The sequence below is a fragment of the Camellia sinensis genome, chromosome 10, assembly GCF_055761805.1.
Source record: "Camellia sinensis isolate YWXY chromosome 10, ASM5576180v1, whole genome shotgun sequence".
NCBI classification, from domain to species: Eukaryota; Viridiplantae; Streptophyta; class Magnoliopsida; order Ericales; family Theaceae; genus Camellia; species Camellia sinensis.
Window position 1 is genome coordinate 174,102,951 of NC_138970.1, and position 72,089 is coordinate 174,175,039.

Below are 72,089 nucleotides of genomic sequence, written 5' to 3' on the forward strand. Positions count from 1 at the left end.
GCAATCGAACATTAGAAGGGTGATTTTCAAATATGATTTATCATATGATATGCCGTCATAAATAGAGAATAATTGTACATGATTTTCCTTTTTTCCCCATAAATAAATTACTGTGAAAAGACTACAAACTAAACCATCTTTACCGACTCAAACATGAATGAATGAAGGTCCTCATACTAGGATCAACATCATGTAGAAGCACCTCTCCAAAATAAAGAAAAAATAGACGAATTTCTTAAGTAAAACTGTAGAATAAAAGAACAATGGTTACATTAGCACATATGTAAGCATAATGATAAGGGGAATAACTAGGAGAGAGGCAAATATCAAGCACCAAAAATACTTCAACATTCCAAATAAATGGTAACTACAAGTTAATAACACTTGCAATCAATTCATGGTCATTTTTTTCCAAGTTTTGTTTGGTTCTCTTTTGCATGAGAACCCTCGTGGCTTGAGCTTTGATAGCTTCTTGAGCTGGACAAGGTCTCTTTAACAAAACAACTAACTCATTGCAAAAAAACAAAATCACAAAGGTAAGGAGATTACCTTAAATGATGAACCATGTCTATATATATATATATATATTTTTTTTTTTGAGCAACAAAAATTGTATTAAAAAAGAAAAGATGAACCACGTCTATATGGGCAATGCCTGCAAGAGATTATTGCCAAAAACACAAGGGGAAAAAAATTACAAACAAAAACTAACTACTCCTAAAAGTAACACTACTTTTATTAGTATGTTTATGGGTCTTGATAAATTGGGTCTTTTAATTCAATGTACTCCTCTCCTCTTCAGATGGGAAATTCTCCGAAATTGGTTTAAGACGTTGGCCAGTCACTTTAAAAACATTACCAGTCCTGGGATTTTCAATCTCAACGGCCCCATGAGAAAAAACAGTTTTAACTATGAAAGGGCGGTCCATCTAGATCTCAATTTAGCAGGAAACAAATGTAGTCTAGTTTTACACAAAATAAACTTTTGTGAAGGCTCAACAATTCATTTGAGTACAAACAATATTAACATCAAAAACATATCATATACAATAACACGGGGAGGACTAGTCAATCAACTAGAGGCCCTTTTCTTTTTCAAAATAGCACCCATTTTCTTCTTCCTTGCCTACAAAAATATGCAATTCTGCCTGTAGGCAATAGCAATATTATCTTTCATTTGATGAAAAGCTACAAACAGAAGACCCTTATGAGTAAAAAGGTATATATATTATGTAGAGGGGTAGAAAATTAAGGTAAAAATTATCATCTTGTTGCGTTGAATTCTAGCAAGCCGAGCACGCTTGACAACATTGCGGTCAGATCTAGTGTTCTTGCTATTATCTAAGTTACCCAATATATATTTCATGAAAGGAACAAATAAGGAACATAAGACGGGCAGTAATTAAAAGGAAAAACAAATAAATATTTTAAGGGCAAAATCAGAATATAAAAGGACTGGAGGTACAATCAGATCTTGTCTAACCTTTGAGAGAGGTTTTGTGGATGTTATGAGATGATTTCGAAGCAAATCGAGTCTTATGGGCTTTGTTGAGCAATTTATATTGTTGAAGGCTCAAATGTAGATTTTCTACAAATATAAATTAAATTCATTAAATATAAATTGAGAGAATGAATACAATATCCAAAATTCCAAGAATAACTAAGTAATTTTAAGCATTCATCACACCTCCCAACCAACTTTATTGCTAGAACCTAGCAATTAAGGAGAATAAAATAAATTCAAAAAGTAAAATAAAAGCAACAAATATTAACCACTTCCACAAGAAATCATGATTGAATTTAGCATATGCAACAAGCCCTTAATCCAATAGGTTACCCCTTGTGGATGACTTAAAGCCTCGTGTTTCCAAAGATGTTACCCACAAACATCCAAAAATTTCTTTACTAAAAGAATTTCTTTCATTCTCATGCCAAAGTTAAAGAACAAGTCATGAATTTCACAACCTTAAAAAGATAATCAATCAAAGTTCATGACACTAGCAGCAAGTAACGATATCTCGTGACATTCAAAATTTGGAGTGTGTGAAAAACGTTCAGCCAACACAAACACAACCTTAGCCTTAAAGTCAAATATATCCCAAATCTCTTTCTGAAACATACTTCGACTCAAATCTCACTAGTTATTGCACTCAATAAATAAATCACTCAGAATATGGTGCAAAAATTACTATCAATATACGCGAGTAGAACAATGTAAATCAAAGGCAAAATATCCCGCATACTAATTTTTTTGAAAAACGCTAATATGAAAGAATAAATAAATAGTCTCATAAATGGAATATCAAATACTGAGAATTAAATTTCTACAAGTGTTACCCACAAACGTCAAAAAATTTCTTTACTCAAAGGATTTCTTTCGTTCTCATGCTAAAGTTAAAGAACAATTCATGAATTTCACAACCTTAACAAGATAATCAATCAAAGTTCAAGGCACTAGCAGCAAGTAAAGATATCTTATGACATTCAGAATTTGGAGTGTGTGAAAAAGTTTAGCGAACACAGACACAACCTTAGCCTTAAAGTGAAATATAACCCAAATCTCTTTTGAAAACATGCTTCGACTTAAATCTCACCAGTTATTGCGCTCAACAAATAAATCACTTAGAATATGGTGTAAAACTTACTCTCAATATATGTGAGTAGAATAATGTAAATCAAACGCAAAATATCTCGCATACTAATTTTTTTGAAAAGCGCTAATATGAAAGAATAAATAAATAGTCTCATGAATGGAATATCAAATACTGAGAATTAAAATTATCAAACTATCACCCCTATCCATCATGTCCACTTGTAAACTATACCACTCTCAAGATCAAATAGGGCTTTTATTTGGTTGTAATGTTTGGGTTGAGGAATTATAGCGATCCCGGGTTTACCCTTGTTGTACAGTGATCCGGACATGTGTCCGTGGATGTTGGTAGTTGTTTATTATCTTGTTTGCATCCTTTTTACTTCGTATTTGAGTTATAGGATGTGTTGGGCAGGTTTGTTACAGGTTGGTTGAGTTTAGAAACCAAAACTAGTTGCCCAGATTTTGACCTGTCCGCTCGAGCGGGGGTGTTGGCGCTCGAGCGGGAATTGCACCCATCCAGTATTTTCTGTGCAGTGTTGGACGCTCGAGCGTGGTATTGGCCGCTTGAGCGGGGTTGTGTGAGTGCCGCTCGAGCGGGGAGTTAGAAGCTCGAGCGGAGACTTGGTTCTGTAAAAGTTCTGGGAGTGTGTATCCGCCGCTCGAGCGGGATTGTTGGCGCTCGAGCGAGAGTCTGTGAGTGACGCTCGAGCGGGGTGTTTGATGCTCGAGCGGGTCGACTGGGTTTAAGTTCCGTGTTTTGATTTTTCAAATCACTTTTTCACTTTCTCTTCTCTCTCCTACTTTTCCAAAAACACCATTGTTAAGCCTCTAACTCTAGAACTCTACCTTCTCTCTAGGTTTTGATCTAGTAAGAGTGATTTGCTCACCTTTGGCCTTTACAAAAAAGTTGTTGATCGTCGAGGGTTACTTTTTAATCTGAAAATTTCGAGATTTGGAGCACGTTGGGTTTTGTCTTCTTCTCCCTTGGAGCTCCGAATTTGAGGTAGGGATATCCTACTCCTCTTGTAACGCCCCGACCCTTTACACGTCATCGATATTGTCCGCTTTGGGCTACGCCCGCACGGATTTGTTCTTCCCAGTGGGTCACCCATCCTAGAACTACTCCAGCCTAAGCACGCTTAACTGGGGAGTTCTAATAGGGATTTCACCACTTGGGAAAAGGCCTCGATGCTATATAAGGTCCAGGTTTTTACTTTTATAGTCCAGGAACTCCCCCTCCATTCCCGATGTGGGACACCGGGGCCTCACAATCCACCCCCTATAAGGCTGCACGTCCCCGTGCAGTAGCCTGCCAGCTCGCAAGCCCGCCCACATGCACCGAGAGACGCCAGGGGCCCACACTCGGTACTCCGGAGAGTCGGCTCTGATACCATTTGTAACGCCCCGACCCTTTACACGTCATCGATATTGTCCGCTTTGGGCTACGCCCGCACGGATTTGTTCTTCCCAGCGGGTCACCCATCCTAGAACTACTCCAGCCTAAGCACGCTTAACTGGGGAGTTCTAATAGGGATTTCACCACTTGGGAAAAGGCCTCGATGCTATATAAGGGTCCAGGTTTTTACTTTTATAGTCCAGGAACTCCCCCTCCATTCCCGATGTGGGACACCGGGGCCTCACATCGGGAATGGAGGGGGAGTTCCTGGACTATAAAAGTAAAAACCTGGACCCTTATATAGCATCGAGGCCTTTTCCCAAGTGGTGAAATCCCTATTAGAACTCCCCAGTTAAGTGTGCTTAGGCTGGAGTAGTTCTAGGATGGGTGACCCACTGGGAAGAACAAATCCGTGCGGGCGTAGCCCAAAGCGGACAATATCGATGACGTGTAAAGGGTCGGGGCGTTACAAATGGCATCAGAGCCGACTCTCTGGAGTACCGAGTGTGGGCCCCTGGCGTCTCTCGGTGCATGTGGGCGGGCTTGCGAGCTGGCAGGCTACTGCACGGGGACGTGCAGCCCTATGGGGGGTGGATTGTGAGGCCCCGGTGTCCCACATCGGGAATGGAGGGGGAGTTCCTGGACTATAAAAGTAAAAACCTGGACCCTTATATAGCATCGAGGCCTTTTCCCAAGTGGTGAAATCCCTATTAGAACTCCCCAGTTAAGCGTGCTTAGGCTGGAGTAGTTCTAGGATGGGTGACCCACTGGGAAGAACAAATCCGTGCGGGCGTAGCCCAAAGCGGACAATATCGATGACATGTAAAGGGTCGGGGCGTTACACCTCTCTATGGATTTTGTCTTTAAATTTTGGTATTTTGAGATGTTGGGGTTGGTTTGGTAATCTTGTGAAGATTTGGGGCTTTTGTGTTATTTTACAAAGGTTGCGGTTTTATTTATAATAAACCTAGATGTATTTGTGGTATAGAGAAATGGAATAAATGTTGAATCATTGATGAAAATGGGACCTAAGGGTTGAAATGGTAATTATGGAAAATGACCTAATTACATTGTTGATTAATTGAGATAATTAATTGTGAGAAATGAGGAAATGAAATGGAATTGTTGAGATTGGGAATGTATGGGGTTAAAGGGTGTAGTTGAATTGTTATCACACACCGAATTGAAATGTTGATTGAATATCCATTTGTGCATTTATTTTCTGTTTAGAAATAATTGCTTTGGGCTATCGGTGGAGGATAGTCGTGATTGTTGTAGACAATGCATGATGATTAGGCAAACGAAAACTAATCAATGGAATGTGTCATGGAATTTGACGGTTGATAGAATACATTAACTGTATGTATTGAGTGATTGTATATAGAACCAATGTGTTTGTATACGTTATGTGTAGAGGAGGAGATGGGGGATGTACTCCGCGGTTTAGGGGAAGATGGGGGATGTACCTCTAAACCGGATAGTGTTGGGAGAAGATAGGGGATGAACTCCGTAGATACAGCTCATATGCTTGTCTAGAGAAGTGAAGATAGAGCTCATATGCTTATCTTTGTGAAGTATGGATACAGCTTATATGCTTATCTGTGAATATGGGATATTGTTGTTATACATATCTGTTGAGAATGTGGATATAGCTTATATGCTTATCTGTGAATGTAGGATATAGTTTTTATACATATCTGTTGAAATGATGATAGAGCTAACATGCTTTTCTGTTGAAAAAAGAGAAAATGAAAGGTAACTTGGACTCATAAGTCGTATGACATAAATATGTGATTTATGTGAATGTATCAGTGTTGACCATCTATCAATTGCTAATCTTTTAGTCATTGTTCATGGTTGGTTTAGTATATCTCTGCTGGGCTGTGGCTCACCCTTTATGGGAATATCATTTTCAGGTACAGGTAGCATGCCACCTCCAAGGACATAGCTTGGGAGGCTAGAGGCGGACATACTTTTGTCGTTTTGTTTATTTTGATGTGTTACATGTAAATTCAAGCCAAGGGCTTAATGTGTAAATGAGTTAGCACTCTTTTGTTGTAACTAAGTGTTAACTTAGAAAGCTGTAAGCCCATAGGGCATTTGCTTTTGTTGTTAACATGTAATACTTTTGTAACCAAACTTTGATATATGGAAGAATGTGGTTATTTCTTATGTCAATGAATGTCTCATTTGTTGGGTTTAATGTTATTTTTTTTAGGGCGTTACAACTTGGTATCAGAGCGTACCGGGTTCGAATACTTTGGGTACGTGGGAAGTGATTAGGATCACAATGGGTTTGTCTCGCTTGATAGAGACTTAGATGTAGTGTCATATACTATGTGCTTAATTAATAACATGCTTATGTGACTATGTGGGTATGGGATTTAATTTCTAGGATGTTGATTGGATCCTTGGGTTTCTGGGAGTCTTGTTGGAAAAGCACTTGATCAATGCTGTTTCTAACCGGAACTCTAGTAACACCTCGGGACTATCATTATCCGGAAATGAAATTCGTAACTGCTTATGTGTTTATGTGCTTACGTGGAGTGAATTACAGTTGTCCATGCATTAGGACGTGAGTGTTTAGTTTCGGCACATTTATGAATGTGCTAACGTTCTGTGTTACCTTTATTAGGATGTCAGGACGAGGAAGAGGTGCTAGGCGTGGTAGACCTGCGAGGCAGGAAATACCGTTAGCAGAGGAGGTTCCGGCAGTGCAGGAGAGAGTTGGTCAGGCCAGTGTGGCCGAGCCAGTGGGTCAGCAGGCCATGGGTGCCTTGGCCAGAGAGATAGCAGGAGCTTTGGGTATTCTTAGAGCTGGGAATCAGGCAGCTGAGGCAGGGCCTTCTTTCTTGAAGAGGGAGTTTTTCCGGTCTAATCCGGATGAGTTTATCGGGGATCCAAAGGAGCCACTGAAGGCTGATGAGTGGTTAGAGCAAATGAGTAAGACGTTTGAGATGCTTGGCATCGAGGACGGAGCACTGAAAGTGACCTTGGCATCCTTCCAGCTGAAGGGAGATGCGGGTCAATGGTGGAAGTACGAGAAGGCTCGTGTTGGTGGTACATGGGAGGCGTTTGTGAATGCTTTCCAGGAGAGGTTTTTGTCTGCAGCAGCTAGGGAGAAGCTAAGGGATCAATTTAGCCGGCTTAAACAGCAGGGCTTGTCAGTGGCCGAGTTTGAGGCTACTTTTACCAGTCTGTCCAGGTTTGCACCTGAACTGGTGGCGTCTGAGGAACGCCGTTGCTATTGAGCGGAAGTTGAGGCGGGGCCTCAAGTTGAGAGTTGGTGGGTCTTATATCCGAGAGTATAGACACCTGGTAGATGCTGCTGCTCATATGGAAATTATGATGCAGGAAGAGGAGGAAGAACAGAGGGGCTCCAAGAGGGGCCAAGATAGTCAGGGTGATGGCAGGAGACAGAGGGGTTATAACCCTCAGCAGTCTCAGGGAGCAGTTTCTAGATCGACCTTTCCAGTGCCGAGTGCAGGCTCGGGGAGAGGCAATCAGGGGGAGTTTGCTTGTTACAAGTGTGGCCAGCTGGGTCACAAGGTTTCAGTTTGCCCGCAGAAGGGTGGGGGTCAGAGAGCTGCTTCTTCTTCAGCTAGACCGCAGAGTCAGAGTTTGGGCAGGGGGCAGCCCTTGTCTTGTTATCAGTATGGACAGCCTGGGCACCTGAAGAGGTTTTGCCCGCAGCTGAGTGCCACGTCGGGAGCGTCTGGTTCCAGGCAGACGCAGAGTTTTCAGCCAGCTCAGTCTGTGCAGGCCTCGAAGGCCAATCCGGGGGTTTCGTCGTCCCAGTCTGTGCAGCAGTCTTTTGCTCCTAGAGGTGAGCAGGTAGACCAGGGGCCTACGGGGCGCGTGTATGCTGTTACCGCGCAGGATTTAGTACCAGCTCCATCGGTAGTGAGAGGTACTTTTCTGTTTTACAACTCGGTTGCTAATGTGTTGATAGACACGTGTGCATCTCATTCTTTTGTATCTGCTGCATTTGCATCTGTTTTGGAATTGGAGCTAGCATAGTTAGCATCTCCTATTTGTGTAGTGTCACCTCTTGGTGGTGAGTTGATTCTGAAACAGGGTGTTAGAGGATGTGATATAGAGGTCGCCGATTATAGGCTTCCTTTTCCGTTTGTTGTCATGCCCATGAAGGGTTTTGATGTTATTTTGGGTATGGACTGGCTATCGTCATGCCGGGCTGTTATCGATTGCTACCGCCAGAGGGTCACGTTATGTACCTTGAGCGGGGAGTGGTTCCATTTCTTGGGAGACCGGGTTGGTTGTGTTTTACCACCGGGGTATGATTCGCGAGGGCGAAGTGAGCTTAGTAGTCTACTTACCAGCTTTGAGAGTGGTGAGAGTGGTGAGACCCAGCTTGTATTGCCGAGGGTGGTTTGTGAGTACTCGGACGTCTTTCCCGAAGATCTTGTTAGTTTGCCACCTCACCGAGAGATAGAGTTCTCTATTGATTTAGTGCCCGGCACGGCGCCGATTTCTATGGCACCTTACCGTTTTGCTCCAGCGGAGTTAGTTGAGTTGAAAGTTCAGCTCCAGGAATTGCTAGATAAGGGTTTTGTTCGCCCTAGTGTTTCACCGTGGGGAGCACCGGCCCTCTTTGCTAAAAAGAAAGATGGTGCCTTGAGATTGTGTATTGACTACCGGAAGTTGAATCGGGCTACGGTTAAGAATAAATACCCTATGCCCCGTATAGATGATTTGTTTGACCAGTTGAAGGGTTCCCGTTGTTTCTCTAAGATAGACTTGAGATCGGGTTACCACCAGTTGAGGGTCAGGGAGGAGGATGTTCCTAAGACGGCATTCTGTACGCGGTATGGCCATTACGAGTTTCTGGTGATGCCATTCGGGCTTACCAATGCACCGGCAGTCTTTATGGATTTGATGAACCGGATTTTCTGGGAATTCTTGGACCGATTTGTAGTCATTTTCGTAGACGACATTCTTATCTATTCGCCTTCTGAGGAGGAGCACGAGGAACACTTGAGAGTGGTGCTTGAGTTGCTTAGAGCCCATAGGCTGCATGCCAAGTTTGGGAAGTGTGAGTTCTGGCTAAGGGAAGTCAAATTCTTAGGCCACGTGGTATCCGGGGAAGGGGTGTCTGTTGATACATCCAAGGTAGAGGCAGTGCAAGATTGGGCACAGCCTAAGAGTGTGTTTGAGATTCGCAGTTTTCTGGGATTAGCTGGGTATTACCGTCGGTTTGTGAAAGATTTCTCCAGGTTAGCGTCACCGTTGACTAGACTGACTCGGAAGGGAGTCAAGTTTGTGTGGAGTGAGACTTGTGAAAAGTCATTCCAAGATCTGAAAGTTAGATTGACCACCACTCAGGTGTTGATTATTCCGGAGAGAGGGTTGGGTTATGCGGTTTATTGTGATGCCTCACGGGAGGGTTTGGGTTGTGTGTTGATGCAAGAGGGGAATGTGGTAGCTTATGGCTCACGTCAGTTGAAAATACACGAGAAGAATTACCCTACACACGACCTAGAGTTAGCAGTAGTGATCTTTGCCTTGAAGATTTGGAGGCACTACCTTTATGGTGAGAGGTTCGAGGTATTCTCGGACCACAAGAGTTTGAAGTATCTGTTTACATAGAAAGACTTGAATTTGAGGCAGAGGAGATGGATGGAGTTCATCGAGGACTATGATTTTGAGTTACACTATCACCCGGGAAAGGCCAATGTTGTGGCCGATGCCCTTAGTAGGAAATCCATTAGTGATGTAGCTAGTATAGCCATCCGAGAATGGGAGATGTTGGGAGCACATGGGGAGTTTGATTTACTTCTGAGTGAATCCGTTGAGGCTGCGGCTTTGTTTTTTGTTGTTGCGCAGCCTACACTTGTGACACGAGTGTTAGAGGCACAGAGAGGTGACCTTGAGGTAGAATCCCTCCGAGAGAAGATCTCCAGTGGGAAGGTTGAGAAGGGTTTGACGGTGTATCCCGACCTGAGTGTGAGATACCGAGACCGTTTGTTTGTGCCGGAGTCTTGCCGAGAGGAAGTACTCCGAGAGTTCCATCATTCGCGCCTTGCGGTGCATCCAGGAGGTACTAAGATGTATCAGGATTTGGGTCGCCAGTTTTGGTGGCGGGGTATGAAGAGGGATGTGGCTGTTTTCGAATCGAAGTGCCTTACTTGCCAGCAAGTGAAGGCCGAGCATCAGAGGCCAGCGGGTTTGTTGCAACCCTTGCCTATTGCCGAGTGGAAGTGGGAGCATATCACTATAGACTTCGTTGTAGGTCTTCCGAAGACTCAGCGGGGTAGTGATGCTATTTGGGTGGTTATAGACCGGTTGACTAAGTCGGCGCACTTTATTCCTATGCGCGTGAGAGATTCGGTAGATCATCTTGCCGACTTGTATATTCGGGACATAGTGAGATTGCACGAGGTCCCAGTGACGATCGTCTCAGATAGAGACCCTCGTTTTACCGCCAGGTTGTGGCAGAGTTTGCAGAGTGCCTTGGGCACTAAGTTGACCTTTAGTACGGCTTATCACCCTTAGACTGACGGGCAGTCCGAGCGTACTATTCAGATCCTCGAGGATATGCTTCGGGGTTGTGTCCTGGACTTCGGTGGGACGTGGGAGAGGCACTTACCATTAGTGGAGTTTGCCTACAACAACAGTTTTCAGTCTAGCATCGGTATGGCACCGTTTGAGGCCTTGTATGGCCGACCGTGTAGGTCTCCAGTGTGTTGGGCCGAGGTGGGTGATACACCTTTGTTGGGTCTGGAGTTGGTTAGGGAAACGACGGAGAAAGTTGAGCTCATCCGTAGGAGGCTTGTCACAGCCCAGAGTCGTCAGAAATCTTATGCTGACCGTAGGAGGAGGCCTTTGGCGTTTGAGGTAGGTGATCATGTCTTTCTGAAGATATCACCTAGGCGAGGCCTGATGAGGTTTGGGAAGAGTGGGAAGTTATCCCCTCGGTTTATTGGTCCTTTTGAAATCCTTGAGAGGATTGGCGAGGTTGCTTATCGGTTAGCTTTACCGCCGCAGTTGTCCGGAGTGCATGACGTGTTTCATGTGAGTATGCTTCGAAAGTATGAGCCAGATCCATCACATGTGTTGGATTGGACCGATTTAGAGGTAGATGAGGATGCCTCGTATGAGGAGAGGCCGGTTCGGGTCTTGGATAGGCGGGATCAGGTCCTGCGTGGCAAGACCATTCCTTTGGTGAAAGTCTTGTGGAAACATCACGGAGTGGAGGAAGCCACTTGGGAACGTGAGTTGGAAGTCCGTGAGAAATATCCGGACTTGTTTGTTGATATGTAATCTTGTATTTAAATTTTGAACTATTATTGAACTTAAGAGCTTTTATATATGTCTTAAGTTGTGAAACATTGAAAATGTTTTGGTTTATCGGAAGTGTGTTTTGGAACTTGCCTCATATGGAAGTTGAATGTAACATTATATATATTGAATATATTGTTGAAATTGGAAAGGAAATGCGTAATGTTGATGCATGTTGAAAGTACATATGTTGTTTACATATTGAGAAATGCCTCTTGTTAAAGGGAGGGGGTGACCGGTAATGGGTCGGATTGCTGAATGTTAAAATGTAACATTGTTTAAAATGGAGAAAAACTTGTTTTTGAAAACTTGTGCTTAATTTCGGGGACGAAATTCTTTAAGGGGGGGAGGTTATAGCGATCCTGGGTTTACCCTTGTTGTACAATGATCCGGACATGTGTCCGTGGATGTTGGTAGTTGTTTATTATCTTGTTTGCATCCTTTTTACTTCGTATTTGAGTTATAGGATGTGTTGGGCAGGTTTGTTACAGGTTGGTTGAGTTTAGAAACCAAAACTAGTTGCCCAGATTTTGACCTGTCCGCTCGAGCGGGGGTGTTGGCGCTCGAGCGGGAATTGCACCCATCCAGTATTTTCTGTGCAGTGTTGGACGCTCGAGCGGGGTTGTGTGAGTGCCGCTCGAGCGGGGAGTTGGAAGCTCGAGCGGAGACCTGGTTCTGTAAAAGTTCTGGGAGTGTGTATCCGCCGCTCGAGCGGGATTGTTGGCGCTCGAGCGGGAGTCTGTGAGTGACGCTCGAGCGGGGTGTTTGACGCTCGAGCGGGTCGACTGGGTTTAAGTTCCGTGTTTTGACTTTTCAAATCACTTTTTCACTTTCTCTTCTCTCTCCTACTTTTCCAAAAACACCATTGTTGAGCCTCTCACTCTAGAACTCTACCTTCTCTCTAGGTTTTGATCTAGTAGGAGTGATTTGCTCACCTTTGGCCTTTAAAAAAAAGTTGTTGATCGTCGAGGGTTACTTTTTAATCTGAAAATTTCGAGATTTGGAGCACGTTGGGTTTTGTCTTCTTCTTCCTTGGAGCTCCGAATTTGAGGTAGGGATATCCTACTCCTCTCTATGGATTTTGTCTTTAAATTTTGGTATTTTGAGATGTTGGGGTTGGTTTGGTAATCTTGTGAAGATTTGGGGCTTTTGTGTTATTTTACAAAGGTTGGGGTTTTATTTATAATAAACCTAGATGTATTTGTGGTATAGAGAAATGGAATAAATGTTGAATCATTGATGAAAATGGGACCTAAGGGTTGAAATGGTAATTATGGAAAATGACCTAATTACATTGTTGATTAATTGAGATAATTAATTGTGAGAAATGAGGAAATGAAATGGAATTGTTGAGATTGGGAATGTATGGGGTTAAAGGGTGTAGTTGAATTGTTATCACACACCGAATTGAAATGTTGATTGAATATCCATTTGTGCATTTATTTTCTGTTTAGAAATAATTGCTTTGGGCTATCGGTGGAGGATAGTCGTGATTGTTGTAGACAATGCATGATGATTAGGCAAACGGAAACTAATCAATGGAATGTGTCATGGAATTTGACGGTTGATAGAATACATTAACTGTATGTATTGAGTGATTGTATATAGAACCAATGTGTTTGTATACGTTATGTGTAGAGGAGGAGATGGGGGATGTACCTCTAAACCGAATAGTGTTGAGAGAAGAGAGGGGATGAACTCCGTAGATACAGCTCATATGCTTGTCTAGAGAAGTGAAGATAGAGCTCATATGCTTATCTTTGTGAAGTATGGATACAGCTTATATGCTTATCTGTGAATATGGGATATTGTTGTTATACATATCTGTTGAGAATGTGGATATAGCTTATATGCTTATCTGTGAATGTGGGATATAGTTTTTATACATATCTGTTGAAATGATGATAGAGCTAACATGCTTATCTGTTGAAAAAAGAGAAAATGAAAGGTAACTTGGACTCATAAGTCGTATGACATAAATATGTGATTTATGTGAATGTATCAGTGTTGACCATCTATCAATTGCTAATCTTTTAGTCATTGTTCATGGTTGGTTTAGTATATCTCTGCTGGGCTGTGGCTCACCCTTTATGGGAATATCATTTTCAGGTACAGGTAGCATGCCACCTCCAAGGACATAGCTTGGGAGGCTAGAGGCGGACATACTTTTGTCGTTTTGTTTATTTTGATGTGTTACATGTAAATTCAAGCCAAGGGCTTAATGTGTAAATGAGTTAGCACTCTTTTGTTGTAACCAAGTGTTAACTTGGAAAGCTGTAAGCCCATAGGGCATTTGCTTTTGTTGTTAACATGTAATACTTTTGTAACCAAACTCTGATATATGGAAGAATGTGGTTATTTCTTATGTCAATGAATCTCTCATTTGTTGGGTTTAATGTTATTTTTTTGAGGGCGTTACAAGAATTACGAAAAAATAATAAAAAGGCAAAGGTGAATAAAAAAATGGATGTCTGAGAGATAATTGGGATAAAAATATACACAATTAGAGCATTATTCCAAATGCCTTGCTTTTTCTATTACTTTTCTTTGTCTCTTTCAACTTCCTTTTTTTTTCTTTTTTCTTTTTTTCCTTCGTTGAACACGATTTATTTCTTCTTTTTTTCAGCTTTTCTTCATTTTTTTTTTTATTTTTTTTCAAACAAATTTGCCATTGTCAAACTCAAATAATCCCAACATATCTACAAAATTGAATAGAAAGTATGGGTTATGGGTTAAACAAAGAAAGGCTAACATAAAGGCTCAAACTGGTTTCTAATGGTTAATGAAGTAATAATAAAAGAAAGAAAAATAAATAAAAGGCTTAAAGAAACAAAGATGGCCTAAAATCATCTCTCAAGAATTAGTAAGGTCCTTCAACTTTCATGATCTCAAGGGAATAAAAGTGTGATAACAAATTGATTTATTCTCAGCATTCAATCAAAATGAAGAAATAAAAAGACTAGACAACAAATTAATGTTCTTCCAAAGAAAATTTAGAGTACATGTATTAATAACCCTCCAATAAATGATTGGCACAAAACTCACAGGGTTAAAAGTCTCCATTATCATTCTTCAAGATTTTCAAGTCATATCCACTTATCAACTAAAAATCATATTCATGTGGCTAAAGTGTAGTGCAATGATTTCCAAATACGAACACATGGAATACTTTAACAAAGTAGCTAGCATATCAAACTTCAACACAATTTCTCGAGTTAAAGCATTAAAATACTACAAGTATGCCGAATCACTCAATGCATAGAACAAAAGATTACCATGCACACTTTTTCTTTTTCTTTTTTTCTAAACAAAACAACTAACTCATTGTAGTAAGCGAACATATAAATTCTTCTCAAAATAAGCATTTTCTCCCCCCAACTTGAACGATGCATTGTCCTCAAGGGAGTAAAAGTGTGATAACAAATTGATTTATTCTCAGCATTCAACCAAAAATGAAAAAAATAATGAGACTAAACAACAAATTAATGCGCTTCCAAAGAAAAATTAAGAGTAGATGTATGATAACCCTCCAATAAATGATTGGCACAAAACTCACAGAGTTAAAAGTCTCTACTATCATTCTTCAAGATTTTCAAGTCATACCACCCATCAACTAAAAATCATATTCATGTGGCTGAAGTGTAGTGCAATGATTTCAAAATATGAACACATGGAATACTTTAACAAAGTAGCTAACATATCAAACTTCAACACAATTCTCGAGTTAAAGCAATAAAATTCCACTAGTATGCCCAATCATTCAATATATAGAACAAAAGATTACCATGAGCAATAATTTTTTAAAAAAAAAAAAAACAAAATAACTAACTCATAGCAGCAAGCAAATATATAAATTCTTCTCAAAATAAGTATTTTCTCTCCCCAACCTAAATGAAGCTTTGTCTTGAATGTAAAAAATAAAATCAAAAAGTTGAGGAGATTACCTTAATGATTAACCATGTCTATACGTGCCATTGCCTGCAAGGGGTTAGTGCTAAAAACCCAAAGGAAAAAAAAAAAAAAAAACGAAAAACTAACTACTAAAAGTAACATTATTTTGAATGCCATGCACAAACCAGGTCATCAGAATAATTTTGATCAATTATTTTGAACAACTTTTTGAATGAAGTAAAGGAAGTTGAAATTGTCGATCTCTAATTATCTAAAAACTACGAAAATGGTGTTTTTGGTTTCTATAATGCATCACAACAAATGAAACACGAAATTCCCACAAAATCTCCACAAAAGAAAAGATAAAATTGCATAAGATAATACATGTATTAGCAGTTCACTCTTTGCATATTTTTTCCACATGAAACTATTAACAACGTTTTTTTTCCCACTTTTTTTTTCCATTTCTAATTTCTTTCTCACACAAAATCCACGGCATGCTTATCATGAAATATAGGCCAAATTATTGGAAAGGAATTTCCAAACCTCACACATATGTCCGAACACTGTAGCAATCGAAGTCAAATACTATACAGTATCTATATAAATAAATTATATATTACATATATATAACACCCATAGTTCAAAATCGCGGTCTCAGGTGATGTAGCGGTATCGATTGCAGAGTATCGATATCAGTAGTATCGGCAGGTACATATCAGGAATTGACTGTTGTAGCCGTGAAATTTAAAAAATCATTAGTAATCACTCTAAAACTCAATTTTACGCATTTTTTTTTACTCTTTTAGCCTTAATTTGCCATATTTTAATCAAAATTTTGATTTGTAGGAGCACTTTTGACTCATTTTCAACTAAATGATAAATATTTATTTTAGTCTCAAGCCTTTTTTTGGCATATGTTAAACTTTTAATTAAAAAATTCTTGGGGTTCGTGTCTTCTCTCCTGTGAAAAAAATAAATATATATATTAATATAAACAGAGGAGTAGGTGTATAAACAAATAAATAAAAGAAAAAAAAACCTAAACATTTACAATCTATAAGTCCACCATAAACACACACACCATCATGTACCTAAGTACCTCTCTTCTTATCCCCTCTCTCTCTCTCTCTCTCTCTAAAAGATGCAGAAAAGAAATGGAAAAAAAATGAAATATGAATTAGAAACAGAGCATAGAAAGAAGCTTGCAAGTTGCATAGGTTCTGTGCTTGCCCACTTTTATTAAAGCTCCACCCAAGAATAGAGTGGTTACTAGTAAATAGTTCAACAGAACAAGAGAAGCCAACATACATAGAATCCAAGAGAATTGAAAAAAGATTGATGTGTGTTGACAAGAGAGGTTAGTCTGGTTTTGGACTTCAAATAGGAGCCAACAACTCAGGGAGAACAACAACACAATACCAACAAAACAAAAATAGAAACAGAGCATAAAACAGAACACAACTCATCCATGTATTAGATTGTATTGGACTGTATCGGACTGTATCGCTCCATGTATCAGATTCAGGCCAATACATACCAAGACTCGGCCGCTACGACTACAAATTTCATTCTCACCGATATACTGGTCCACATGCGAATTGGCACTCTAATTTTCCGGTACGAATCGGCCGGTACAGTACGTACCGACTGATATTTAGATCTATGATAACACCACATATATCAGTATAACCAATTGCCTAATTTTTGTTTCATCATAGAGTAATTGAAAAAGGCGTCATTTCAATACATTATGTAAACAAAAAACATAGATGAACTACTCAATTCTCAATTCAACAGCATGCCCAATTTTCAAACAACACAATTCAAATAAGTTTGGTTGAAACTCATACTAAATTGTATGAATTGAATCGTGCATCATACAATTCTAACACCATACTAGTTGAAGCAATGTAAGTGAATTTATTCTTGAGTGATAACTGAGATTAGATATTACCTGGTTATTGACTTTGCTGCTGATGCCGGAGGCAAGATGAGATTTTGTAACGCCCTCAAAAAAATAACATTAAACCCATCAATATAAACATACATTTATATACAAAAGATCCACATTTCCTTAGTTTATCAGAGTACTTCATTTCAAAAGTATTACACGTTAACAACAAAAGTAAATGCCCTACGGGCTTACAGCTTTCCAAGTTAACACTTGGTTACAAAAGAGAGTATTGACTCGGTTACACATTAAGCCCTTGGCTTGAATTTACATGTAATACATCAAAAGGAAAATAAGGCAACAAAAGTATGTTTGCCCCTAGCCTCCTAAGCTATGTCCTCAGAGGTGGCATGCTACCTGTACCTGAAAATGATATTCCCATATAGGGTGAGCCACAGCCCAGCAGAGATATACTAAACCAACTATGAACAATGATTAAAAGATTAGCAACTGATAGATGGTCGATACTTACACTTCCATTTACATCTTATTTCAATTCCATGACAACCAAGTCTACGTTACAATTCACTTTTCATTTCTTGTTCAACTTTGGGTTTGAAAACAGGGCTCAGTACTCTGGCCAAAACATTTTGATGAGATTATAGTTCATCACTAGAACATTTTCAAAATTTACGGTGGATACACATTTTGGTGTTGTATCAATAACACATGAACTACTTCCATACTTCACAAACGATGATGATATACATTTTAGTGCTATATCAAATCAAAAAAACTTTTCAATAGATAAGCATATGAGCTATATCACTACTACAACAGATAAGCATATGAGCTATATCAACATTCCAATAGATAAGCATATGAGCTATATCAATACCACAACAGATAAGTATATTAGCTGTATCCACACTTCACTAGACAAGCATATGAGCTGTATCTACACTTCACAAAGATAAGCAATTGAGCTGTATATTCACTTCTCTAGACAAGCATATGAGCTGTATCTTCAAAGTTCATCCCCCATCTCCTCCCAATCCTATCCGGTTTAGAGGTACATCCCTCATCTTCCCCTAAACTGCGGAGTACATCCCCCATCTCCTCCTCTACACAAGCAATGCATATAAACACAGAATCACATACACAATCGATCAATACATAAAGTTAATGTATTCTACCAACCGTCTACACATAATGCATATAAACACATTGGTCATATACACAATCACTCAATACATAAAGTTAATGTATTCTATCAACCGTTATACTCTATGACACATCCGATTGATTAGTTTTAGTTTGCCTAATCATCATGCATTGTCTACAACAATCAATACTACCCTCCACCGGTAGCCCAAAGCAATTATTTCTAAGCAGGAAATAAATGCACAAGTGGATAATATAACAACATTTCAACTAGATGAGCAATAAAAGATTCAACTACACTCTTTAGTCCCATACATTCCCAATTTCAACATTTTCAATTCAACTCCTCATTTCCTTCAATTAATTATATGCATTAATTAATTAAACCAATTAGGGCAAATTACCATAATTCACAAAACAACCCTAAGGTTCCATTTCCATCAATGTCCCAACATTAATCTCATTTCTCTATGCCTAACATGCATATAGGTTTATATATTTAAAACCCCAATTTTGTAAAATTACACAAAGGCCCAAACTTTCTCAAAATTTCCCAACAACCCCCAACATATCAAAATGCTAAAATTCAAAGACAAAGCTCATAAGATAGAGTAGGTTATCCCTACCACGAATGATGGGACTCAACGAAGGAGATGAAGAAACGGAAATGCTCCAAATCTCGAAATTTTCAGATTAAAAGATAGCCCTCGATGATCAACACAACTTTTGTAAAGGCCCAAGGTGAGAAAACAACTCCTACTAGATCAATCCTAAGAGAGAAGTTAGGGTTTTAGTGAGAGGAACTCTCAAAATACCTTTTTGGAAAAGTAAGAGAGAGAAAAGATGTTGAAAAGTGAACAAAAAGGTCGGATCTCGGCTTTATATAAAAGTCGCCCCGCTCGAGCGTCACTCACAGATCCCCGCTCGAGCGTCCAATCCCCCGCTCGAGCGGCGGATGCACGCTCCCAGAACTTTTACAGACATGGTGCCCGCTCGAGCGTCAAACTCCCCGCTCGAGCGTCAGACACAAACTCCCGCTCGAGCAACCGATCCCCCGCTCGAGCGTCTACCACTGTAGACGAAATACTGGATGGGTGATTTCCCCGCTCGAGCGTCAAAACCCCCGCTCGAGCGGACAAGCAACAACAGAGTCCCGCTCGAGCGTCAAAAGCACCGCTTGAGCGGAGAGACCGAAAAATGGGCAAAGACTTTACATTTTAAAATGCAACCAACTTGTTTCCAACTTGCCCAACACAACCCAAAGCTCGAACACACAGAGAAAGGGATAGAAAGAGGATAAGACAACAGCACCCTTACGAAATCGAATCCGGATTACAGTTAAGCACGAAAGGAAAAACCGGGATCGCTATAGATTTGCTTCCAGATCAGGTTGAAGATATGCAAACACCCCCATCACCTTCTATCTCCATACCCATGTCAGCTTCCGAAGAAGCACGCTCTGCATCACAACATTGAAAAGGATAAATGAAAAAAATAAAAACTAAAAAAAACTAGCACCCAATTTAGTCTCCATTTCCAAGCAATGGTAGCAATGTAAGTGAAGGAATTCTTGAGTGATAACTGAGATTACCAGGTTGTTGACTCACCGCTTAGTTGTCGTCGAATAAAAAAAGGTCTACATTAATCGGCCAAAAAACACATGGATTTATATATAGCCCAACCGACATCAATTATGTAGAACTAACTTAACCCAAGTAAGAAAGCCAATTTGTAGACATAAGTCATAACTCAAAAATAAAATACTACTCATGCCAATTAGTTTCTCAATTTTCTCTTGACACTAGGCTCTAAGGATTTGCGAAGCACACAAATTTCTATCCTAAAATGCCAACAGCTAAGGTTTAATTGTTCTACAGGCTAGGTGTAAGCTCTCTTTTAGAGGGGGTATGGCCTTTGGCATGTCTTGACGGACAAAAAACACTTACCCCTGAAAAAGCATAGCATGACGAACAATGCCTACACGCCAGATAAGCCGAGAAAAGGAAAACCAACAAATATCAACTATATTCAAAATAATAAAATTCAGTTTTCTAACTAGTACCAAGTATGTAGATTTTGAATTTCTTAACTCTTTTAATTGATGCATTTCAAAACGGCCTATTTGACTAGATCAATAAATCAATGGCAGGAAAAATAACATGGTCCGACTGTTAATAGAGTAAGTAGAACTTCAATTGGTGAACAATAATGCTAGACCCCAAATGTTCTAGCAAACACCTCACATGGGTGTGGGTCCCACACCCATGTGAGTGGTAGATTTTTTGGTAATTTTTTTTTTTTTTGGTATCCCTAGGGAATCCACAAAAGAAAGACACGAAAAAATAGCAGAATGTAACTACTAGGGAATCCAGAAAAACAAACTCACTTCGTAAGTCAACGAGAGATGGAAATAGCTAAACAAATGACCCAAGAGACATCAATGCTAGAAACACACTTAGAAACGACTTTTCTAATCTGCATAAAAAAAAAATGTATGAAAGTCAGTAATGCCCTTCACTGCAGATTGAGTCCACAGTATCTCCGAAAGCATTCTTTTAGATCCCCTTTTTTGAAATTAAACATATGTGTTTAGTTGTCAAAATTTTCATTAAGCTCAATTAGTTTCAGTACGAAATTACTATACCATATTTTGTTCCAACAAGGTCAAGAAGGCGCATAATAACTTTAAACATACAAAATAAGATGTGGCATTACATAAGCAACGAAATTTATTTTTGAAGTAGCATTGACAGGACAAAAATAAAATAAAACTACAATTCTGAATACCAATATATGAAGGGTCTTCTTAACAAGTGCCCTGAGGACACGAAAAGTAGACCCAAAATTTTTTTTTTTTTTGAAAACACCAAACACTTCTTATTAAATTCAATGCAGTTTTTTTTTTTTTTTCAATTAATGCACTTCTTTTAACTGTTTGACCTATTTTCAAGACACTTCTTTATTTCAATCCCAATGTTCAGCACTCTTAGCATTTGTCATACACAAATATCTTGACGACACAACAATTGCACAAATTATAACTAAGATCATTCCAATAAAATAAATGAAATATGTCTTTTAAGAACAGAACAAAAAGATGACATGAGGAACGAACTTCTCTACATTTTAGAAGCTTTAGCATTAATGGGAAAAACTACAAATGCAAGACTGATGTTAGAGGAGGATAAGTTACCAAAATATTTGATATCCATGTTTCATATTTCTTCTTTTCTACTTCTAAATCTGAAAATTTAGTCAAATAAAGAAACTAAATCCTAAGCAAAGAATCATGCCAATCTCAAATCATACCTGAGGGAGTAATGTAGGGAATTTGTTAGAAGCTTTCTGTTGTTAAGATTCTGAAAGTCCAGTGTAGCTTCTACAACAACAGGGTCTAAAAATTCACTGCAATCGAACATTAGAAGGGTGATTTTCAAATATGATTTATCATATGATATGCCATCATAAATAGAGAATAATTGTTCATGATTTTCTTTTTTTCCCCATAAATAAATTATTGTGAAAAGACTACAAACTAAACCATCTTTACCGACTCAAACATGAATGAATGAAGGTTCTCATACTAGGATCAGCATCATGTAGAACCACCTCTCCAAAATCAAGAAAAAATAGGCAGATTTCTTGAGTAAAACTGTAGAATAAAAGAATAATGGTTACATCAACACATATGTAAGCATAATGATGAGGGGAAGAACTAGGAGAGAGGCAAATATCAAGCACCAAAAATACTTCAACATTCCAAATAAATAGTAACTACAAGTTAATAACACCTGCAATCAATTTATGGTCATTTTTTTCCAAGTTTTGTTTGTCTCTTGTTTGGTTGAAGGGCTATTTTTTATTAGATTAAACTTCTAAATAACTAAAAATCTCTGCTATTGCCTCGCCCTCAATCTCCATCAACATCTCCAAATTACTTAGACTACACTAACAATAATGGCAATGTATGTAGAACTCTAAACTTGAGGTAAAAGCAAAATTAAATAAGATGAGACAAAAACAATACACATTTTTTAACAATGGAAAAGTGGGGACATGCATATAGGTGTCACCAAAAAAAAAAAAGAAAAAAAAGCAGCAACATTATTTAATTAGAACTGAATTTTTATAACTAAAATTTATGCTGGTGGTGATGGAAAATTATTTGTACATTCACAAGCAAAGATGTAGGCAAGTTGCACCCCAATAGAAGCCTAAGAGAAATACCGAAACAAGAACTTGTCTCAATTCTACTGAAAATAACTTTTTTACCTCGTAAGAGAAAATTTTTTCTATGAATACAGTAAAAGTTCTCATTGTAAGTAGGGGAACCAATGCACATATTAAAGCTAAAACAGAACATGAATTTCAAAATTTCCATACAGAGTGAAAAGATTATGACCTGCATCAAGAACAGAGTCAGAGTGAAAATATTGACATCATGCACTGCCATAGCAAAACACGCATCAAGAGAGAGAGAAGAGATAGTGACAGTGGTGATTAAGAGTTTGTTGAGGGTGTGTGGTCATAAAGCAATCAATGGATAGAGAAATCAATACCAGTAAAAAAAGACAATAGAGGTTTAAGAGTGAGAAATCGAAGACACTGAGCATTGAAAAATCTTGTTAAGTTACAGATAAACCCTAGCTATGAAATCTTTAACACACTTCATGAAGCTTGTTCACCTGATCATATTGAAATCACATAAACAAAAATAATCACAAGAATAATCAACCAATTTTATACAGATTTCAATCAATCTCAAGCAATTCTCAGTAAAATTTAAGCAATTCTCCATCATTAGACAGACGATTTCAGAAAAATAGATACCTGGATTTCAAGATGAGTGATGGATTTTAGACGATCTCACACTTCTTCTTCTTCTTCTTCTTCTTCTTGTTTGTCTATTTCGTCTTAGGGTTTGAGTGTGGTTTAGGGGTTTCTGTTGCTTCGTCTAAGGGTTTGTCTGTGCAATGTCTTCATGTTCTCCATCAGAAAGACGATTTGAAGGAGTCAATTTCAAAGGTTTTGGGTTTCTCAGATGGATAGAAGATAAAGAGATTGAAAGGGTTTAGGTTTGTGGAGAGAGAGAGCAACGATGGAAGATAATAGAATAGAGAGAGAGAGAGAGAGAGATGTCTATAAACAAAGGAGTGAAAAGAGAGATGAGACCGTTATGAAACCATAATTTTGAAGCGGTGGAAGATAATAGCGAGAGAGAGGGGTCTAGAAACAAAGGAGGGAAAACAGAGTGACCGCTATGGAACCCTAATTTTTAACACGTTACATTGGAGTTTGGGTGCGTAGCAGGGCCCATTTTAGCGCTTAGTTTTATGCTTTGTATATATATAAGTTGTTTTCATTTTTTTTTAAAACAAATTTTTATTTTCTCATCTCACTCATCACTTTTAGTCATCACTCACCATAGCCATAGATGAATGGTGAGTTCCGACCAACCTCCTGTGACTCTCTAGCAAGTGGGTGGTTGCCGGTGTGATTTTCGATTATCAATTGGCATTCTTCATGTCAGTGACGGAGCCATATGGGGTTTAGAAGGGTCACGTGCCCTCCTGAATATTTAAATTTTTGAATTTTGAATATTTTTACATATGTATATAAATAAAATTTAAAGCAAAAATAATATTTAGAATAAAATGTCAAGGGAATTTTTAAATTTATGAAAACAATAGTAATTGTTTTATTGAAAATGAAGTGACTACAACAAATTATATTTTTATGTATGAAAATTTTATGAAAAAATCTCAATATAAAGGTAATATCCATCATTATTGATATGCAAATATAATTAATCTCACTATATATATTTAAAAATTTCTAAGAGTGTTAGTTATATTTGCATGTGGGGTTCACCCTTCATATGTTGCTTTACTATTAGTTTGTGATATTATATATCAATAATGACGTGATATCATTATTATATGAAATTTTTACTCAAATTTTGTAAAAAATTTGATTATCTTACCATTATATAATTTATTTTAAGACTTAAATATATGATTGTTTTTACATTGTCCATGATACATTAATTACACGCAATACTTTCTTTTCTATTTTACTATAAATTAATTATAAAATTTTCTGTGAAATACTTTTGTAATAATTTATTTAAGTTTTTGTACTTAATATTATTTCAAAAATTATTATTATCTTCTTATTGTTGGTTATGGGGGAAAAAAAATTAAATCTATAATCAAGAAGTGCCCCTTCTGATTTAGTTTCCTGGCTCTGCCACTGCTTCAGGCCATCTCATGTCCTCCGACATCGTCCAACCACTAAATTTGGCAAATAAGTTTGGTTGTCCGTTATTATCTGCCACCACACGTCCATCCTTCATTTATGTCCACTAAATTTTGCAACTCATCATCACATTGTTAATTCTTTTATTTAAACCCTCCCATTCTATTTCAATGCGATGTTCAAACTTTTAATGTAAATTTAAATTTATTTTATTTAGGTCTTTCAACTTCATAATCAAGTTGGTGTAATCTAATTTATAACTAAGGCTTACACCTTTTTTGTCTTTAACGTTTTTTTTAAAATTTATATAAAAAAAATTACTTTTTTGGTTAAAATAATTTAAAAAGTAAAAGAAAGTTGAAAAAAAAATGACTAAAGATAAAATAAAATAAAAACTATATATTTTTAATCTTTGGCAAAGTCCCTTTCATTACTCTCTGCTCTTATTAATTTTTTTTTTCTTTTTATCTTTTTGCTTGTTATGGGGATATGAACTGAAGCAACATAACTTTGAATGGATCACGGAAGTGAAATGAATTATTTATCGAATTTGCTGTCACTCGAATCGTTTAAATTTGTGCTAGCTGGACGATTGGTTTCACCCTCGTCTACCGTACTTGTCATCATGTCATCTAGATGACATGCATGAACAAATTTGTGCAATTCGAGCAAATACCAAATTCGATGAATGTACCATTACTGATCACGAAAACGGGTCAGGGATTTGTGGGGCAGGAAAAACTGAACCCCATTAGGGGCGGAATGGTGGAATAAAAATGGTCTTCGTTAGGGATGAGGAATGGAAATGGAAAATAATAATAATAATAATAATAATAATAATAATAATAATAATAATAATAATAATAATAATAATAGTAATTGGAGATTGGGAATGGAGAGCGTAAAACTCACCCTTCTCGTCTCGTTGCCATTCCTATTTATACCTTCTCCAATTGGTCGAGTAGGAGTTGGGCAGTGGCTAGGTCGGTCCAGATCAAAATTTTATCACTTTATAAGCACTATTGTGTTGAGCCGATGTAATCAATGTAAGTCCAAGTCTAAAATTAATAGTATAATATAATTTTCAATTCCAATCATTATATATATATATATATTTTAAATGCGAGCGAACTAATTTTTATAAAATAAAAATTGTATAAAAAAGTCATCCAATCTAACGTTCCAACATACATAAAAATATAAAACAATATTTCACTTATTACAAATACTTTAATAATTAAAATATTATGTACTCTAATTATGCATTGAAGCATGGGGATGGAACATAGCTCGCTTACGGAGAGTTGAGATACAAGTTTGTGAGATTAATTTAAATTGAATAGATTACAATTGTCCTTTTTTTTTTTGTTGTGACCAATGCGATAAATTAAATAGGTTATGATTATTGAATCGATATAATTTTCCAATGTTCATGAAATAAAAAACGAAATGTCCAGAATAATTAATAGTTCAGATTATCAAAACGAGATTTATGATAGACCTCATAAAACTAAATAGCTCTCTTCAGTTCAAATTATGGATCAGAGACAGTTCCCTCATACAAAATAACTACATTAGTGATTGTGTTTTTTTTTTTCTCTCTCTCTAATTTAAGAGTGGACCGGAGAAAATTCCCTCATATAAAATAACTACATTAGTGATTGTGTTTTTTTTTTTAATTTTTTTTCTTCTATTTATAATTTAAGAGGTTTCATAGGGAGTAGGTGTAGACACCCCATTTTTGACCGTCCTCAAGACTTGGACGTCACCGTTTGAACACTCGGTGATCATCCATGTTTGTGTTCGTTTGGAGTTCCCGGAGGTCTCGGCTCGCGTGCCCTGCCTCAGGATCTCCGAACTCAACCGTTTAGTGTCTGGTTTTGCACCAAACACTTGCATCTTGCCTTTGAGAAGCAGGGAATGCCTTGTGAGACATCCCCATACACCACCGGCAGTGGCTGGAGGCCACCGGCTGGTCTTTTTCTTCCATCGGCACTTTTGTTTGCCGGTCGGCACACTTTATTGCCGGTCGGCATAATATGTTGCCGGTCGGCACTGTTTTTTGCTGAAATAGCATTTTTGGGCAGCCGACCACTGTTCCTCCACTTTATGGAGATATTTTGTGCCAGCTGTGATAGCTGGCACCAACTCCTCCCCCCTCCATACACGTGTATAGAGGGATTTCCCTCTAGCCAAGCTTGTTGTATAAGCTTTGCAAGAGGGAGTCCTATAAGAGAGGGGCTTTCCTCTTGGTTCTAGGTTAGAAAGTTAGAAGCAAAAACCAGCCCTTAGAGATATAGATACATATTATCTCTATACCTCTCTCCCTCTCCCTTCTTGTGTGTGTTTCTTAGCTCAAAAGGTGGTTTTTACCTTACTTTTGCACCATTACACACACTATTACACCTTATTCCGAGATTGAGGGACTTGGGGGGTTGTTTCTTGAGTTTTTGGACTGGTTTTGATCAAAAGAAGAGGGCTAGACCATTTGTTCTTCAAGGGTTCTTCAAGGGTGAGCATCTTGCTTTTTATTCCCCAAACTTGCAATAGTTTTCTACCTATCTTGCTTGCTGTTTTAGCTCTTATGTATAACATGAAAAAGGCTCATATTTTCCTGCTCTAGCACTTTCATTAAGGCCACTTTGTGGTTTGAGTGCAAACTCACCCTTATAGGCCTTGTTTGATCCATTTTGTTGCTCCTTTCATAAGGTTTTTGCTCACTTAAGTGTTTTGGTCTTTTGACCACTGAAAATCAGTGTATTTTAGTGTCAAAAAAGGATGGTTTGAAGTCTTGCATAGGGGAGGGACACCCCTCTCCCTTCATGGTTTGTTTCCTTGCTTGTTGAGCTCAAAAGGGTAGCATGTGTGCTTGATGATCCTTGGCCTCATTTCAGAATTTTTTTAGGCATTTTAGGTCATATACAACCTCTGTTTTGGCCGGATTTACGCCTCCTTGCATTTGTAATACTTGCTTTGTATTGCTCTACTTTGCTTAGAAGTACATATCATGATTAGGCCATGACTCTTGTGTATGTTGGCTTGGTCCCATGAAGTTTTTAATGTTGTCTTTCCATGCTTAAGGTTTGTTGGTTATCCATTTAGTCATGCTTGACATGTTTGTTAAGGTTGCTTTGTATTTTGGCTTAAAAGCTTTGAGCATGTTGACCTCTAGCATGTATGTTTGTGATTACCCTCATGATTTAACATCATCTAAGGGCCACATTTTAGTCCAAGAATCATGCTTGTATGTGTGCATGCATGGCCTCTTTCATGCCTTGAGGGTGTGTCCTCTCATGCCTAGGAATGAGCCTTAGCGCACATGTTTCATGGGAGATACTTTAGCTGCCATATTAGGAGTTTTTGGGGTCCCATTTTACATGTAAAAATTCTGTTTTTGCTTTGCTTTAATCATGCCATGAGTGGTCATGTTGATGAGGGTGAAATGTTTCCCTTTTGTGCCTTAACCATAGGACTTTTGGCTTGCATATTGGCATGAACATTGGTCCATCTATCGGACACTTTTGGCCACTGTTTTGAGGAGGGTGAGGGTCTGCCCCTTTGCCATTTTAAGCCATCTTTGCATGATTGCTTCATGATTGATGCATGGTTGCTTCGCATGTTGTTGTAGCATGATGATTCTATTGCTCAAAGCATCCATGTTTACATCACATTTGTGTCTTGCATGTCTAATATTGCATGCTTGCCATACTAGTTGCATGATTCTTGGCATACCTTGCACATTGATATCATGTTGCATTTTGAGCCATGTTTTGCATAACATGCATTGCATTACTTGGTTTGGGGTGTCAAACCAAGTGTGAGAATTGAGGGGCGTTCATACCACAAGTGATGTAACGCACCTTAACTTTCGGTCCCCGAGGCCTTTGACTTCGCCATGATAAGGCCTCGGTTTTCATTTTGTTTGTTGCATGCATCTTCATATCAAATGGCAAATTCGATCCTTTGACCCGCCATGTACCATTGATGGTTCAAGGATCGAAAGTCATGCTTCCTTGAGTTCAAAACATGATAAGAAGTATGACCATGCTTACATGTGTCCAAGAACTCCATGCCATGCACTGTCTGTTCTCTGTTTGCTGTCAAATTGTCTTTTGCAGGAAGTTTCTGCCGACCGGCAGAATTTAGTGCCGACCGACACTATCTGGAGTGCCGATAAATCCAATAAAATGCCGATGAGAACTGTGAAGTGCCGGTGGTAATTCTGTCCGGCCGGTGGTGCTCTGCAAGATGCAAGGAACTTACTCCAGTACTTTGGCAATTTTCAGAAAGACAAGGCAGTACAAACAGAGGCAGCAGGAGTACAGTACGGGTTTTCCGGACGAGACGGATTCGAGCACGCATCATTCGCGCATCCCGAGGCAGAGGCTGCGGCCACCCCCTTTTCTTTCCTTCGCCACCTTTCCTTTAAATTAAATTAGAAATTTTTGTAATAATTTTATTTGTTTATTATTTGGGACTGTAATATTAATTCGGACCCTCTGAGTGAGGGTAAACATGTAATAAGTGTGGGTGAGTGTGTGTATGTCTTCCAATCCCCATTTCTTTCTTCCCTTTTATTTACCTGCTTATAATGGTAGATTAGGGCATTTTTGAAATTAGCATACCTTATGATGTGCATGCGTGCATTCATGCATTTGTTGACATGCACCGGGCTCGGTACATCATACTAACCGCATTCGTATTTTCAAATTCCAAAATTGAATACATGAATCAGTTGGTTGCATATCGTATGCCATATTTAGGTTAACCGAGCCTAACTAAAATTGCATCCTGTATGTGTTGCATTAGGCAAAATAACATGAACTAGGACATGCACATTTGCTAACTAGTTTATTGTTTTGGCACGGAGTACAATGTAAGTGGTTATGCTTTAGCATCCAACATGCGTGTGAATGTTGCCATAATAGTATGCTTGCCATGCGGCTAAGTGTTTACATGAGATAAATTGCTTGAATGCCTGTGGGTGGAGGTCAAATTGCTTAAATTGGGATAATGCGTTAAGACTATATTTGTTTTAAGCCCACCAGATAGTGGCAAAACCGTCTTTTCCAAAAACCCACTTGAGGGTTGCAAAATCTGTATTTTAGCCTACTTGCGAGTAGCAAACCATTTTTCAAAATAAATGCGAAATGTTTTTATTCCAATTTGGACGATTTGGTCTATACTTGTTTGCTGCGCGCATAACATAGTAATTCTAGGCTAATAAAAGGAATAAGAACACATAACATTTTCAAAATCGGATATCACGGTTAGTAGAGGCCGGTCTTCGGACCGGGCGAAAGGGGGTGCTCATAGCTGACCTTCCCCGATCGTACCCAAGCTCCCGAGCCGAGACAACTCCGGTGATGACGGACATGTGGCCTTCGGCACCGAGTCAGGGTTTCCTAAATTCCCCCATTTTAAAATATTTAGGTGGCGACTCTGTATCTGGCAAAGCAGTCCATGTTTGGCACTACTTTTTCAAAAATCTGTTTCTCAAAACGATTTGCCAGATTTGGACTCTTTGGTTCAGATTAAGAATCGTGACACAAATCGAGTCCGAACTGTGGTAACCCCAAGTGAACAGAACGGGACTAACCCTCCCGAGGCGTTCGGGGGACGTCCACAGTAGGGAATCAAATTAAGAGGAAGATCCCCTCCAATTCAAAATTTGGATTAGAGAGCATTGTTTTGGCCCATGAGTCCTACTGCATGCCCCGTTTTGATAATTTGAATTGTTCATTTTGCCAAGCACTTTGTGTATTTCATCTACACAAAAAATTAAGTCCATTTGATAACTATAACTTATTTAACTTATTGCTTTTTCACCAACAAAATTGACGACAATTGTGTTCTTATCCGACATGACTGCAACACTTATTTTGAAGTGTCGGTACTTCACAGCACCTAGTCTTTGCAACAACTTTCTAAAAGTTCTTATTGACCGGTATCCAGTTTCTATCGAATAAACTTTACTGTTGCCAACAACTTTACAATGTATAAGGTTCATTATGATCTTTTGATGATTATCGATTTTTATATTTTCTTCTTATCATGTGTTTTTTATTGACATTTTTCATTTTATTTACATATTTTTATTGCTTGAGAGTTCTCTAGTCCAAACATTACAATGCATACAAATGATATTAGAATAGTTAATTTTATTTATTTATTTTTTATCAAACTAAACTAAGCCTTGTATTCCAAACCGATCCAACCCAATAATTTGTCTTTGTATTGTCCCACATAGCCACTGATCCCAACCACATCGATTTTTGTTATATTTTCTTCTTATTATGTGTTTTTTATTGACATTTTTCATTTTTATTTACATACTTTTATTGCTTGAGAGTTCTCCAGTCCAAACATTACAATGCATACATATGATATAATAATAGTTTAATTTTTTTTTTCATTTTAAAAAAAAAATATTAAATAAGCCTTGTATTCCAAACTATTTCAACCCAATAATTTGTCTTTGTATTATCCCCCACAACCACCGATCCCAACTATCCAATTCTGCTAAATTTAATGTCATTTTTCGTTAAGTTTAGTAATTAAAATACTTTTTTTTTGTGTGTGTTAATTTTACTTAAAAAATTAATAAATAAATGATTTAGATTAAAAACAAACCACAATATTAAGGTTTAAATTGATCAAATTAAAAATTCACGATTTATTTTGTTACAAGGATCTATAGGTCTGTAACTAAGGTTTAATATTAAGGAGCATCACATGAACCGCAGGCCTGTAAGTCTCCGGATCGAACGGCCGGATATGAAGTGGCAAGGGGTCGGCCTCGAGATCCATCTCGAGCTCTGGAGGGGTCCCGCCCTGTGGAAGATCGTCCGCTATCTCGAAGGGGGTGTGAAAATGGCTGGAAGATGAAAACCGGGCGAGAAGGTGAAAAGTCAACAAAAGTCAAACCCCGAGAGGGTCAAAAAGGGCCGAAAAAGCCGGAGTGTGGAAAAGGTATAGAGATCGAGAGGAACTCGAGGGAAACAAGCCCCGTGTGGTGGAAATCAAAAAACAAACACCGAAACGAAGTTTCGTTTGGTTGAAAATGTCCGAAACGCGAAGGAGATCGCGAATCGAACAACGAAATCGAGGCTAGAACGCAAGAAAACGAGGAGATCGAAGGACGAAAACACTCTAGAGAGAAAGAGAGGGAATTTTCGAGCAAGAGGGTGTGAAAAATATAGTGCTAGAGGCCCTATATTTAAAGACCCACGGCCGAAATGTCGAAACTGCCCCGAACAAGAATAGTTTGCCGGTCGGCCACACTCTTTGCCGATCGGCAGTATTTTGTGCCAATAGAATTTTATGAAGGCCGATGGACGGCCGGTGATGCATTCTGATGGCCGGTGGGCATCTGGTGGCCTCCTGAAATGGTTTTTGATCCTCCTACATCCTTGTTTGGGTTATATCTGTGGTTTAGGGCCTTCATTGCTCAAAACAGTGCAGAACAGTGCATCTCCAACGCTCTGCCGGCCTCCGTTTTGACCTCGGATCGTGTCTTCTGTGCGTGGCACTCGAATTCGTGCAAGGTATATCCTTTTCGTATCCTTTTGGCTTTTACAAAACTCAAAAGTTGCCCCATGCGTATCGCATATCATTCGCACTGTCTTATGCGCTCGCGTTGTCTAAAACGCATCGCGCGGTTTTGCGCATCTCACTGCATTTTGCATGTTTGCATTCAATTTCATTACTTGCGTAGACCGCATATTTGTTCAAATTTCATTACTTGCGTAGACCGCATGTTTTGCTTGCGTAGACCGCATGTTTGTTCAAATTTCATTATGTTTCATTACTTGCGTAGACTGCATGTTTTGCTTGCGTAGACCGCATATTTGTTCAATTTCATTACTTGCGTAGACTGCATGTTTTGCTTGCGTAGACCGCATCTTTGTTCAAATTTCATTACTTGCGTAGACCGCACGTTTTGCTTACGTAGACCGCATGTTTGTTCAAATTTCATTACTTGCGTAGACTGCATGTTTTGCTTGCGTAGACCGCATGTTTGTTCAAATTCATTACTTGCGTAGACCGCATATTTGTTCAATTTCTTTACCTGCGTAGACCGCATGTTTTGCTTGTATAGACCGCATGTTTGTTCAAATTAGTTACTTGCGTAGACCGCATGTTTTGCTTGCGTAGACCGCATGTTCCGTTTGCGTGGACCGCATTCCTGTGTTCAAATTCATTACTTGCGTAGACCGCAGGTTTTGCTTGTGTAGACCGCATGTTTGTTCAATTTCTTTACTTGCGTAGACCGCATGTCCCGCTTGCGTGGACCGCATTCCTGTGTTCAAATTCACTACCTGCGTATACCGCATGTTCCGCTTGCGTAGACCGCATTTTTATGTCCAAATTCATTGCTTGCATGGACCGCATGCTCATAATCAATTTCGTTACCTGCGTAGACCGCGTGCTCCACTTACATGTCTGTGCCTTCACAGCATTGTTATGCTTCCCACTTGCTTTGCGTTGTCACGCATTTTCAAACACATTAATATGCATGTTGTTAATCACATTGTACCTGTTGAGTTGTTTTCTTTACAGGCACGATATTGTATGTACGGTTCATTTGAGGCTGGTGTAACCAGACGAGCCACACAGGTATTGTATTGCAATGGTCTAGGAGACCTTAAATCCTTGGAAGGTGCAAAACCTTCGGCGCATTGATGTGCACAGTTTGTTGGCATTGTCATGCATGTCTTAAGTCGCACGTTGTTGCGCATTTCAAATTCACTTACATAGTTATGCATTTCTTGTGCAATATTGTACGGTCTAGGAGACCTTAAATCCTCGAAAGGTGCAAGACCTTTAGTGCATTGACGTGCACAGTCTATTTACATTGTCATGTATCTTGAAAGCCACGTGTTGTCACGCATTCCATGCAACATGCATTTCGTGCACCATTTGCATCCCAAAAACAAAAACAAAAACAAAAAAATATAATTGCATTATCATGCATCATCGTAAATAGTTGCATTGTCATGCATCATCATAAATAGTTGTATTGTCATGCATCATTATAATATTTGTGTAGGCATTGCATTGTAAATTGCATGCATTCACTGCATTGTAGCTTTATGGCTCGGGCCTTTCCATGATTGAGCTTGGTCTGGTATGTGCCCATACTTCTCGTGTCGAAGCATAGTTCAGTGGACCGTTCTATGTTAGACGTGGATTGTGCATGTACATGCCCTTCCTAGGCATTTGGTTTGGCCTGCATGCCTTATCCATCGTATCTCTTCCACCCCAGTGTATATTGCATGGTAGCTTTATGGCTCGCGTCTTTCCATGATTGAGTTTGGTCTGGTATGTGCCCATACTTTTCACGTCGAAACATAGTTCAGTGGACCGTTCTATGTTAAGACACGGCTTGTATGTGTACATGCCTTTCCTAGGCAAGATTTAGTTTGGCCCGCAGGCCATACCCATTGTATCCATTTCCATTGCATATTTGTAGATATTGCATCGTAGCTTGCATGCATTCATTGCATCACCCTCCGTCTGTGGCTTGCGCCTTTCCATGTTGAGCTTGGTCTGGTATGTGCCCATACTTTTCGTGTCGAAGCATAGTTCAGTGGACCATTCTATGTTAGACGTGGCTTATATGTGTACATGCCTTGCCTAGGCAAGATTTGGTTTGGCCCGCGTGCCATATCCATTGCCATTTTCCCAGCATTTTCATTATATATTACATTGTAGTGTAATTGTTGCATCCGGCATTAGGATCATTATCCTTTCCCCAGCGGGTCGTTTCCCCACTTATGTCATCCCCCCCAATACTTGTTCTTGTGTCTGTCTACATTACTCATAGTTCAGTTGACCGTTCTATGGTAGACAGACTTGTTACCTCCATCAATCTATTTGACATAGGCGTGGTTTCGCACAGCTCATGATTGGATAATGATTCAATTGCTTTGCATATAGTTTGCATTGTTTGTACATTGTTTTGTATGTATTGCATATCATTTTGCATTCGTTTTTGCGTTGTCATGCATGTTGCTAATAACATCGTACCTGTTGAGTTGTTTTCTTTACAGGCACAATATTGTATGTACGGTTCATTTGAGGCTGGTGCAACCAGACGAGCCGCACAGGTATTGTATCCTCCGAATGAGACGTATTGAGAATTGCATAATTCTCTTACATCCTTTCTACATTGCAGTGTAGTTTGGTGTATGCTAGCTTAAAACTGTCGCGTGTATGCTTCGTTACAGCTTTCTTTGCATGATCATAAGTTATGTCCGGCTCTGTGCATTGTCTTGCATTTTGCCGCTGCCTTCGGGTGCATATCTTGTTTGTCTTGCATGTTTGTCTGAGTCTTCGGCCTTGTCAAAAATGGGTCGTCTCTGGGCTTTGACATTCACTCCCATCATTGTTATGACTTCCGAGTTCTGTCAAAGAGGGGCAACTATAGACACCCCATTTTTTACCGTCCTCAAGACTTGGACGTCACCGTTTGAACACTAGGTGATCATCCATGTTTGTGTTCGTTTGGAGTTCCCGGAGGTCTCAGCTACGCGCCTAGCCTCAGGATCTCCGAACTCGACTGTTTAGTGTCTGGTTTTGCACCAAACACTTGTGTTTTGCCTTGGAGAGGCAGGGAATACCTTCTGAGGCATCCCCACACATCACCGGCCATGGCCAGAGGCCACCGGCTGGTGTTTTGTTGCCATCGGCAATGTATATTGCCAGTCGGCATTCTTTGTTGCCGGTCGGCAGTACATTTTGTCAAGATGGCAATTTTGAGCAGCCGACTACTGTTCATCTGCTTTTGCAGATATTTTAATACAGCTGTATGGCATTTTGTTCCCCTCCATACACGTGTATGGAGGGATGGCCTTCTTGTTAGCTTACCTTGTAAGCTTTACAAGATTGGCTCCTCTATAAGAGGACCCTTCCTCTCTTGGCTTTAAGGTTGGACAAAAAGGTTAGAAAATATACAGAGGAGAGCTCTGGATTAGGGTTAGGGTTTGTGTCTCACCTATCTCTATTTCTCTCTTTCTTTTTACCTTTGTGTGTGTATAAGTGCATTTGTGTCTTACTATTGCACACAAACACATAGTGTTACACCTTCCCTTGGCTACTGAGGTTCTAACAGGTTGTTCTTGAGGTTCTTGGGTGGTTTTGAGCTTGGAGGAGCAGCTGGTCCACCATTGTTGAAGAGGTCTTCAAGGGTAACAATCTTGCCCCTTTTTACCCCTTTCTTGCATTGCATTTTTTCCTATCTTAGAACTATTTTTGAGCTTAGTATATAATATAAAAAAGTTCTGTTTTTAGGCCCTCTAAATAGTTTGTTTAGAGTGTTTTGTGGTTTGGAGGTGTTTGACCCCTCTTAGGCCTTGAGAGGCCGCATTTTGTGCTATTTTGAGTGAGCTCCGGGACCTTGGTGTTTGGGCCTCCTCACCACTGAAATCTTGAGGGATTTCAGAGGTGAGGATGGTGCCTTGAGGTCCTAGGGAGGAGAGGGCCACCACCTCTCCTTGTTGTCCTTGAAATGGACCATTTTTGGCCTCTTGAGGGAGCACCTAGCTAAGCTTCATGTTGACTGTGCCTTAGCTGATTTTTGTGCTTATTATGTCATAATATGCTTCTATTTTTAATTGGTTTTGGTACACCATGCATGCTTAGCATACCTACCTTGTAATGCCATGTTTAGGCCTTAACTTGCCTTAGGTTGTAAACCATTGTTCAAGCATGTTTTAGGTCTAGCTTTGTGAAGCTTTTGTGCTTATTTTGTCATGTTTGAGGTCTGTCCTTAGTCATTTTGGTCGGCCATGACATGTTTAGTATAGCCCCTTTGCATTTTGGCTTGTTGGCCTTGAGTATGTGAAGGTATAGCATGCATTACTTGCTTTGTTTTAATGATTTGGCACCATTTATAGCATCATTTCAGTCCCCTTAGCATGCTTGTATGTTTTCCTTGGATACCCCTTTGATGCCTTATGAGCTTGTGTAGTATGCTACTTGAAAGTGCATTTGTGCATGCTTTTGAATTCAAGCCATTTAGATGCCATCTAAGTGGTCTTTTGGGTTTTGTTTTATGTACTAAAACTCTATTTTGGTCATTAAATTCATGCCATGTTTGGTCTTGTTAAGTGTGGTCAAATACTTCATTAGCTTGCCTTGAATGCTTGGGCCATTTGTTGCATGTTTAGCCTATCTTGTTTGCTTGGTTTGACACCATGTTCTTGCATGATTTTCAGAGCTTAATACATGCCCCATGTCCATGATTATTCCCTTTTAAGTGTACTTAAAAGGTGCCCTTTGATGCTTAAGTGTTTAGGCCTTAACGTGCGCATGTGTGTATGTGTGTTTGGTCCCATCTTCTTAAGCTTTGGCCACTGTTTTGGGCCTAATTAGAGCTACCTAAATCATGTTTAAGCCCACCTCTTTGTTTGTTGCATGTACTCCTTGTATGTTGTAGCATATTGGTGAGTTTTTACATAATTGAACTTGCATGATTGAATGAAGTCACATGTTTGTTTACATGCTTAAACACCCACATTATGCCTTGCATACTTGTTGGTTGCATTATCCCATGCCTTGCATGTCTTGCATGCTTGTTTGCATTATCCATGTTACATACTAGTCAACATGCTTAAGATTGCATTGTATTGGTATGCATGCTCTACCTCTTGACCAAATTATGATAGAGGTTGAGTCCCGTTGGTTTGTTGGTTTGCATTGCATTTGACATCAAAATCTGCACACTTGGTCCCTTGGGCCATCACGCATGGAAATGCGCGATTGATGGTCCGAGAACCAAGGACCATGTCCCTTTGAGTCATACACATGATAAGGGATAGGATTGGTGCATATATTGCTTGAATTGCATCACCATGCTATGCCTTGCCCTCTGTTGCTGTCAAATTGCAGATTCTGCAGGAATTTTCTGCCGACCGGCAGAGTTTAGTGCCGACCGGCAATCCTTCCTGGGCCAATAGCTCCATCAATAGCCGATGATCACATAACACTGCCGGTGGCTATTCTACTCAGCCGGTGGTGTCTCCCAATGCCCATGGAAACAATTCTGAGACTTTGGCAGTCTTTCAAGAGGCAGTGCAGGGAAAACAGAGGCAGCTTATGCATGGCGGTGCACTTTCGAGCAAGACCCGAGCACGCGCGCATCGGACCCTCTTCCCGAGCCCCCCTTTTATTGCTTTCCTTATGCTTAGTTAATTTGTTAATTAATTAGGTGATTTGTAATAATTAATTGGCTTGCGAGTTAGTTAATTTGTATTATTCTTTCGGTCCCTCCGAGCAAGGGCGAATTTGTAATAAGTGTGGGTGAGTGTGTGCATGTCTTCCAACCCCCACTTCTTTCTCCCTTTTACTTACCTGCTTTGATAGTTAGTAATAGGTCATGTTTAATTTAGCATACCTTATGCTATGCATGCGTGCATCATTCATCAGTATTGCATGCACTGGGCTCGGTACATCATGCTAACTGCATTTGTGCTTCAATTCCAAAATTGAATACGTGCATCAATTCATTGCATTTCACATGCCACGTTTAGGTTAGCCGAGCCTACTCTAATTGCATCCTGTATGTGTTGCATTAGTCAATTTAACATGAGCTAAGACCATGCAAGTTGGCTAACCAGTTTATTGTTTTGGCACGGAGTCCGATGTAAGTATTTATGCTTTAGCCTACCGCATGTGTGTGAGTGTTGCCATGATAGCATGATTACCATGTGGCTAGATGCTTATGTGATACACTGCTTGAATGCCTGTAGGTGAAGGTTGGATTGTCTGAGTTGGAAAAACTTGTTGAAATCCGTATTTTAGCCTACTTGCGAGTAGCAAATTCCAAAACATTTTCCAAAACAAACGGATATGCAATACTTATTCCCAAATTAGGCAATCTAGTCTATACTTGTTTGCTGTGCACATAACCTAGTAATTCTAGGCTAATAACCGGAATAAGAACACATAACGTTTTCAAAAACGGATATCATGGTTAGTAGAGGCCGATCTTCGGATCGGGCGAGAGGGGGTGCTCATAGCTGACCTTCCCCGATCATACCCAAGTTCCCGAGCCGAGGCAACTTTGGTGATGACGGACACGTGGCCTTTGGCACTGAGTCAGGGTTTCTTAAATTCCCCCATAAAAAATATTTAGGTGGCGACTCTGTATCTGGCAAAATAGTCCATGCTTGGCACTCCTTTATCTAAAAATCTGTTTTCTCAAAATGATTTGCCAGATTTGGACTCTTTGGTTCAGATTAAGAACCGTGACACAAATCGAGTCCGAACTGTAGCGGGGCCCCACGCGGGCGCGTGCTACAGGATCAAATTCCAAATTTTTTTTGGATAATTTCTCCTAACTAATATTGTTGGAATGAAATAAAATAGAATGATCAATTTATTTTATACATTATAAATATTCATTATTGACTAAAAAATAATTATTACCAAACAAGATTAGTACAAAATTAAGAGACATTTGTTGTAATTGAAGAGACAATACTTTATTTTAAAATTAGAAAATTGGAGAGACATGTTTCGCTAATTTTCCTTTTTATGGTAAATCAATAAATAATTGTTTTTTAGTTAATTCAGTTAAATAAAATATTGTGATGAGGGGCCATTTGTAATTTTTTAAAGTACAGAGAACTATCTATATTTTAAGCAAATCATAAGGGATGTATTTGTAATTTATCAATTATAGAAAGGACCAATTAGTTTAATTGATTTTTTTTTTCATTTTTTTTAAATTAAAAATATAGAAAAAATTCAAAAAAAAAAATATGGTTTAACCATTCTAATAAAATAAATTATGAGTTTTTAATTGTGTCAATTTAAACTTTAATTTTTTTAATCGAATTATTTGTCTATTTATGCCAAATAAAATTGATGAAAGATTAACATTTAAGTCATTATATTCAATATATTTCAAATCAATTCCAAATTATCTCTATTACCAAAACTACATTAACTCAACCAATATTTAAGTTTAAGTGTGTGGTACATCATATTTTCAAATTGACTAATGCTATATGCACCAATTAGTACACTAACTAGTGTACCAATTGATGATGTGGCATAATTTAAGATATTCTTAGTATTTGTAATTTGTATAATGAGTGGGGTTAATAATAATGTCATAACTAGTGTTAGTACACTAATTGGTGCATGTAGCACCACTATTTCAAATTAATCAATTTTTTTTAATGAAACATTTTAAAGAAGTTATTTGTTATTAATTCATATAAAAATTTAAAATACAATGAATTTGTATATTGAATTAATAAAAAAATATTTATGAAAATTGTGAAAAAAAATGTGTTAAATTTAAGTTTGGACGATCAAGGTGGAACGAGTAACTAAATTTTTAAATTTTGATTGGTTTAAAAATTATTCAAAAATAATTTTTATATTTTTTATTCATATTTTTATTTTTTATATTTACAATGAAATTTTTTAATATATGGACACTTGTTTTTCAGATACATATACTGAAAAGTTAGAAAAACAACTGAAGAAATCTTTAAAAAATTTAATAAATACAAAAAATATATGACAATGTATTATTATTGTTATTACTATTTTGTATATTTGTTAATATTTAGTGATTTAAAAAAAAATCATAAATTTTATACATTTTAAGTGTATTTAAATTGAGTGAATCTAAAAAGAGCTATGCTGTGTAGCCCGAATTTGAGTTTGGCTCGAATAGCTCGAATTTCATCTTGTCGGTCATCCGTGTAACACTCCGTATTTTATTACTCGGATAACATTACCAATATTCATTAATCTAGTCCATTTATAAATGACAATTCATCTTTTGATGAATTGATGAATAAATAAATATACATGTTCTCTCTCGTTACACAACAATATCATTTACTTACAAATAAGTCCCAAAAGTGTTGCCAAAACGCCATTTCCGATCAGACTGCCATATTTGAGACAATTCCGAGCTTGTCCCAAAAATGTTGCCAAAATGCCGTTTTCTATCAGACTACCAAATTTGAGAAATTTTCAAGTTGGTCCCAAAAGTGTCGCCAAAATGCCGTTTCAAATCAGACTTCCAAATTTGAGACAATTCTGACCTTGTCCCAAAAGTGTTGCCAAAATGCCATTTCTGATTATACTGCCAAATTTGAAACAATTCTGAGCTCGACCTAAACGTGTCACCAAAATGTTGTTTCCAATTACATAGCCAAATTTGAAATAATTTCGATCTCGTCCCAAAAGTGTCGCCAAAATGCTGTTTTTGATCAGACTGCCAAATTTGAGACACTTCCGAGCTCGTCTAGAAAATGTCTCTAAAATGCCGTTTCAAAATAGTTTGCCAAAATTTTAGACAATTCTGAGCTCATCCCAAAAGTGTTTCTAAAATGTTGCTTCCAATCAGAATCCCAAATTTGAGACAATTCCGAGCTCGTCCCAAAAGTGTCACGAAAATGACGTTTCCGATCAGACTACAAAATTTGAGAAAATTCTGAACTTGTCCCAAAAGTGTCTACAAAACGCTGTTTTCGGTTAGACTGCCAGATTTGAGGCAATTTCAAGCTCATCCCAAAAGTGTTGCGAAAATGCCATTTCCGATCAGATTGCCAAATTTGAGACAATTCTATGCTAGTCTCAAAAGTGTCGTGAAAACACCGTTTCAGATCAGACTGCCAAATATGAGATAATTCCGAGCTTGTCCCAAAAGTGTCGCCAAAACAACGTTTCCCATCAAACTGCCAAATTTTAGACAATTCCAAACTCGTCCCAAAAGTGTTTCCAAAATGTCGTTTTCGATCAGCCTGCCAAATTTGAGATAATTTCGAGCTGGTCTCAAAAGTGTGGCGAAAACGCCACTTCAGATCAGAGTTCCAAATTCAAGACAATTCTAACCTCATCCCAAAGGTGTCACGAAAACACTGTTTCAGATTAGATTGACAAATTTGAGTCAATTACGAGCTCGTCCCAAAAAGCGTCTCCAAAATGCCATTTCTGTTCAAACTGCCAAATTTGAGACAATTTCAAGCTCGTCCCAAAAGTGTCGCCAAAACATTGTTTCCAATCAGACTACCAAATTTGAGACAATTCTGAGATCGTCCCAAAAGTGTCGCCAAAATGCCATTTTCTATCAGACAACAAATTTTAGACAATTTGGAGCTGGTCCCAAAAGTGTCGCCAAAACGTTGTTTCAGATCAGACTGCCACATTTGAGACAATTCTGACCTTGTTTGAAAAATGGCGCTAAAACGTCATTTCCGATCAAACTGCCAAATTTGAGACAATTCTGAGCTCGTCCCAAAAGTGTCGCCAAAATTCCATTTTCTATCGAACATCCAAATTTGAAGTAATTTTCGAGATGGTCCCAAAAGTGTCGCCAAAATGCTGTTTCAGATCAAACTGTCAAATTTGAGACAATTTTGACCTTATCCTAAAAGTGTTGCAAAAACACCGTTTTCGATCAAGCAGCCAAATTTGACCTAATTTCGAGATCGACCCAAACGTGTCGCCAAAATGTCATTTCCAATCAAGCTGCCAAATTGAAAACAATTCCGATGTTGTCCCGAAAGTGTCGCTAAAATGCCATTTCTGATTAGACTGCCAAATTTGAGACAATTCTGAAATCGTCCCAAAAGTGTCGCGAAAATGCCGTTTTCGATCAGAGTACAAAATTCTAGACAATTCCGAACTCGTCCCAAAAGTGCCTCCAAAACGCTGTTTCCGCTTATTCCAAAAGTGCCTCCAAATTTGAGACAATTTTAAGCTCATTCCAAAAGTGTTACGAAAATGCCCTTTCTAATCAAACTACCAAATTTGAGACAATTTTGAGCTCATCCCAAAAGTGTCGCAAATATGCCATTTTCGACAAGCTGCAAAATTTAAGACAATTCTTAGCTGTGCTAAAAAAGGTCGCGAAAACGCTGTTTCAGATTAAACTGCCAAATTTGAGACAATTCCGCGCTCATCCTAAAAGTGTCACCAAAATGCTGTTTCTAATCAGACAGCCAAAGTTGAGACAATTCCGGGCTCGTCCCAAAAGTGATGCCAAAATGCCGTTTCCAATCAGACTACCAAATTTTAGACAATTCCAAACTCGTCCCAAAAGTGTCTCGAAAAAGTCGTTTCCGATCAGAACCCAAATTTAAGACAAGTCTGAGCTTGTCAAAAAAAGTGTCGCGAAAATGCAGTTTCAGATCAGACTGCCAAATTTGAGACAATTCCTAGCTCGTCCCAAAAGTGTCGCCAAAACGCCGTTTCCGATCAGACTACTAAATTTGAGACAATTCCGAGCTCAACCCAAATGTGTCGCCAAAATGTTGTTTCCGGTCAGACTGCCAATTTGAGACAATTCCAATCTTGTCCCAAAAGTGTCGCTAAAATGGCGTTTCTGATCAGACTGCCAAATTTGAGATAATTCTAAGCTTGTCTAAAAAGTGTCTCTAAAATGCCATTTCAGAATGGACTGCCAAATTTTAGACAATTCTGAGCTCGTCCTAAAAGTGTCACCAAAATGCCATTTTCTATTAAACTACCAAATTTGATACAATCTTTAGTTGGTCCCAAAAGTGTCTCCACAATGCCGTTTTCGTTCAGACTGCGAAATTTGAGACAATTTCGAGCTCGTTCCAAGAGTGTCCCCAAAATGCCCTTTTCGATTAGATTGCCAAATTTTAGATAACTTTGAGCTCGTCCCAAAAGTGTCACCAAAATGCCGTTTTCTGAACAAACTGCCAAATTTGAGACAATTTTGAGCTCGTCCCAAAAGTGTCGCCAAAATGCCGTTTCTGATTAGATTGCCATATTTGAGACAATTTTGAGCTCATCTTAAAAGGGTCGCCAAAATGCCGTTTTCTATCAAACTACAAAATTTGAAACAATTTCGAGCTGCTCCCAAAAGTGTAGCCAAAATGTCATTTCAGATCAGACTGCCATATTTAAGGCAATTCCAACCTTGCCCCACAAGTGTCGCCAAAATGCTATTTTCGATTATACTGCCAAATTTGAAACAATTTCAATTCGACCGAAACGGGTCGCCAAAATGCTATTTTCAATCAGATAGCCAAATTTGAGATAATTTCGATCTCATCCCAAAAGTGTCGCTGAAATGTTGTTTCAGATCAGACTGCCAAATTTGAGACATTTCTGAGCTCGTCTAAAAAGTGTCTCTAAAATGCCATTTCAGAATAGGTTGCCAAATTTTAGACAATTCTGAGCTCGTCTCAAAAGTATTTCTAAAATGCCATTTCTGATCAGAATCCCAAATTTGAGACGATTCTGAGCTCGTCCCAAAAGTGTCATGAAAACAACATTTCCAATCAGACTAATTCTGAACTTGTCCCAAAAGTGTCTCCAAAATGCTATTTTCGCTCAAACTACCAAATTTGAGACAATTTCGAGCTCGTCCTAAAAGTGTAGCGAAAACATCCTTTCCGATCAGACTGCCAAATTTAAGATAATTCCGAGCAAGTCTCAAAAGTTTCACGGAAATGCCATTTCAGATTAGACTGCCAAATTTGAGACAATTCTGAGCTTGTCCTGAAAGTGTCGCCAAAACAACGTTTTCCATCAGACTACCAAATTTTAGACAATTCCAAACTTGCTCCAAAAGTGTCTCCAAAATGTCATTTTCGATTCGAGCTGGTCTCAAAAGTGTGGCGAAAACGCCGTTTCAAATCAGAGTCCCAAATTCAAGACAATTCTGAGCTCATCCCAAAAGTGTCACAAAAACGCTGTTTCAGATCAAATTGACAAATTTGAGTCAATTCCAAGTTCATCCCAACAGTGTCGCCAAAACGTCGTCTCTGATAAGATTACCAAATTTGAGTCAATTACAAGTCTGATCCAAACGTGTCGCTAAAGTACCATTTCCATCAGACTGCCAAATTTGAGACAATTTCGATTTTGTTCCAAAAATGCTGTTTTCGATCAGACTACCAAATTTGAGACAATTTCAAGCTTGTCCCAAAAGTTTCGCCAAAATGCCGTTTCCTATCGAACTACTAAATTCGAGACAATTTGTAGCTGGTTTGAAAAGTGTCTCCAAAACGCCGTTTCCGCTCAGACTGCAAAATTTGAGACAATTTCAAGCTCGTCCCAAAATTTTTGCCAAAATGCCATATTCCGGTCAGACTACCAAATTTGAGACAATTCTGAGCTCGTCCCAAAAGTGTCGCCCAAACGTCGTTTCCAATCAGACAACCAAATTTAAGACAATTCTGAGCTCATATCAAAAGTGTCGCCAAAATACCATTTTCTATCAGACACCCAAATTTGAGACAATTTCAAGCTGGTCCCAAAAGTGTCGCCAAAATGCCGTTTCAGATCAAACTGTCAAATTTGAGACAATTCTGACTTGTCCCAAACGTGTCGCAAAAACGTTGTTTCCGATCAAATGACCAAAGTTGACCCAATTCCGAGCTCGATCCAGACGTATTGCCAAAATGTTGTTTCCAATTAGACTGCCCAATTTGCGACTATTCCGATCTCGTCCCAAAAGTGTCGCTAAAATGCCATTTCCGATCAAACTATCAAATTTGAGACAATTCCGAGCTCGTCTCAAAAGTGTCGCTAAAATGCCGTTATAGAATGGAGTGCCAAATTCTATACAATTTTGAGCTCGTCAAAAAAAGTCGCTAAAATGCCGTTTCTGATAAGAATCCCAAAGTTGAGAAAATTCTGAGCTCATCCAAAAAGTGTTCCGAAAATGCCATTTCCAATTAGACTACAAAATTAGAGACAATTCCGAACTTGTCCCAAAAGCGTCTCCAAAATACAGTTTAAGCACAAACTGCCAAATTTGATGCAATTTTGAGCTGATTCCAAAAGCATCGCAAAAATGCCCTTTCCGATCAGACTGTCAAATTTGAGACAATTTTGAAATCGTCCTCAAAGTGTCGCGAAAATGCCATTTCCAAGAGATTGCAAAATTGAAGACAATTCTAAGTTGGGTCTCAAAAGTGTTGCGAAAATGCCTTTTCCGATCAGATTGTCAAATTTGAGACAATTTCGAGCTTGTCTCAAAAGTGTCACGAAAATGCCGTTTCAAATTAGACTGTCAAATTTGAGACAATTCTGAGCTCGTCCCAAAAGTGTTGCCAAAATGCCATTTCCAATCAGACTACCAAATTTTAGACAATTCTGAACTCGTCCCAAATGTGTCTCCAAAATGTCGTTTTCGATTAGACTGCCAAATTTGAGACAATTTCAAGCTGGTCCGAAAAGTGTGGCAAAAATGCTGTTTTACATTAGAGTTCCAAATTTGAGACAATTTCGAGCTCGTCCCAAATGTGCCATGAAAACACTGTTTCGGATCTGACTGACAAATTTGAATCAATTCTGAGCTCGTCCCAAATGTCTCGCTCCAAATGTCTCGCCAAAACGCCGTTCCGATCATATTGCCAAATTTGAGACAATTTCAAGTTCTACCCAAACGTGTTGTCAAAATGCTGTTTTCAATCAGACTACCAAATTTAAGACAATTACGATCTCGTCCCAAAAGTGATTCTAAAATGTCATTTTCGATCAGACTGCCAAATTTGAGACAATTTTGAGCTCGTCCTAAAAGTGTCACCAAAATGCTGTTTTCTATCGGACAACTAATTTTTTGACAATTTGTAGCTAGTTTGAAAAGTGTCTCCAAAACACCATTTTCATTCATACTGCCAAATTTGAGACAACCCAAAACTGTCGCCAAAACGCAGTTTCCGATCAGACTGCCAAATTTGAGACAATTCCGAGCTCTCCTAAAAGTGTCGCCAGAGCGTCATTTCCAATCAAACTGTCAATTTTAAGACAATTCCGACATTGTCCAAAAAGTGTCCCAAAAATGCCATTTTCAATTAGACGGCTAAATTTGACCCAATTCCGAGCTCGACCCAGACGTGTCGCCAAAATGCAATTTGCAATAAATTGCCAAATTTAAGACAATTCTAATCCTGTCCCAAAAGTGTCGCTCAAATGCCATTTCCGATCAAATTGTCAAATTTGAGACAATTCTGAGCTCGTCCTAAAAATGTAGCTAAAATGTTGTTATAGAATGGAATGCCAAATGTTATACCATTCCAAGCTCATCCAAAAAGTGTCGCTAAAATGCCATTTCTGATCAGAATCCCAAAGTTGAGACAATTTCGAGCTCATCCAAAAAGTGTCCCGAATATGCTGTTTCTGATCAGACTGCAAAATTTGAGACAATTTCGAACTTCTCCCAAAAGTGTCTCCAAAACGCAGTTTCTACCCAAACTGCTAAATTTGAGACAATTTTGAGCTCGTTTCAAAAGTGTTGCAAAAATGCCCTTTTCAATCAGACTGTCAAATTTGAGACAATTTTAAGCTCGTCCCAAAAGTGTCACGAAAATGCAATTTCTGACAGACTGCAAAATTTAAGACAATTCTGAGTTGGGCCCCAAAAGTGTCGCGAAAACGCCCTTTCCGATCAGACTATCAAATTTGAGACAATTCTGAGAAGGCCTCAAAAGTGTCGCGAAAACGCTGTTTCAGATTAGACTACCAAATTTGAGACAATTTCGAACTCCTCCCAAAAATGTCGCCAAAACGTCGTTTCCAATCAAATTGCCAAATTTTAGACAATTCTGAACTCATCCCAAAAGTGTCTCCAAAATGTCGTTTCCGATTAGACTGCCAAATTTGAGACAATTTCGAGCTGCTCTGAAAAGTTTTGCCAAAACGCTGTTTTCTATCAAACTGCTAAATTTGAGACAATTTGTAGCTGGTCTGAAAAGTGTCTCCAAAATGTCGTTTCCGTTTAGACTACCAAATTTGAGACAATTCCTAGCTCGTCCCAATCATGTTTCCAAAACACTGTTTCCAATCAGACTGCCAAATTTGAAACAATTCTGAGCTCGACCCAAAAGTGTCGCCCGAACTTCATTTCCAATCAGACTGCCGAATTTGAGACAATTCCGAGCTCGTCCCAAAAGTGTCGCCAAAATTTCGTTTTCTATCATACACCCAAATTTGAGACATTTTCAAGCTGGTCCCAAAAGTGTCACCAAAATGTTGTTTCAGATCAGACTGCCAAATTTGAGACAATTCCGACTTTGTCCAAAAAGTGTTGCAAAAACGTCGTTTTTTATCAGACGGCCAAATTTGACCCAATTTTGAGCTCGACCCAGACATGTCGGCAAAATTCCGTTTTCCAATCAGACTGCAAAATTTGAGACAATTTCGATCTCGTCCCAAAAGTGTCGCTAAAATGCTGTTTCCGATCAGACTGCCAAATTTGAGACAATTCCGAGCTCGTCAAAAAAGTGTCACTAAAATGCCATTACAGAATAGACTACCAAATTTTATATAATTTCGAGCTCGTCCAAAAAGTGTCGCTAAAATGCCGTATCCGATCAGAATACCGAAGTTGACACAATTCTGAGCTTATCCCAAAAGTGTCCCGAAAATGCCGTTTCCGATCAGACTAGAAAATTTGGGACAATTCCTAACTCGTCCTAAAAGTGTCTCCAAAACGTTGTTTCTGCTCAGACTGCAAATTTGAGGCAATTTCAAGCTTGTTCCAAAAGTGTCGCGAAAACGCCATTTCCGATTAGACTATCATATTTGAGACAATTTTGAGCTCGTCCAAAAAATTGTCGCAAAAATGCCATTTTCGACAGATTGCAAAATTTAAGACAATTCTGAGTTGGGTTCAAAAAGGTCATTGAAACGGCGTTTCAGATCAGACTGTCAAATTTGAGACAATTTCGAGCTCGTCCCAAAAGTGTCACCAAAATGCTGTGTCTAATTAGATAGCCAAAGTTAAGACAATTCCAAGCTCATCCCAAAAGTATCGCCAAAAAGCTGTTTCCAATCAGACTGACAAGTTTTACATAATTCCGAACTCGTCTTAAAAGTGTTTTCGAAATGTTGTTTCCGATCAGAATCCCAAATTTGAAACAATTCCAAGAGTGTCACCAAAATGCAGTTTCAGATTTGACTGCCAAATTGAGACACTTCCGAGCTCGACCCAAACGTGTCTCCAAAATGCCATTTCCGGCCATACTGCCACATTTGAGAAAATTCTGATCTCGTCCCAAAAGTGTCGCTAAAATACGGTTTCTAATCAGACTGCCAAATTGGAGACAATTCCGAGCTCGTCTCAAAAGTGTCACGAAAATGCCATTTTAGAATGGACTACCAAATTTTAGACAATTCCAAGCTCATCCTAAAAGTGATTCCAAAATGCAATTTTCTATCGAACTACCAAATTTGATACAATTTCTAGCTGGTCCCAAAAGTGTCCCCAAAACGCCATTTCTGTTCAGATTGCCAAATTTGAGACAATTCCGAGCTTGTTCCAAAAGTGTCACCAAAATGACCTTTTGATCAAATTTCCAAATTTGATGCAATTCTGAGCTCGACCCAAAAGTGTTGCCAAAACGTCGTTTTCCGAACAGAACACCAAATTTGAGACGATTCTGAGCTCGTCCCAAAAGTGTCGCCAAAACGCCGTTTCTGGTCAGACTGTCATATTTGAGACAATTCCGACCTTGTCCCAAAAATGTCGCCAAAATGCCATTTTCTATCAGACTACCAAATTTGAGACAATTTCAAGCTAGCCTGAAACAATTTCAAGCTAGTCCCAAAAGTGTCACCAAAACGATGTCTCAGATCAGACTGCCAAATTTGAGAAAATTCTGACCTCATCTCAAAACTGTCGCCAAAACGCCGTTTTTGCTTATACTGCTAAATTTGAAACAATTCCAAGCACAACCCAAACATGTCGCCAAAATGCTGTTTCCAATTAGACAACCCAATTTGAGACAATTTTCATCTTATCCCAAAAGTGTCTCTAAAATGCTATTTTTTTATTAGGCTGCCAAATTTGAGACAATTCCGAGCTCATCTAAAAAGTGTCTAAAATGCCGTTTCAGAGTAGACTGCCAATTTAGACAATTCTTAGCTCGTCACAAAAGTGTTGTTAAAATGTCGTTTCTTATTAGAATCCCAAATTTGAGACAATTTTGAGCTTGTCCCAAAAGTGTCACGAAAACGACATTTCGAATCGGACTACAAAATTTGAGACAATTCAGAACTTGTCCCAAAAGTGTCTCCAAAATGCTGTTTTCGCTCAGACTGCTAAATTTGAGACAATTCCGAGCTTGTCCCAAAAGTGTTGTGAAAACGCCCTTTCCGATTAGACTACCAAATTTGAGACAATTCTGAGCTTGTCCTAAAAGTGTTTGCAAAAATGCCCTTTTCGATTAGACTGCCAAATTTGTGACAATTCCAAGTTGGTCTCAAAAGTGTTGTGAAAATGCTGTTTTAGATTGGATTGCCAAATTTGACCCAATTTTGAACTCGTCCCGAAAGTGTCTCCAAAATGACATTTCCGATCAGCTTGTCAAATTTGAGACAATTTTGAGTTGGCCTGAAAAGTGTGGCGAAAACGCCGTTTCAAATCAGACTGCCAAATTTGAGACAATTTCGAGCACGTCGCAAAAGTGTCGCGAAAATGTCGTATCAGATCAGACTGATAAATTTGAGTCAATTTCGAGCTCGTCCCAAAAGTTTCACCAAAACGCCGTTTCCGATCAGACTACCAAATTTGAGACAATTCTAAGTTCGACCCAAACGTGTTGCCAAAATGCCGTTTCTGATTAGACTGCCAAATCTAAAGACAATTCCGATCTCGTCCCAAAAGTGTCGCTAAAATGCCGTTTCCAATTAGACTACCAAATTTGAGACAATTTCAAGCTCGTCCCAAAAGTGTCGTCAAAATGTCGTTTTCTATTGGAATGCCAAATTTGAGACAATTTGTAGTTGGTCCGAAAAGTGTCTCGAGAATGCCGTTTCCAATCAGACTGCCAAATTTGAGACAATTCGGAGCTCGTCCCAAAAGTGTTGTCAAAACATCGTTTCTAATTAGACTGCCAAATTTGAGATAATTCCAAGCTTGTTGCAAAAGTGTCACCAGAACATCATTTTCGATCAGATTGCCAAATTTGAGAGAATTCTAAGCTTGTCCTAAAATTGTCGCCAAAATGTCATTTCAGATCAGACTGCCAAATTTGTGACAATTCCATCCTTGTCCCAAAAGTGTCGTAAAAACACTATTTCTGATCAGACGACCAAATTTGACACAATTTTGAGCTCGACCCAAACGTATCGCCAAAATCCAATTTCCAATTCGACTGCCTAATGTCAGACAATTTCGATCTCGTCCCAAAAGTGTCGCTAAAATGTCATTTCCAATCAAACTTCCAAACTTGAGATAATTTCGAGCTCGTCCCAAAAGTGTTGATGAAATGTCGTTTCTGAATGGACTGCCAAATTTTAGACAATTTCGAGGTCATTCTAAAAGTGTTGCTAAAATGCCATTTTCGATCAGAATCCCAAATTTGAGACACTTCTGAGCTCGTCCAAAAAATGTCGCGAAAAAGTCATTTCCGATCATACTACAAAATTTGAGACAATTCCGAACTCATCCCAAAAGTGTCTCTAAAATGCTGTTTCCACTTGTTCAAAAATTTTCTTGAAAATGCCCTTTTCGATCAGGCTGTCAAATTTGAGATAATTCCGAGCTCGTACCAAAAGTGTTGCCAAAATAACATTTCCGATCAGACTGCCAAATTTAAGACAATTTGGAGCTGGGCCCAAAAAGGTCACAAAAATGTCCTTTCAGATCTAATTGCCAGATTTGAGACAATTTCGAGCTCGACCCAAACGTGTCACCAAAATGCCGTTTCCAATCAAATAGTCAAATTTGAGGCAATTCCGAGCTTGTCCCAAAAGTGTCGCTAAAATGCCATTTCCGATCAGAATCCCAAATTTAAGACAATTCCGAGCTCGTCTCAAAAGTGTCGCTAAAATGACGTTTTCAATCAAAATCCAAAATTTGAGACAATTTTGAGCTAGTCTTAAAAGTGTCGTGAAAACGCCGTTTTCGATCAGGTGACAAAATTTGAGACAATTCTGAACTTCTCCCAAAAGTGTCTCGAAAACGCTGTTTTCGCTCAGATTGCCAAATTTCAAACAATTTTGAGCTCATTCCAAAAGTGTTGCAAAAATGCCTTTTCTGATTAGATTGCCAAATTTGAGACAATTCTGAGCTCGTCCGAAACGTGTCACCAAAACGCTGTTTCCAATTAGACTACCAAATTTTAGACAACTTCGAACTCGTCCCAACAATAATTCAACCTAGTACGAGAGGAACCGTTGATTTGCACAATTGGTTGTCATGCTTGGTTGAAAAGCCAGTGGCGTGAAGCTACCGTGCGCTAGATTATGACTGGACGCCTCTAACTCAGAATTCGGGCTAGAAGTGATGCATACGTCTACCGTATACTTGCCGACCCGCAATAGGGGCCGTTCGGCCCCCAAAGGCACGTGTTGTTGGTGAAGCCTGCACGGCGGATGAGCCATACGGGCCACCTTGAAGTACAATTCGTATCTCAAGTGGCGGGTAGAATCCTTTGCAGACGACTTAAATACGCGACAGGGTATTGTAAGTGGCAGAGTGACCTTGCAGCCACCATCCATTGAGATTCAGCCTTGCATCACTCCGATTTGTCCCTCTCCTCTACTTGTCCCCACTGCGATCAGTTGCCCATGAGGTTTAGGAACGCATAATATAGCCTAAGTTTGCCCCTCGACACACAAAAACGATTCACGTGCATGCCGAAATGAAATTCCTAAGGCCCAAGGAGATTGGTAACAATTTACGATGAGTTGTGCGCCAGCAACATGTGCCGAACTAAGGCTTTCATTAGCGAGTAGGCCTAGGCTACGGCACTTGGCTACTTCGTGGCTTAGCTATTAAGCGTGCGGGCTGTGCCATGGCCAAGGCTGCGGCAATTCACGTGGCCTAGGCTCCGACACTTGGCAAGGTAGCGGCTTGGCTTGCTTAAGGCAGCACTTGGCAAGGCCGCAGCCTGGCTTGCTTAAGCCAAGGCAGCAACATAGGCCACAGCCCAAGCAACAGCCAAGAAAGGTAGCTGCACAGGCTGTAGCCAAGGCATCAACACAGGCTGCAACCATAGCAGCAGTGAAGGCAACAACATAGGCCGCCGCACAGGCCGTAGCCCTGGTAGTAGCCAAGGCAGCAGCACTGGCCATAACATAGGCCTCAGCCAAGGCAGCACCACAGGCTACAGCCACGGCAGCAGCCCAGGCCGCAGCCATGGTAATAATCAAGGCTGTAGCACTAGCTGCGACATTGGCTAGACCACAGGCCGCAGCCCTAGCAGCAAAACAGGCCGCAGCACAGACCGTAGGCATGGGCAGCAACCCAAGTCACAACCACGGCAGCAACACAGGCTGCAGCCACAGTAGTAGCCCAGGTCGCAGCCAAGGCAACAGCCTAGGCTGCCCTCCAAGCCGCAGCCAAGGCAGCAGCACTGGCCGTAGCCAAGGTAGTGGCCAAGGCAGCGGCATTGGCCACCGTACAGGCTGCAGCCCAGGTCACCGCATATCAGGCTGCAATTACTTTTGATGGCATCATCATCTTATCCAAATGCAAATTATTGAATATCGCATTGCACTGGTTGTTTTGTATCACTTATTGTGTATTTTATCACTTTGTCCGACAATGTTGTCGTGTTTCGTTCATTTTTACCGCTTGTTTTGAACTTGATTCTTTTATATTCTTACCTAAACCACGCCATATATTTAAATAATGCATTAGTATTAATTTTAAATGCCATTTCCTTGGGAGCCTAGCCTACGCGTGACCTTGGCAACATGGAATGCCCACGGCCTAGCCCGGATAGTTGTCTCACCTGCGCACGGCCTTGGCAGTATAATAGCTTGGCCTACACGTGGCCTTAGTAGTATGTCAAGCCCACAGCCTTAGCATCATGGCAGCCTGGCTTGCGCGCGGCCTAGGCAGTGTGGCAACCTTGCAGCCTAGCTAGCATGGCTGCTTGGCCTACGTGCGGCCTTAGCAGCTTGGCATGCCTGCGGCCTAGGCAGCTTGGCAGCCTGACCTGCACACGACCTTGGCAACATGTCATGCCTTAGGCTTAGGCAGCATGGCTGTCAAGCATGCGTACGGCCTTTGCAATATGGCATGCCCACGGCCTAAGCAACATGGTAGCCTGGCCTGCACGCGGCCTTCGCAGCATGGCACGTGCCCAGCCAGGGCGGCATTGCAACCAAGCATGCGTGCGGCCTTAGCAGCATCACAAACTGGCTTGCGCGCGGCCTTGGCTACATAGCATGCGTATGGCCTGGGCGACATGGTAGCCTCGCATTCCCGTGGCCTTAATAGTGTGACAGCTAGACCGCGTACGTCCTTGGCAGTATGGCATGAGCACAGCCTCGCCAGCATGGCAGCCTGGCTCGCGGGCAGCCTTGGTAGCTTGGCCTTCTTGCGGGTGACCTTAGCATCCTGGATTGTTTATGGCTTTGTTTAGATGCCAGCCTAGCCTTGCGTTGCTCCTCTAAAAAAGTATGTCCCTCGGGTAATTGACTTTTGCCTACAAGTTGCCTGCCTTTCCCTAGTGGAAGTTGCCTTGCGAAAAACATGTCCCTCAGGTAATTGCCATTAGGTTGAACGAGTTTCTTATGCTTTCCTAGTGGAAGCTTGTTACGAAAGGTATGTCCCTCGGAAGTTGCTTGTTGCCTTTGTTATTTGTAGTCACACTAATCGTTGCTTGCTCGGCTTCTCTAAATGTTTTTGCACGTTTGTCGGGCTTCTTAGTCCTTCGTGGTGTGTTTTTGTTTTGGGGGGCTGGTGCATAGTGTACGTTGTGGCGCTTGAGTTGTGATTGGTTTGTGTGAGTTGGATGGCTCCTTGCCTATGCAACGAACTCCACTCGTGCATTCCTCTTCATCATCCATGGGATTCTTACAAGTTGCCTATACTTTCCTAGTGAAAGCTACTAGCGAAAAGTTATGTCCTTCAGTTAATTGCCATTAGGTTGGCTTTGAGTTGCCTGCGCTTCCCTAATGGAAGCTATCTTGCAAAAAGCATGTCCCTCGGGTAATTTTCATCTGGTTGACTTTGACTTATGAACAAGTAGCATGTGCTTTCCTAGTGGAAGCTTGTTGCGAAAAGTATGTCCCTTGAAAGTTGCTTGTTGCCTTTGTTATTGTCATCGTGCTAACCGGTGCTTGCTTAGCTTCTCTAAATGTTTTCGCACGCTCATCGGGCTTCTTAGTCCTTCGTGCTAGGATTTGTTTGGGGGGGCTGGTCCAGAGTTTACGTTGTGGCATGTGTATTGTGATTGGTTTGTGTGAGTTGGATGGATCCCTGCCTGTGCAGCGAACTCCCTTAGTGCATTTCTCTTCATTCACGCTTGAAGGCCAAATTTTTCCTTCCACTACGCGTGGGTTCTTGTATTGCCTACCTAATCATGTGCCTATATTTGTCTCACCACCACGTGGCGTTAGGTGAACCCTAAAGTATCTCTTGTGTTCCATGCTGTTCTCATGTTGCTGTGTCGGTAGCATGGCTCGTGGGCAGTTATACTCATGCTCTCAAATTCAGAGCCTTGTGAGGGTACACATGGTCTTCGACCTTCGTTTCCCTGCCAAGCGTTCGTTGCTTGTTGTGGGCTACGATCGTGCCAGTCTCTGATCGTTCTGACTCTGTAGGTTAGGCTTATGTAATGCCGGCATTGTAAAAACGAATGCTACCTAGTTGATCCTACCAGTAGTCTTATGCTTGTCTCAAAGATTAAGCCATGCATGTGCAAGTATGAACTAATTTAGACTGTTAAATTGCGAATGGCTAATTAAATTAGTTATAGTTTGTTTGATGGTATTTGCTACTCAGATAACTGTAGTAATTCTAGAGCTAATACGTACAACAAACCACGACTTCTGGAAGGGATGCATTTATTAAATAAAAGGTCAACACGGGCTATACCCGTTGCTTTGATGATTCATGATAACTCGACGGATTGCATGACCTTTGTTCCGGCGACGCATCATTCAAATTTCTACCCAATCAACTTTCGATGGTCAGATAGTAGCCCACTATGGTTTGATTCTGAAGAGGGAGCCTAAGAAACTGCTACCACATCCAAGGAAGGTAGTAGGCGTGCAAATTACCCCATCCTAACACGGGGAGGAAGTGACAATAAATAACAATATCGGGCTCTTTGAGACTGGTAATTGGAATGAGTACAATCTAAATCCCTTAACAAGGATCCATTAAAGGGCAAGTCTGGTGCCAGTAGCTGCTGTAATTCCAGCTCTAATAGTATATATTTAAGTTGTTGCAGTTAAAAAGCTCATAGTTGGATTTTGGGTTGGGTCGACTGGTTTGCCTTAGGTGTGCACCGGTTGTCTCATCTTTTCTGCCAGCGATGCGCTCCTAGTCTTAATTGGCCGGGTTGTGCCTCCGGCACTGTTACTTTGAAGAAATTAGAGTGCTCAAAGCAAGCTGACGCTCTAGATACATTAGCATGGGATAACATCATAGGATTTCGATCCTATTACGTTGGCCTTCGAGATCGGAGTAATGATTAATAGCGATAGTCGGGGGCATTCATATTTCATAGTCAGAGGTGAAATTCTTGGATTTATGAAAGATAAACAACTGTGAAAGCATTTGCCCTCAAAGACGAACAGATACCATCCTAGTTTCAACCATAAATGCTGCTGACCAGGAATCAGTGGATGTTACTTTTAGGATTCCACTAGCACCTTATAAGAAATCAAAGTTTTTGGGTTCCGGCGGAAGTATGGTCACAAGGGTGAAACTAAAAGGAATTGACAAAAAGGCACCACCAGGAGTGGAGCCTGCAGATTAATTTGACTCAACACAGGAAAACTTACCAGGTCCAGACATAGTAAGGATTGACAGATTGGGAGCTCATTCTTGATTCTATGGGTGATGGTGCATGGTCGTTCTTAGTTGGTGGAGTGATTTGTTTGGTTAATGCTATTAAAAAACAAGACCTCAGCCTACTAACTAGATATGTGGAGGTGACCCTCCACAACTAGCTTCTTGGAGGGACTATAGCTGTTCAAGCCAAGGAAATTTGAGGCAATAATAGGCCTGTGATGCCCTTAGATGTTATGGGCCACACGCGCGACACACTGATGTATTCAACGAGTCTATAGCCTTGGCAGACAGGCTCAGGTAATCATTGAAATTTTATCATGATAGGGATAGATCATTGCAATTGTTGGTCTTCAATGAGGAATTCCTAGTAAGCACGAGTCATCAGCTTGCGTTGCCTACGTCCCTACCCTTTGTACATACTGCCCATTGCTCCTACCGATTGAATGGTCCAGTGAAGTGTTCGGATCGCGGCGACGTGGCAGTTCGCTGCCGACAACGTTGTGAGAAGTCCACTGAACCTTACTATTTAGAGAAAGGAGAAGTCATAACAAGGTTTCCATAGGTGAACCTGCGGAAGGATCATTATCGATGCCTGTGTAGTAGAACAACCTGTGAACTTGTCATTATTGCTGGGGAAGCAGGAGGCTAGTCATCGGCTCCCTCCTGTTACCTCTTGTTGGGAGTGCGCTCAGAGCCCCTCCGGGGGCAATGGGTGCTATTCCTCGGCAAACCAACAAACCCCGGCACAAATTGAACCAAAGAACTTAAACAAAGGTAGCACGCTACGTGTATCTCACGAAAAAACTAAGGGACTCTTGGTAATGGATATCTCGACTCTCGTATTGATGAAAAACGTAGCGAAATGCGCTACTTGGTGTGAATTGCACAATCCTCGTGAATCATTGATTCTTTGGAAGCAAGTTGCACCCGAAGCCATTAGGTTGATGGCACGTCTACCTGGGCATCTCATTTTGCATCGCCCCTGTCCCCGAAGGGTTGTGGGCGAATGTTGGTCCCCTGAGTGTTCCCGTCCATGGTCGGCCTAAAAATGATTCCCCCGCAGTAGATGACACGTCACAATGAGTGGTGCTTGACAAACTGTTGTGTAGTGTCATGCGCATCCTAGTCATCACGAGAGGTCTGTTGTGACTTTATTGTGCAGTTGCCAAGGCGCTCAGATCACGACCCCAGGTCTAGTGGGATTACCCGCTAGGTTTAAGCATATCATTAAGCGGAGGAAAAGAAACTTAAAGGGGAGGTATGGTCAGAAGTTTGAAAATTAAAGGAATTGAGGGAAGGGCACCAATAGGAGTGGAGCCTGCGGCTTAATTTGACTTAACATGGGAAAACTTACCAGGTCCAGACATAGTAAGGATTCACAGACTCAGAGCTCTTTCTTGATTCTATGGGTGGTGGTGCATGGCCATTCTTAGTTGGTGGAGCGATTTGTCTGGTTAATTTCGTTAACAAACAAGACCTCAACCTACTAACTAGCTATGTAGAGGTAACCCTCCATAGCTAGCTTCTTAGAGGGACTATGGCCCTTCAGGCCACGGAAGTTTGAGGTAATAATAGGTCTGTGATGCCCTTAGATGTTCTGGGCCGCATGCGCACTACACTGATGTATTCAACGAGTTTATAGCCTTGGCCGACAGGCCCAGGTAATCTTCGAAATTTCTTCATGATAGGGATTAATCATTGCAATTGTTGGTCTTCAACAAGAAATTCCTAGTAAGCGTGAGTCGTCAGCTCGCGTTGACTATGTCCCTACCCTTTGTACACACCGCCCATCGCTCCTATTGATTAGAGCACACTTGGTGCATCTCACGAAAAAACTAAACGACTCTTGGCAATGGAAATCTCGGCTCTTGCATCGATGAAGAATATAGTAAAATGCGATATTTGGTATGAATTGTTGAATCGCGTGAACCATCGAGTCATTGAATGCAAGTTGCGCCCGAAGCCATTAGGTTGAGGGCACGTTTGTCTTGGCATCTCACGTTGCATTGCCCTTTCCCTCGAAGGGTTACGGGCGGATGTTGGTCCCCGTATGTGCCAATATGCTGTTGGATTGCAACCCCAAGTCTAGTGCAATTACCCGCTGAGTTTAAGCATATCAATAAGCAGAGGAAAAGAAACTTATAAGGTTTCCCCTAGTAACGGCAAGTGAACCGGGAAGCACCTAACTTGAAAATCGAGCAACCCTATTGTTTGAATTGTAGTCTAGAGAAGCGTCCTTAGCAGTGGACCGGGCCTAAGTACCCTGGAAAGGGGCGTTAGGGAGGGTGAGAGCCCCGTCGTACTCGGATCCTGTCACACCATGAGGCACTGTTTGTGAGTCGTGTTATTTGGGAATGCATCCCTAATCAGGTAGTAAATTCTGTCCAAGGCTAAATATGGGCGAGAGACCGATAGTAAACAAGTACTGTGAGGGAAAGATAAAAGGGTCGCAGCTAAGGCAGCAGCATAGGCCGTAGCCCAAGAAGAAGCCCAGGCCACAACACATGCCGCAGCCCAGGCCACAGCCACGACAACAGCACTGACCGCATCGCAGACAGGCCAAAGGTAGGCCGCGACTCAAGCCACATCCTAGTCTTGCCAGCCTTGGCCTAGCAAAATAGCCAGTAGCAACAGCCAAGGCTACTACAGTTGGCAAGGCGGCGGCCGAGCATTTGTGCTCATGGCCTAGGCAAGGTCGTGGCCTGGCTTGTATGCGTATGGCCTGGTGTAGACACCCCATTTTTGACCGACCTTAAGACTCAGACATCACCAGTTGAGCACTCGGTGATATTGCATTTTGTGCTTGTTCAGAAGTCTTAGAGTCGCGGCTGCGAGCCCTGCCTCCGGACTCCCGAACCCATTTCTGTGCCTTGTCTCGGTTTGCGAACCAGACTCGGTTTTCTCTGTTTCTTTTCCTGAGGGGAGGGAGAGGTCTCATAGACCATCTCTCAATGTCCGTAGGCTACATTTGATGGCCGTAGGCCATTTTGCCCATCTCGGAGTCCGGTTCCCGGTTTTCGGAGCCGTCAGGCCGTGTGCCTCGGTTCGGGACCGCTTAACCATCTCCTATTGCTTTGATTTTTGGCATACATCTTATTTCATCCGTTTTGAGGGACACTGGGGGCTGAGAAACCCACTTCGAGGTCAAATACAATTTTCGGTGCTTAACAGCCCATTTTCGGGACTCCGAACTACGTGTTTTGGCCCCCGAGCATTCGTTTTGCATCGGTTTTTGCTCATTTTTGGCAGGTACCTCTGTTTTATCACCAGGAAGGTCACTGAAGGGTGGGAGGCTAGTAATTGTTGCAGCAACCAATTATCTCTCCTCCGGAGCCTCCCGGCGCCCGTTTTTCGCACTTCCGGGCTAATGTTGAACACCCTAGGGTTAGTGTTGCCAACTTTCAACCACATATTTGTGATGTACACACATGGGAGGCCACTAAAAAGTGGTGGCCGGCCATTAATTCAATTTGACCCTTTTGAACCCCTCCTTCCGGGTTAATGTTGAACACCTTGGAGCCATTTTCTTCAAACCCAAACCACATATTTGTGATGTACACACATGGGAGGCCACTAAAAAGTGGTGGCCGGCCATTAATTCCTTTTGACCCTTTTGAACCCCTCCTAAAATTGGCTTGTTCTCTCTCCTGTTTTAGAATTTCCAAATTCGAACCACGGGGTTGTGAAGAGGAGACCTGGGAGGCCACTAAAAAGTGGTGGCCGGCCATTAATTCAACTTGACCCTTTTGACCCCTAGCTGGCCGGCTAGTAGGGGTGGCTGGCCGGCCACCTGCAGAAAAAGTACTTGGCCGGCCATGTTCCTCATGATTGCTACTTTACAGCTGTGTAGCTGTTTCCCCCAGAAAATATCCCAATCCGGGGGATATTTTGTGGGGGAGCTTTCCTCTCCTTCTCACCCACCTTTACACCCCCTTTTTGATCCTTATAACCAGCTGGTGGCCTTCATTTCAAGGGTTAGAAAATTTACTCTTCAAGCTTCCATAGCCAATTCCATCTTCTTCCTTCTCAATTCTTCAAAAAAACCTAAGTCACTAACCATCATTCCTTCTACACCACCAAGCTCTACCACCATCATCTCATTTCCAGCAACAAGGAAGCATTCTTGAAGGCTAAAGAAGCTGCAAATCCATCCAAGAAGCAACAAAAGTTCGAATCTTCAAGGGTAAGTTACACTTTTACCCTTTTGAACCTTTTTCTTGATATATTTCTAAGCCCCACTTCCTTTTTGATTCAAGCTCCGGCCCTAATTGAAAAGGGCCATCTTTTGAGCTCATCTTCACTTCTCATTAAGGGCTCAACCCTGTTTGAGCCCTCCATGACACACTTGCTTCATTGACCTTCTTGTATGTCATGATTTTGCATGCTATTTTTGGCCCATGAGAAATTTATTTTCGAACATGTTGTAAACTGATACAAGGCTTATTTTGAGCCCCTCTTCAACATTGGAGAAGGGCTCAACATTTTTTGGTGTTTCCATATGTCACTTGTAGTTATATCCCCTATTTGGCCCCGTTTTTGCATAAATTGGTAGCCCTCTTTGCTTCTGTTTTTGGACCTTGGTCCGAACTGAAAGTGGTCTTATTTTGGCCTATACTTCATGTTTCATTCACACTTTTTTTCTGTTTGGTGATTATTTGGTACACTCCATGTTTTAGCACCTTTTGAGCCTTATTTTGCATCACATTTTTAGCATATTTGTATACTGATTTGAGGTCTTCCATATACTGTAAATATTCATATTTTTGGTCCCTCTTCAGTGTTGTAGAAGGAAATTTTTCAGTTTGGGTTTTGCTTATACCACTTGCTTCATTACCTCTCTTTTGGCCCCTATTCTTGCATGCTATGTTTCCCTTATCTATACTTGCTGTTTGGCCATGTTTATAACTATGAAAGTGCATATTTTGGGACTGTCTAGCTTCTGTCTTTGCATTGCATGTCCATATTGTGCATGTTTGGCATAGCTATAGGCCATTTCGGGTGCCTAATGTTGCATTTCGGGGCATTTCCTTGCATTTCATGTCATTTCGCTTCATTTCGGGACTGTTTTCCCCCATATTTTAGTGCTGAAATTCTGTTAGTATGCTTGCGTATCATTTTTGCCATGTTGCATCGCATTTTAGCATCGCCTCGGTTTGCGTGCCCGTGTGCACGCATTTCGAGGCACTCTTTTTTATCCGACGGCATCCGATGTGAGTGTGGCTGAGGCTCACTCATGTTGGTATAAGCCCATTTGCCATGTTGCATCGCATTTTAGCATCGCCTCGTTTTGCGTGCCCGTGTGCACGAATTTCGAGGCACTCTTTTTTATCCGACGGCATCCGATGTGAGTGTGGCTGAGGCTCACTCATGTTGGTATAAGCCCATTTGCCATGTTGCATCGCATTTTAGCATCGCCTCGGTTTGCGTGCCCGTGTGCACGCATTTCGAGGCACTCTTTTTTTATCCGACGGCATCCGATGTGAGTGTGGCTGAGGCTCACTCATGTTGGTATAAGCCCATTTGTCATTTCCATGTCATTTCAGCATCGCCTCGGTTTGCGTGCCCGTGTGCACGCATTTCGAGGCACTCTATTTTTATCCGACGGCATCCGATGTGAGTGTGGCTGAGGCTCACTCATGTTGGTATAAGCCCATTTGTCATTTCCATGTCATTTCAGCATCGCCTCGGTTTGCGTGCCCGTGTGCACGCATTTCGAGGCACTCTATTTTTATCCGACGGCATCCGATGTGAGTGTGGCTGAGGCTCACTCATGTTGGTATAAGCCCATTTGTCATTTCCATGTCATTTCAGCATCGCCTCGGTTTGCGTGCCCGTGTGCACGTATTTCGAGGCACTCTATTTTTATCCGACGGCATCCGATGTGAGTGTGGCTGAGGCTCACTCATGTTGGTATAAGCCCATTTGTCATTTCCATGTCATTTCAGCATTGCCTCGGTTTGCGTGCCCGTGTGCACGCACTTCGAGGCATCTCATTTCCATTGTATCTGTCATCGCCTCGGTTTGCGTGCCCGTGTGCACGCACTTCGAGGCATCTCATTTTCATTGTATCTGTCACCGCCTCGGTTTGCGTGCCCGTGTGCACGCACTTCGAGGCATCTCATTTTCAACATCCCGTCACTTTCTCGGTTTGCGTGCCTGTGTGCACGCATTTCGAGGCATCTCATTTTCATAGCATCCTGTATGTTAGGATTATATCTTAGTTGCATTTCATGCATATCATGCATATTGCATCATGTCCGGAATAGGAGTTAGCCCGGGCACGGGAAACGAGGTACATTTCGTACTCCGAGTGACGGAATGTGTCCCAATTCCCCCAGTCACCGACACTCCGGATTATCCATGATGGAATTAGGTTTTAGCTGTAGTTTCATGTGCATTCATCCTATATTGAGTTGTGCATTTCGACTCCTCGACCATCATGCCTCGGTATGCGTGATTGGTGGCACGAGGATCGAGACATGCATATATTTGTGCAAATACATTGCTATGCCCCTTTCCTGCTCTCTGTTGCAGCAAAATCAGGAATCAGCAACTTTTTGGGACTTGGCGCGCATTTCAAGGATAGGTGTAAACAGAGGCTAATTGGGGCATTCCGGTGGATTTCCGCGCAAGACAATCCGGACATGTATCATCCACCAGAAGCAAGACAGTCCCTGGCTTGCACGCCAGTTTATTTGCTTTCTAGTTAATTCATTAATTAATTAGAATTTTGTAATATTTCGGACTGTAATATTCTTTTATTCGGGACTGTAACATATGGACTGTATATTTATTTAGACCCTCCGAGTGAGGGCACAACTGTAATAAGTGTGGGTGAGTGTGATGTATGTCTTCCAACCCCACGTCTTTCTCCCTTTTATTTATCCGCTTTTGATGGTTAGATTAGGGCATGTTTAAATTAGCATACAGTATAACAGCATGTTTGCATTCATTCATCTGTATTGCATGCACCAGGCTCGGCGCATCATACTAACTGCATTGTACTTTCAATTTCAAAGTTGAATACATGGTAGTTGTAGCATTTCATATACCATCTTAGAATAGCCGAGCCTGCCATAGTTGCATTTTTGCATGTGTTGCATTAGGCATTTCTGTATACTTAGGATTCATGCATGATTTCTAATATAGTTTCTGTTTTTGGCTTGGAGTACTCGGTAAGCTTTATGCTTTAGCATCCTTGCATGCGTGTGAATGAATGCCATGATAGCATGCTTACCATGAGGCTATGTGCTTATCTGATATATCTGCCTGAATGCCTGTGGGTGAAGGTTGGGTTATCTGAATTGGAATGAATCATCAAAATGTTTCAAGCCTACCTGCGGGTAGCAAACCCTTTTCAAAAACAAGCATGAAATGTTTTGTTCCAATTCGGGCGACCCGGTCTATACTTATATGCTGTGCACATCACATAGTAACCTAGGCTAATAACCGGTATAAGAACTCACAATGTTTTCAAAAATTGATATCATGGTTAGTAGAGGCCGGTCTATGACCGGGCGAGTGGGGGTGCTCACGAAGTGACCTTCCCCAATCGTACCCAAGTTCCCGAGCCGAGGCAACTTTGGTGATGACGGACACGTGGCCTTTTGGCACCGAGTCAGGGTTTCCTAAATTTCCCAAAATAAAATATTTAGGTGGCGACTCTGTATCTGGCAAAGCAGTCCATGTTTGGCACTTCTTTCAAAAATCAGTTTTCTCAAAAACGATTTGCCGGATTTGGACTCTTTGGTTCAGACTTAGAACCGTAACATTTTAAGAGTCCGAGCTGTAGTGACCCCAAATGAACAGAACGGGACCTAACCCTCCCGGGGCGTTCGGGGACGTCTACAGTTTCTGGCGACTCTGCTGGGGATTTAGAGAACTTGACTCGAACTCATGATATCTGTTTATGACTACACTTGTGTGATTCTTTGCATTACATTTGCATTGGTGCGCCTAGGATACCGTGTTTGCCATCTGCTATTCCTGAACGGTTTGCCGGAGGCTTGTCTTTTCAAGGCATGACCATAAGGCTGACCGGTTGTGGGCTCTGCCAGTATGGGAACACAAACCCCTGTTTTTCCAGGGTACCCTCTTTGACCATTCGACCTAGTGCATATTCGGATCCATAGTGACCATTCCAAATTAGGACAGGTTGCTTACCCGTTTATAGGTTGTTTGAAACCACTGCGTGCGTAGTGAAACCCTAGCTCCTGACAAAATAGGACAGGGAAACCCTACCCCAACATAGGGGTGTTTTGGCTCTCACTTATCTGTTATGTGCTTTAGAGTGCGTCTCTACAGGAATGCATGTATCAGTATATGAGTTTGGGCATCAGGCCTGCGGGCACCAGTTTGCGAGTTTGGGCATCAGGCCTGCGGGCATTACTATCAGTATTTGGGAGTCAGCTTTACCTGTGGGTATCAGACTCAGATTTTGAGGCCGAATTTTGGGCAGAATTCAGTAGAGGGCACACTCATTCAACTATGCTCGTATCTGTTCAGGTGAAATCAGGCTGAGGTGCTATCTGTTTTCTCTTTTGCTAGGTAGTCTTGGAACTGTCGCTTCAGAAGGCTCCGATATCCTCCGAGGTTCATCGAACTTGTGCTGATAGACTTTGCCAGGTCAGAGATTCAGTTCAAGGGTAATCAGTGTTCTTTCGCTGAGGCAAGGTAAAGAAAAGCCGGTCAGGGCTCATCTGTTCATCTAATCCGTCAGTCGCCAGTCACATCACCTTTGTTCGGACTCAGCAGACTGTGATGGCACAAGGTTCGGAAGAGTTTGCGGCCGTGACAGCAGCGCTAAGTCAGGGAACTACCATGCAGGCTGAGACCAGTATTGAAACACAGTGCCCATCTGGGGCATCTGCCTCACATCCAGCCTTGGGACCCCAGCCGAACTTTGACCCAATTCCGCCAGTTGAAGATTTGCAGGATCCAGATCCTCGAGAAGGGTTGGCTCAAGCTCAAGTTTTTAGACCCCTGGTGCAGCCTAATGAGAGGTGTTATCCCCTTGATGCTAATGACCCCGATCTGACCGCAGTGAAAATTGCAAACCTTGAGAAGCAATTCAAAAAGGCACAGGGCCTTAACTCCATTCCTGGCATTGAGGATGGGCACACTGAGGCTTCCATCCGGCTCCCAGACAGATTCAAAATGCCATATATCGACCGTTTCGACGGGTCTGGAGATCCAATGGTACATATCCGACTTTTTTTGGATGTCCTGAAGCCGATGGGTTTGACTAAGCCACAGAAACTCTCTCTGTATGGAAGAACCCTGTCGGGTGTAGCAGCTACTTGGTATACCAAACTGGAGGATACAGTGAAGCAAAACTGGGAAGAACTGGCTGAGGCCTTTGTCGATCAGTATTCCTACAATACCCAAGTTGAAATGACCATCCAAGAGCTTGAAGCAACCCGCCAGAACCCAACAGAGCCTTTTGTGGAATTCATTGCAAGGTGGAGAGCTAAGGCAGCACAAATGACAGATCGTCGCCCTTCTGAGAAGGATCAAGTGCAGATGATGGTCCGAAACCTCGAGCATGATATGTTGCAAAAGTTGATAGTCGTTCCACTATTCACTTTCAAAAATTTGCATGAACTGGGGGTTCAAGTCGAGAATGCGTTCAACAGCGGGATCATTCCTAGGACAAGGGAACTGACAAGGAAGGTAATTTCAAGGAGTACCAACGCTGGTAGTAGCATTCCCAAACCCACCGAAATCAATACGGTCACCACAGCCGACCCTTTTGCCAAACCGAGCCTACAAACAGCTGGCCCAGTCCAAACTCAGGGTAGAACTTTCACCCCCCTCTATATGAGCTTGACTAGCACACTAAAAGCCTTGATGGAAAAAGGGCATCTCAAACCCCTCGATCCTCAACCTCTTCCCAACCCACTCCCAGCCAGACATAACCCCGCCAAGTACTGTGTGTACCATCAGCAGCGCGGTCATGGCACCGACCGTTGCTACCGCCTTCGTCATGAGATCCAAAATCTCATTGACAACCGGACGATAGCTCCACCTTCGGACCCCAATGACCAAACATCTCCTGCCTACCTCAATCACATCCACATACTGCCATCCACCTTTGACCCCAGCATATACATCACCCCGGCCCATCTACCCAAGCCTAAGGTGTTTATCCCAGAAAGCATGGACTTATGCATGATGGGTACACCCGAACCTCAACCATCTCAAACCCGTGAACCCACTACTTCTGAGTTGATGGGAATGATTAAAGATCTTCAAAAAACCGTGACGGATCTGGCCTCCGGGACATTGGCTCCATCATCGACCACACCACATACCGGGAACTTCATGTCAAAAGGCTCCCTGATGTTGGGACGGGCTACATTTGAGGAAAGCCAATCCCTTGGAGGAATGGAGGTGAGTGGGAGGAACAAGATAGCGGCGGACATGGAGCCCAATGAACATCTTCTGTCGGCTGTTGAGGCTTTGAAAGCCGAGGGACTGAACAAAGAGCAAGTCCTCACAATTGTTGCAAAAGCTGTGGATGACACTTTCGCTGTTCAAGTTGGGGGCGGTCTGAATCAAAGGGAACATCGGGAGAAGGACTGTCATACCAGAGACGATCCTGCTATCTCTAATCCTCTACTCAGAAGAGATCGGAAAACCAGGCCAGCACCTGCCAATCCCTTTGCTGGTGCGTCCAGTAAAAATCCACAAACCTCAAAATACCCACCTCGAGGCCAGAGGGTGTTCGCACCACTATACATGTCTCTATCAGCGGCCTTTAGGATCTTGATTAGAGAGGGGGATTTGAAGCCCCTGGAGCCGCAGTCATTACCAAAGAACCTCCCTCTCTCGCACAACCCAGTCGACTACTGTGCCTTCCATCAGCAAGCTGGCCATGACACTAACATGTGCTTTCGTCTCCGCCACGAAATACAAGATCTGATCGACAATAGGGTCATCCCCGCACCAGGCCCTACAAAGTCTATCGGCGCTTGATCAGTGAACTTGGGGGGATAATGTGATGTGATTGGAGGGATGAACCACCTGCGGGCAGCACTCGATTTACTTCAGATGTGGGAAGGGCATGCACTGTTTTGAGCATTTGTGAATGCCATTTTCTGACTCGGGTATTGGGTCAGTCTTGTTGTTTTGTTTTGAGTCTGTCTTTTTGTTTTGAGTCAGTCTCTTTTTGTTTCAGGTCTGTCTTGTTGTATCGAGTCAGTCCTGTTGTATAGGAGTCAGGTGGTCCCGGGGGGTGTTACCTCGGGCATCATCATTTTGTTTTGTGTTTGTCTTTTCATTTTGTTTTGGGTCTGTTTCTGCCAGGGAGCCAGTTGTACCAACAGATTTTGAATGAAACAGCAGTGATTTCCACACTCTCATATTTGCTTCTGCCATGTGCCAGTTGTGCTAGAAAGTTTGAATGAAACAGCAGTACTTTTCGCCTACTCTTCTGCACCCCGAAATCATTGCATTGACCTAAGTTTTTCAAAACTTTTCGAACACTGCGGTGAAAACGAAGAGGAAGGAATTCCTCGGGATTTGCAAAACTTTGATCATTTGAGAGAAAGAGAGGCATGCTAAGCCCTTAATGATTGAGATCATGCTTGTTAGCGTGAATACTGAGAAGGATCCTGGCTTGATCCAGATTGGTTCTACACTATCTTCAGCGCGAACGATTTGTCGCTTTCTTAAAAATTTTCAAAAACAAAATATTTTGCGCGGTCCTGCGGAGACTTGTGTGGAATCGCTCTTGAGATTGTACAGCTTAGAATCGCTCTCAGCCTCGAGACTCGAGTCCTTGCTTTCAAACCTTGGGCCCATTCAGAACGTTCAACGGACAACTACAATGTGAGGCCTGTGTGGCCGGATTCAAAGCAGCCCTCAAACAAGAGGCAAGAAAGCCAGATCAAGAAGATCATATGTCATCAAAAGAAGCTTGCGAAGCTAGAACAACAGCCATTCTCCTGGATTCAGATGACTTCGGGATCTCAAAACCATTTGACATGGACAAAGCTACACTTTTACCCTTGAGAGGCTCGCTGGGCCGAAAACCCGGAAGGGCGACCCAAGTAAAAGTTAGAGCAAGAGAAAAATACAAAGAAAGAAGAAGCAAAAAAAATGCAAAAAGAAAAAAAAGAGAACAAAAAAGAAAGATGCAAAGAAAAGAACAAAAAAATCAAAAAAGGAAAAAGAAATGAAAAGAATTGAAAAGAAAAGAAGAACAAAGCTCGCAAGGTCGAAAACCCGCAACGGGCGCCTTGGCAAAAGTTAGAGCCTAAAAAGGAGAGGTTAATACCCGAGTGTACCTTAACCCTGAACTACGTGAGGCTTGATTCCCATCTTTGGGATACGTAGGCAACTTCATTCTGAAGTCCAGCCGTAAAACACTTCAAACTCAATCGTGTCCATGTAATGGTTCTGATAATCTTTGCCTTCTCTATATCTGAGAGTCTGGTTGCGTTCGTCGCTCTGAGGACTGACTACAATACACTACGGTGCCATTCAGACAAGGGGCAACTTTTCGTTGCCATTCAATGCACCGCGGTGTCATTCAAACCAGGGGCAACTTTCCGTTGCCATTCAATGCGCTGCGGTGCTATCCAAACAAGGGGCAACTTTCCGTTGCCATTCAGAACGCCGCAGTGTCATTTCAAACAAGGGGCAACATTCCGTTGCCATGCAGTGTCCTTCAGACAAGGGGCAATTTTCCATTGCCATAGATCCGAGGTTGCGCATCTCAAGAGTAGGTCCCATGCTCGTTGAGCAGTGGTCGTTTGCGAAAATAGTTTTTGAGAATTTTTACTGAGGTTGACTAATCTTCTCGAAAAGTATTCCATTTTTAAAACTGGACCATTTCTTGGACCCAAAAAAGGAAAACTCTCAGTGCTCACTGCCTAACTTGCATGATTTTAAATCAGAAAATTGAACAAGTATGTTAATCTAACTCTCATTTTGGTCAAATTTTTTTTTAGGAGAAAACTAAAACTAAAAAATGGCCAAAATGATGAACTACGGGCACAGTTGAGTCAGGCTTCCTGTCTTTTCCCCATTGCCAACATACTTGCCAGAAAGGCCACTCTACCCGCCAAAAAAAAAAAGGGGGAATGACCGAAGTTAACAACAAAGGGTTGAAAGCTCTCTCATCCTCCAAGCAGCGAGGTATCAAGCCGAGTGCGAAGCACGAATTGGAATGGATCAAGATGCTCCATTCCCTCATCTGGCGCATCGACAGATGTCACCGAAGGAAATAGCCGCGAGCTGATTATGTTGGGCGTGAGCCCGCAACTTCCTGTTCATCCATCAACCACCCAAGGGAGGGATGAAAAACGAGAGATTGAAGAATAGAGAGATGTACGATGAGAGAAAAAATGAGAAAGGGGCTTTTTCAGAAAAAACAGAGCTTGAGGGCCGAGTGGTGTGAGAACCACAAATAAGAAAGGGTGGGAAACACTACCCGGTGAAACAGGCTCCCTGTGCACATTTGAGTGTCGTGTCCTTTTGTTTTATCTCGATTCTTGTTTTGAGTCGTTTCGAGTGTTACTCGATGTGTCTAGGTTGTGTGCCTTTTATTTCCATGTTGAGTTGTCTTGCTGTGTTCAGTCGTAGACTCGATACCCGGTCGAGAGCTCATTTATCAATTTCAAAATAAAATCGTTTTGCGGTCCGAGTGCCGTGCCGTTCTCCACATCTGTGCAAAACAAGATTCATTCTTTCATAAAACCGCAGGGTTCAGCCCAGGTCATGTCAGAACAGCAAAATCAGGACCTATCTGAAGCTATATAAGTTCCGGACTGCGAAGCAAAAGAAGATAGGGAAAATTTTGAGCATCTGAGTGTGTTTCACCTTCAGAAAATTCTGAGATTGCATTCCATATGTACCTCTTCAGGCCTTGCCAGTGCCCTGAAGAATGAGTGTGCCTCTACTCCAAGCTTAAGCATGCTTCAAGTCAGAACGGCAATTAAAGCAACAGCAACAGATGTTATCTCTCGCCAATATGAACAGGGTGTGCCCCTTTTAAGCTGAGTGTGTTGCAAAGTCCTCTAAGAGGTAAATCAGAGGCACCAGGGTACATGTTTGATGCTCCTCTACTACATAGAATGTGCACTTTCATATACACTTCTGTGACATGCCTGCCGCACATCGTTATGATTCATGCATAGAATATGCTTGCTTTCGATTCTGCATAGAATTTGCTTTCAATATTGCATAGAATATGCTCCTGTTTCTTGCATAGAAAATGCTCATATCTTTTGCATAGAAAACGCACTCTTCCATACTTGCATAGAAAATGCACCTCATTTGCATAGAACATGCATTCACTCGCACTATCTTGTGCACTTACACTTTGTATCCATCGCACTGTCTAGTGCATTTCAAATCAATCGCGCTGTTTAGCGCATCGCACTGTCTAGTGCATTTCGAATCAATCGCACTGTCTAGTGCATTTCAAATCAATCGCGCTGTTTAGCGCATCGCACTGTCTAGTGCATTTCAAATCAATCGCGCTGTTTAGCGCATCGCACTGTCTAGTGCATTTCGAATCAATCGCACTGTCTAGTGCATTTCAAATCAATCGCGCTGTTTAGCGCATCGCACTGTCTAGTGCATTTCGAATCAATCGCACTGTCTAGTGCATTTCAAATCAATCGCACTGTTTAGTGTATTTCAATCGCGCTGTTTAGCGTATCGCACTGTCCTGTGCATTTCAAATCACTCGCGCTTTCTTGCGCATTGCACTGTTTTGTGCACTTTACTTGCATTTTGCATGCATTCCATCGCGCTATCTTGCGCATCTCACCTGTACTTGTTAGTGCATTGTATCGCGCTATCTTGCGCACCTTATTGGTATCGCACTGTTTTGTGCATTCACCATGCTCGTACTGTTTTGTACACCTTTAGCATCGCACTATTTTGTGCATGTGTTTAGCACTGTTTTGTGCATTCACTCTGCATCGCACTGTCTTGTGCACCCCCTGGTCTAGGAGACCTTAAATCCTCCGGTCTGCGGAGACCTTAAATCCTGCATCTTTATTCGCACTGTCTTGAGCACCCCTGGTCTAGGAGACCTTAAATCTTCTGAAGGTGCAATTCCTTTGGTGTTTGTCGTGCCCGAACGACTTTCGGTGGTCTGGTATAGCCACCTGCCTGTGTTTGCGGTGAGTTCCTAGGAGACCAACTGAGACGGTGGAAACTAGAGTTTGAATGGCTTATGCCTAGAACGCAAAGGTTCGGGATTTCCGAGACTAAAGTCTGGTTTAAATACCCAGGGGTATATCCTCGGCTTGAAATCTGTATGGCAGCCCCATAGATTGAGATAGCATCTGTATGCACCTCAATTCTGGATACTGAACCAACCTAGTCTGTCACCCCGTTGGAGAATAGGGAAAGCTGCGACCATGGTCAGGGAGAAAAGTAGTACCTGCAGTTCAGCCAAGAAGAAGCGGAAGATCCCCAGCAGCATGAGGTAAGTCATTGCCAATGCCCCTGTGAGGTACCTTTACCTCTTAGCTATTACATTGCACTTTAGTTATTACATTACAGTGCATTGGATGCATGAATCCTCTTTTTTCAAAACCGGCTTCGCGTAGCGTATAAGTCCAACTTTCAAAACCGGCTTCGCGTAGCGTATAAGTCCAATTTTCAAAACCGGCTTCGCGTAGCGTATAAGTCCAACTTTCAAAAATCGGCTTCGCGTAGCGTATAAGTCCAACTTTCAAAAACCGGCTTCGCGTAGCGTATAAGTCCAATCTTCAAAATCTTCTCGCATATCATTTTGCATCTTGCCCCCTACCTGCGGGCATGCCTGCGGGCACATCTCTGTGTTATTTTGTATGTTTGTCTAAGTCTTCGGCCTTGTCAAAAATGGGTCGTCTCTGGGCTTTGACATTCACTC

General features: G+C 41.1%; 1 non-coding gene and 1 pseudogene across 1 annotated transcript; both read left to right on the forward strand.

Annotated features, from left to right (window-relative positions):
* Positions 1–55,053: 55,053 nt before the first annotated feature.
* On the forward strand, positions 55,054–56,797 carry LOC145801811 (18S ribosomal RNA; annotated as a pseudogene).
* Positions 56,798–57,022: 225 nt separating this feature from the next.
* On the forward strand, positions 57,023–57,179 carry LOC114295766 (5.8S ribosomal RNA). Its single transcript, XR_014343452.1, has one exon. It is a non-coding gene; the product is annotated as a 5.8S ribosomal RNA (ribosomal RNA).
* Positions 57,180–72,089: the final 14,910 nt, after the last annotated feature.